The sequence below is a fragment of the Lepidothrix coronata genome, unplaced genomic scaffold, assembly GCF_001604755.1.
Source record: "Lepidothrix coronata isolate B3197 unplaced genomic scaffold, Lepidothrix_coronata-1.0 Scaffold43, whole genome shotgun sequence".
Lineage (NCBI taxonomy): Eukaryota > Metazoa > Chordata > Aves > Passeriformes > Pipridae > Lepidothrix > Lepidothrix coronata.
In genome coordinates, this window is record NW_016690223.1 from 5,643,937 (window position 1) to 5,716,025 (window position 72,089).

A 72,089-nucleotide genomic window follows, 5' to 3' on the forward strand; every position below is an offset into this window, starting at 1 on the left:
TAAATAAAACGGGGTAATGGGATTAAAATGAATTTAAAAAAACCTCAAAACTAAACAACTAAAGAACCCAAAGCGGTAATGTAAAAGTTAAATTTCACCAGAATCAAAGCAGAAGTTTCAATAAAGCTAGTCTCTGAATAAGTCTGAAGTCAGTGTTAGCAGAAGACAGAAAGCATTCTTATTTATAGTACACAGTTCTTGAGTACTTTCTACTGCTCACATTATTGAGTTAGTATCCTCTCTAGCATCCCTATTATCTGTGGAAAAACAACTCATAATGTGAGGAGTGCTCTTTTTCATTTGAGGAATGAAACACTATTGAAAAGAGTGAGATTTTTTTTTGGAGAGGTGACTGACTTGAAATATTTTCCTCAATTTCTTTTGTTGCCAGAGTGCTGTAAAATACCCTCATGGAGAAAAAAAAAAGAAAAAGCACATCAATTTATACATATGTAACATCCCTCTATAGGAAGCAAAAAACCACTTCTTGCATTATCATTTAGATTTAGGGTGATAGAATTAACTTTTCCTAATGTTGCAAAGAAAATGTCCTGTATGAACAGTATTTCAAACTGAAGACAATATAATAAGAAAAAACCCCAAACCCCAAAACAAAAGCCCAGCATGAGCAGATGTTCCGAGTAGTTTAGGAAAAGCTAGTGCCCTGGGGCTAAGGCAGACTTTGAGCAATATTGTGCATATGTCCCACGTACATTTAACAGTTTTTAATAAAGAACCTGTGAAACTGAAGGAGTTAATTGAATAAATGCCATTCAGAAATGGCCTGAAAGTAAATGTATAAAACAAATTTACAAGGAGTTTTGGACAGTTACAATACGGTTTCATTTAAAGATTTGTAGTTTCTGTCATGAATATTGAAACTACTGAAATGAAAAAAGAAGCCTTGGCTTTCAGTGTTTGATATAAAAAGTTCCTTGTCCTCACTTAGGGAAATAAATTGCCCATTAACTCCTTACTGCCTCATCCAAGAAGATCGTTCCCAAGGATGAAGACCTGCAAACACATGGATATCCCAGGAAGCTGCAAACTTCTAGGATATTTTGTCTGCAAATTCATGATTTATAAAAGACATACAAATGAAGATAATAAAGTGCTGACAAAACTATGAGAGGAAAGGTTAGTTTGGAAATTTGAATTCTACTCAAGAAAACTTCAAAATTGTCTGACTTGACACTGAGCATGAATGGTATTCAGATGAGCTTTCACTGAGAATAAAACCCTGATGAAACTGCTTGTAGCTGTTAGCTGGGATGGTCATTCCACTATATTTTGCTTGGCAAGATGGAAGAAGGTTGAACTAAACAGGGTGTGTAAGGACACTAAGATGGCCATTTGTAATGTATGAAACGTATAACAGGATTAAAGGATCTGATTTATAGATTAAGAAATGTAGGAAAGTCGTTGTTGATTCTGATTTCAGGTTGGCAGTGGCATTAGGGAATATAGTATAGACCAGGTCAATCTCAGATTAAGGCAGCTTGTTTATATATTTTTAAAACACAATTTTTTGTTACATTTTTGTACTATTTTGCACATTAAGTTGAAAAAGAAAATGAGGAGTTCAGTACCACTTTAGTATCAAATGTGAGCAGGATGATGATAAAATAGTAGATTTCTAATGGCTTCTATTTCAGTATCCACCACTTCCTAGACTTTGATTAATGCTTAGAGCATATAGTCACTAATCTCATGCATCCAAGAGGCTACTCTTGAGAAGAAACCTTCACTCAGAAAGGCAAACTGCTGCATTACTTACTGTAAGATGTTTAATTTCTTTGTGTTCCAGTGCTCCAGATTGAAAGAGAATTGAATATTTGGGACAAAGTACAGCAATATATATATTAGACCTACAAGGAGGTACTGTGGCTACCTTTTTTACTTCTAGCTGGATATCTTTTGATAAAGACTGGAAAACTCAGTTCTCAATCCACGGAAGATCTGAACTATGCCATTGTCTTGGTTTGGGAAGATATGGTCGGAGAATAGGATTCAAGTTCAAGGAAACAGGATTCTTAGCAATTTCTGGTTTTGGCTTAACTACAAATACAGTAATAAGAACTTTTATTGTGGCATTTCAGCATTTCTGCCTCCACTCCTACACAAAAATTATCTACAGGAGGTGGAACTTCAAAATATAGGAGGATGAACAGAGGGAGATTGAAAGTTTGGGTCACATATAGCTTTCATCAGCAACTGAAATTCATGTACAAATATGCAGCAAGAATGACAAGGGCACACAACTCATTTAATTCAGTGGTAACACACTGTATAAGAAGCTCTCCAGAGGGATACAATGAAGCAAAAGGTCAGTGATTTCCTGGGAAAACAGAAATGGCCCTTTCTCAGCTGGAAAAGCTGGGACTGGAGGGCTTTTCTAGAACTTTGAGCCAAATTACTTAGAAACTACTACAGAGATAAAAATAAAATTTTACACCCCTTGCACCTCCTCTCCCCCCTGCCCCCAATCTGTTTAGTGTTTTAGATGGGTAGGAATACCTTAACATCATAACTTATTGACAGCTATGCATATAGCTGACAGTATAGTTCTAGTCATGTGAGAGAAAGACTTTAAATTCTGGTCCTAGCTTCTCTTGGGAGTTTGGGAGGTAATTTACAGAGTCTACGGGTAGATTAAGTTGTTCTCTTCTCATATTCAATACATAAAAGTCTTTTTTCCTTTTCTTGTGCAATATTCAGAGTATTTGGGCTGACTAATTTTAATTCTGACAAGGTCTTCTGATTGTCCTTATTTATAGATCCTGTTTTTCTTAAAACAAACTGCCTTATCTTTTAGGGTGGATAGAGTGTTTTGGTTTGTTCCAGTATTGTCTGACTCAACCAGGTGTGTTTTAGCATCAGGTTTGTTTACTGTAGCTTATTGAAACATGGAGATTATTTTTGTTTTGCATAGAAATTTGGGGATCATTAACAAAGGGATGTGGGGATTTTTTCTAGTCTCAAATTTGTCACTATTATACAACCACACCCATGAGTCAATTTTTTCATTTTGCTGTCATACAATGAATGCAGGCTCTTAGGAGGTGCCAGACTGACAGCTTTGAAGCCAACAGAACAGGTTTTGCAGAGACATTAGCAGTCTCAGTTCTCCTTGTGCACGTTGATCTTTCTGAACCACTGTGGCTTGATTACAAGACAACCTCAGTTATAGACAACTGGTATATCTAAGTATAACTTGCCAAATCTTAGGATGTTTTGTTCTTTTCCTATCCAGAAGTGACCCAATTATATGGTCTTTTTCTTCCTTAGTTCAAATGAATACTGTCCCAATTTGGCATCTACTGGATGAAACGTCCTCTAATTGTAGTGCTGCCTTATGGACTGAGTGGGCAATGAGGCTGACCACCTTTTTCTGCTCCAGGAACTTCACTCCAAATTGCCATGAGGAGCTGTTCCTGTGGGCAATTTGCATTCTCCTTACCTGTGCTCAGCCCCACTGCAGATAAACTTAAGGAATCAGGTCTTCTGGGCTATTAAATCAGCACCTCTCACAGCTGCCAGTTTCTCAGAATAATCAGCTCTCAATTACACAGCATAATGGCAAGGTAGAACAATCCAAATAAAACAAAACCAAAGCTGATACAAAAGTCAAATAAATTAGGCAATAAGGATAGATTTAGTGTGTTCACCTTTGAAAGGCTGTTAAGCAGATTCTGTAGAGAACAGAGGCAGCTTTAAGTAGACAGAGTGGGGCTGGTTACCTGTGGGATGAAAGTTGCTCCATTCAGATGTGGTGCTGTGGCCGGGAATGACAGAGGAAGGTAAGGCCTGGTGAATACATAGCATGGGTAATCTGTTCAGGTAACACTACAGCTTGCCTGAATAATTTTATTTTTAATTGAACATATTATTTCTTTAAGAACACATGCTGCTGATCCCAATCAAAAAGTGCAAATAGACAGTCATTCAATGATCCACAGCATTTTAAGTGAAGGAATTGTTGCTGAGAGAAGGGGGTGATTTTTCTATTTCGGCAAAGAGAAAAAATGCAGTTTTATGAGAGGTACAAATTCTTGTTTGGCTGTAATAAAAAACTTTTGCCCAGGGCCAGGGAGGCAAAGCTAAGCAAAACTTTTCTCCTCCCCATCTCTAGCCATATCACTCTGCAGCTGCACAATTCTCCAGGGATAAGCTCATGGACACACTAACTAACTCTGAAACAAAAAGCTTCATTCTTTGTTTTTGGCAGTGAAAGCAGTGAGAAGCGGCAAGGCAGGCACACAGGTTGTGCTGAATCCCTCGGGATGATCTCTCCCATGAACCTCCTGGGGGTAGGACCAGAGCAGTAGCCTTGCTTTCCTGTCACTGTGAGGTACTCTTTTGCAGCTGTGCTGCAAAGAGTAACTGCATTCAAAATAGTCTTGCTTAATCTGAGAAAATAAGGCTGAGTAAACAAAATATCAATCAATCTACTTATTTTGTACTCTGGGGTCTTGCACTTAGGTACCTAGATACAGTTTGATGCAGTGCCACAGCCACTTACACAGGTAGTTCAGCCACAGGTAAGTAAAGACCTACACAACCAAGTGCAGGTTGTAAAATACACTATCTGACACGCAAAAAGCTGGTATAGATCTACTATAAAATGATGGCCTGAGCAGTTGTAACTCCACCTCACATTTCCTCTGTCCAGGTACAGTTATCAAGACAGTTAGAGTAAACAAACTTACTAGTTCCTCATGTCCTGATCTTCATGCTACTGTGGTTGAAACTGGAAAGAAACATGACGCTATGCATGGATTCAGTTTTGATGGCACTGAATTTTATAAACATTACAGAATATGAACATCTATACCGATACTGTTGACTTCAGCCACATACAAGGTTTATTAACAGTGAATGCTTTAATGTTGTTGGCTTTGCTCATTCCACCTTGACAAATTATGGATGATATGTTTAATTTCCCATTACTGAACCTGACTGCTCCTTAGATTATGAGAAGACTTTTATTTTCTTTTGCTGATGAAGAACTGAGGTACATTGTAGGGCTGTGCCCAAACTATATAGGAAGTTATGGCAGAGCAGGTAACTGAAATGAGCTTTAGCTGAAACCTATCTCAGTTCTTTCATGTATAACTTCAACTATGCCTAATTCTTCCTCGTGTATCAAATTCATCAAGTTTCCCTTCAAGAAAGTAAATGTCTCAAGGCATGAAATATCTAGCCTTTCTTCCTTTCTTCATGACCATCTGCAGGGAAATAGCAACAGACTGTTGGCTTCAAATGTGAGATTATGCTCTAGATACCCAACTTTCACAAAAGATGCAATTAGTGATTTCCCTCGTACTTTTAATATCTGAGATAAGTAAATATAGGGATCAATTGTTTCAGTCAAGAAGGAGAAAAACAGTATCAACAAGAAGAAGGGTTAAGCTTTCCTTCTCTGTTGAGGGCTGCCGGACTCTACTGTCAAGTTGACCAGTAGTGCTTTGTGCTCTGCAGGGACAGACTGCTTCTGACAACAGCAATGGCAAAACCTATCTTTTTACATTTATTTAGAAAAAGATTTATGTCTTTATAGTTGGATTAGGGAGTTATCACCCATCTCTTGACTGAAGCTCCCAAATACAGTCTGTTGTAGTTCCGTTTAACTCAATACACACAGTCTGCCTTATAGGCAAGGAAGGTGACGTGGTAAATATGAACTACCATCTCACACCAGTGCTCCATGGGCTTCCTGCCCAGCTTCCAGCACTTCAAAGCTCCATAGCTGTCTGGTCTCCAGCTGTCTTACAAACAACCTCTTCACCCATGAAGCATGCTGTGGGTAGGGGCAGTTGTTTCACAGGAACCCAGAATACATTATGTTCCCAGGGTAAGTTCTTGCCTGACTTTACCTCCAGGGAACAGGAAGAGCCTGAGCTGGACTGTCCTCAGAGCTGTTTGCAAACTGTTCTCAGAAACAATGGCTGATGATTCATCTGGCACTGTCATCAACAACCTCCAGGCCTGCCGTTTAACAGACCTTCCCAAAATAAAGAAAAGGGACCTTCCCAGACAGAATCATACATTTTTTTAGTGGTGGATCTACAGAAGAGTAACCTAGGCTTAAGAGTGCTCATAATCAAGTGATTACATATGCTTGCCTGAGGTTAGAGAGCAAGCTAGTTTAGCAGCTCTGGGGACCCTTGTTCCTGTCTTGTGCTCACATGACATGAGCACACTGACTCATCCATGTGTGGGGATATATAAATGCCTACTTATAACGTGTTTTTGCAAGTTTTAGTAATAAAGCCAGATCTGTGAAGTTGCAGTCCTTCTATGGCAACAGAGCACTGTCATCACCAACATTTGACTTAAAAAATAGTTTGAAAAAGAAACTCAATTCCTTTGTTTTTGTTTATGTTAGTAATGCAGAAGGTCGCTGGTTTAATGTGTGCAACATTTTAAAGTTATCTCTATGAATAAACATTTGCTGGAAGATATCCTGCCGGGGTGATATCTTTTGAAAATGCCTGAAATTATGCTACCTAAACAAACTTTTCTCTGGTGAGAACAAGCCAAAGCATGGGGTGGCCTCTCTAGAGGCGGACATCCTAGTATGATAGGCCAAGTGATATCACAATATCTGAAAATGACAGACCCTAGAGCAGAGAAGATAGATGGTGTCTACCCTTTGCAATTGCTAGCAGTGAAAGGATAGTGACGACTGATGAAGACCAAGGTATATTATTGAAGTAAGCTTGTACTACTCATGAAGGATGTGAGTTGACAGAGGTTAGATATCATGCTGGCATCTCTGGGAATGAAATGTATCTGATACATGGAGCCTACATAAGCACATAGGGAAGCCATCCACTGAAAACCGAAATTGTGGATGTCTGCAACATGATATACATAAAATATTTACCTAAGGGATTTAAAACCATGCTAAAAAAACCCCAAACAAAACATGTCTACTGAATCCCCCCCAAAAAAAATCATGTGAAAAGAGGACTAAAACATGGACTAAAAAGGTGAAACAAAGAGAAGTGGAAATTAACAAAACAATCCTTCAGCATGGGGCTGCAGGGAATACTTGCAGTTGCTGAAACACACATGGCTCTGCCAGAGGAAATTTTTGTTTTCTCTTTACAAGATTTTAACCAAAAGTTAGTTATCCTTATTAGACTAGTGGATGCAAATAGTTATCTTAGGGGAATATTGAAATCCTTGAAGATCAGTTGATTAATAGCACTGAAGGCTGAAGCATCTTTTTATTTAAGCAGGGAATTGTAGCTTAAAAACCCCAAATACATCAAAACCTTTTTTTCTCTCTTTCTCATCTTCTCTTACACATCGGTAGATGAAGTCAGTGCAGGGTGTTCACTTATGTTACCAAGAAAACAACAAAAAATATTTAAACACTATACATGTACTTCATGCAGGTAGGAGGAAGATGTACAGAAGTGTGCCCTTTTTTGGGATGCATCAACTCACACACCTTCCTGGAAAAGACAAAAGGACAAAGAAAAAAACCTCAGCCATGAGAAAAAAACATCGACAAAGAATTCTGTGTTGCTCTGTCACTTTCCATGTCGTATGAAAATAATTCTTCCAAAATTTGGAAGCATTTTGTAAGAACATTCAGAAGCATATTGGGTTTTTTCTCTCTTTCCTTTTCAAAGTAAAGCAAAGTTCCACCCTTGCTCTCTGTCTCTCTTTTTTGTCCTCTCTCTTAAGGGAAAAAAAAAAAAAGTTTTGAGAATTTCATTTTTTTCTATTCACTGCAGTCCTAGCCAAAGTAAAGCCCTCTTTTACATTGACGTCAAGATCTTTACTAAGATTAGGGTTTCATTTCTCTATTGCAGCAATTAGCTAGGGAATGTATAAAAGGCTTCAGGGAAGCAAGCTAGGACTCCAGAGGGGAGAGCACTTTGCACCATAGGCAGATAGCAAGAGAGAGTGCGAGAGGAGGAAGGCAGGAATACAGAAACGCGGAGTGGGGGGGGGGGGGTGGGCGGGGGAGGCAGAGAGGGAAAGAGAGGGAGGGAGGCAAGGAGGAAGGAACAGAAAGTTCATGTACATAAACCTTTTTTAAAAAGTATTGTTGCACCTGGTAGCTAGCTTTAGTGACACAGAAATGAGAGGTCTGTTCAGTGCTTAAATAGCTGAGAAACAATGGGATAGTGCAGGAAAGTTAACAATTAACAGTCTCAGCTTAAATTTTGTAACTGCAGGGAACTGGAAACACAGCTGCCTCTCTCTTCAACAAAAGCAGGTCTCCTGGTTGAGAAAAATTTTTCACATCTTAATTTCTGAAAAATAAGCAGCTCAGAATTGAATGAGTATCGTTCAGTTATGGTTTTAACCAGCCTGCTCATATTTAACTATCTCTGCTCATTTTAAAAAGAACAGCTGAGAGAAGAATAGGGAGGCTTTTGAAAAGCCTTTTACTTTACTCTCTTAAATGAGGGTACAGAGCAATAAAGAGAGCTAAAGGCATCCAGCTGAAAAGAAGCAGCAAGGAAGATGGGTCTGCTAAGTGTGGATTTGCTGATCACGCTTCAGATCTTGCCGGTCTTTTTCTCCAATTGCCTCTTTCTTGCGCTGTATGACTCTGTGATTCTCCTGAAACACATGGTGCTGTTTCTGAGCCGCTCTAAGTCTGGGCGCGGTGAGTGGAGGAGGATGCTGACCTCGGAGGGGCTGCGCTGCGTCTGGAACAGCTTCCTCCTGGACGCCTACAAGCAGGTGAGTACACGGGGACGGGGACTGTCAGCTTGGGGTGGGTGAGCTGGGATGAGCATCCCGCTTGTCAGCGAAGAAGGAAAGGGTATGACTCTGTGCGGTGCAGACTGTTTCCTATCTGATGTTAAGTTTGATGGGAGAGGTATAAGCTGAAGGGATCAGTACTTCTAAGTCGAGGCTAAGTATTCACGAGATTCTGGAGCTGCTGACTCTGCTCTGCCACTACCTCTCTGTGCAGCTGTGGCCATGTCACTCTGGTTAGGTGTGCCTCAGTTTCCTCACCAGCACGAATAATAATCTTCATATTTTTCAAGTATTTCAAGATCTTCATATAAGAGTAATTGTAAAATGCTCTAGATGTTTTCACAGCTGTTGTTTATTTGTTTGCTGTATAAGATCCTCAGATATTATAAAAAGACTGCATCTTCAGATAGAGCTCCACAGAGACAGATGTCAGCTATGTAACATAGAGAGTTGTTTTGCTTAGAGTAAAACATAGAAATGAACTATTGTCATTACACTGGCATTTTCTATTACTCATATGTTAACTTTTATATTGGAGGAAGCATCCAAGTAATAGTAAAACTGGGCGCAGGCTGAAACAGTGACCTTTTTTCCTTCATGAAAACAGTGACAGAGGGACATGTCAAGAGATTAAAAATGAACTTGATTAGCTGTCGGACAGCTGCCTGGTGATTTAAGATAATAAAGCCAGTAGCAATTATGCAACATGTACTTTTCCTCTTAAGATTTCTTCAAACATTACCCAGTAGTGCTGTCCAGGTCTGATGAGGTAGCTACAGTTCCCTTTTATAGATTGAAAAGGTGGACCCAAACCCATGAATTTTCTTGCACAGACCACCCAGTTAGTAACTAGAAGAACTGAATTCAGACCTCTGTGGCTTTCAAAACAGTGCTTAGTCTGTTGATGTGTTGTCTTATTTAGACCATCTAATTTAACATACCCCATGTGATGTCATCCAGATGACAGCTCTCTTTTTTGAAATATTTCTTTTTGTATCATCTCCCCCCCCAGTTCCTTTTTTCACCTCTACAGACGCATTTGTATTTCCTCTTATCTAAAGATGTGAAGAACTGGCGGTGTTGGTGTTTTCTGGCTTTGTGATATGGAATACAGTCTGCTTAGTGTGAAACCCAAGACATGGGGACATTAATTTTCAGTGTAAGACAAATATAAATAACACTATCTTTTGCCAAATGGGTCAACCTCCTACTGCCACCTTAAGAATCATCCAGCTGGCTACCCAAATAAAATAACGCTGAATGAAGCCCACTATTCTCCTAGCCCATTTAGTCTTTTTTTCATTCCCTTCATAGATATTAACTACATTTAGAGTGGCCTTTTTAAATGGGTTGGTGAACGCAATCGTTCCCATTTTACAGATAAGGCAAGACAGGACAGTTAACACATGACTTGGTCAAGCCTCCAGTGGAAGTTCATAGCACAACTCTGCGACAGTCAAATTTCCAATTCCCGCATTTGCAACCTGTTTGCAGTCTGAGGTCTGGAGAAGCTGTGAAGCTGTAAGGAACCTCATATTCATGAGATATTTTCAATCTCATTTTGCTTAAATTACACAAAATTATTTAAAATGAAGATATTGCCTGTGTTTCTGTAGTTTCCAAACTAAGTCATGCTTTACCTTTCCTTCAGTACTGTTGATGCCAACCATAGATGCTACAGGGATGATGACTCTGTGCTATTTTTGGTGTTGGTAATGAAACTCACTCCTTGAACTTTGGCAACTTTATTCTCTTTCTTATCACCATTAAATCACCCAGGTCGTTCAGGCCAATCAGGCTTTAAGGTCACTAGAATGAAATCTGGGCCTCAATGAACTCAGCAGAAAAATACATATAAATATAACCAAATTTTATCACCTTGTTCCAGAAAGGGGAAAAAGTCCATTCATGGCAACTATCCTTAAGACATAAGGAATTGGCCAACAATTAATTCATGGAAAGACTCTGTTTTACCTAACAGAATTATGGGCCATAAGCAGAGAAGATCATCGGAAAACCTTGATTGTCACAGAAAGGTACTTAATGTAGAAGTCAAATTATAAAGGGGACACAATAAACTGAGGAGCAATATTGGAAGAAGAGTCATCACCTCCACAATAGAGGAGAAACTTCTTTTACTTCCGTAAGGAAGAAAAAAGGAAAAAGTTTCAGCTGAAAGGTTGTACTGGTAGAATTGAAAATGATTGAAACATACTCTGCTTTGTGACATGTTTAAAAAGCATGAAAAACAGTGAAATATATTAAACAATGGCCCACTAAGCATATTTTTCATTAAATTACCCTTTTCCGAATCCTGACTAGGACTGCCCAGTTGTGATATCTTAATCTGAAACAATTAGGGGGGGTAAGAAATGAAAATATCATGGAATCTGGATACTATACAGAATGCCAAAATGCAGTCAATACAGTAACTACTAGTGCTTATTGCTCCAGTTTACAGGCTGAAGCCAGGAATTAGCCAAGTACTTAAGCAGGTGCTTAAACTCATTCCATTGAGAAGTATTTATGAAATAATCACCATTTTTCAGCTTGAATAATAGAATTGCAGATGTCTAAGATAACCAAAGCTAGACTGCCATTTAGCAGAATACTGGATAAAAGAAGTAACCATGCTTGGTTTTACTATGTTTTGTGTCACTTACATAGAATTCTTCCTGTGTACATTTCATAACATTTTTCACAAAAGTACCTGATATAAAATTTCTATTTACAGAAAAAATTACTGTAAACCATTCCAGAACAACACTGTGGGTAGATATTATACTCTAAATTAAAGTAAATTTATTACAAGAAAGGACTTCTGTCTTAAAAGCACACAAACTGTCCCAGAATGAATCAATTTTTTTTTCAAGACTAATATCTGCAAGATATGACCTTGGAATGGTTAGAGTATATTTGAAAACAGTTATTCTGATGTATTTTCTCTTTTTCTAGAAAAACTTTTTAATATCTTACTCAAATTTCCACTTTTTTTCCTGCTTTTTTTCCTTATTAAGTATTATTGCACATGACTTTGTTGAGGGTAATCATTTTGTAGGTAAGATTACCTAGCAACAGTTGAAGATTTCAACATCCTCAGTGGGGAATCAATGCAAAGTTTGTTGTATTGTATGTAGACTATATTCAGTATTTATTTTATTGGAACATTCTATATGACTGTTTTTTTCCAGATTTTAGAGTTCTACTGGAATCAAAATAGTTGCTCTTTTGTTTATTTTGATTTTTAATGTAAATTTTGTCAATTATTAATATATTTTTTTTTACTTCCTTAGCTCTCATTTCAGTGTTTGTCACACTCACTGTTGATATTGTCTACACTGCACCAGCTTTGTGATTTATAGACCATCCTCCTATTATTTTCCAAGAGGCAAATATGTCTTACATTACAAGGGATTCTTTAGGACCTGATTAACTGTCATAACAGGGATAAATAGAGCTAGCAGTCAAGTTAACTTTATATAATTGAAAGTGTGCAACAGTTTTATTTAAATATTCTTTTTCATGTATGTATGTGTTGTGTGTTTGTAAGAATTTACACTTTTATACGTGTTTGCATGTATAAAGATATATATACTTGTGTGTATTTGTCTCTATACATGTACATACATGTATGTATATAAATGCAAAGATACACATACATAAACATACATAATCTACTCTTCCAGGAGTCAATCCTCTCTCATTTCTCTGTATATGTATACACATACATATGTGTGTATGTATACATATGTATAGATATGAATGCAGCCACACCTACTGATGAGAGAGAAAAAATAAGACTTTTGGGGAGGGTGTTAGTGTGACTTCTGCATGATTTACACAGACCATTTCTACAAATGCCACTGAGGTATTTGTTTTAGCCTATAGTATGTATATGGAATGTATCACACATATGCAGAAATCCAGGAAAAAAGGTAGAGAAGTTTTGAAAAAAAAAAAATTCCTCTTAAAAGCTTTTTTGCTTTCTTAATTCCGATGCTTTATTTAGTACTGGGATGAATCTGCTTTCTAAGATTTCAGTGGTGAGAAATCATTATCTTACAGTGCTTTTAAAATGGGTTCAAAAAGGTTGTGCCCATTAGCAGTGCCCAGTGTTGAGGCCTCATGCTGGGATCATTTCCATGCCAGATATGAGCTCTGTGTTTCAGAAAGGCAGAGTTACCATTCTTGGTCTCCAGTAGAGAGCTCTAATGTTATCCTTGAGGAGATCATTCCTCCTCTCCACCTCAGTGCAGGATAGATAGGGGGAAGACCTTAATGGCATCTCCCTGAAGTAGCCAAGTCCTTAGGAATGCTGTAGTGTATCTATGGGGGCAACATGCACGTGTGCACATACACATTTTTGTGTAAATGTGCGTCACAGGCCTTAGAGGGATGCTGGTATCTCAGGTGATGGATGGTGACAGGTGTGTGTGTGTACTTGTACAGCTTTTTACTGCCTTTAGAGTGGGCCAGCAGCAAGCTCTGGCATGACAACTCCAACACAGGAGAATGGCTGGCGCAGGATCCCAGATTAACAGCGTAGGCCCAGCTTTGGATGTAGCAGCAACTCAACTGGTTCAGTAAACACCCAGTGGGATTTTCCTGAGATTTCAGGGAGGAACAGTTAAATTACCTTTGGCTACTTTTGCCTGCCTGATAAGTACATCTTCCAAAATAAATCCTTATGCCAAACAAAACTGTCCAAAAACTAACATGTTAAGCATATCCTGCACAGCATCATCACAAAAATATCTGTGAAAGTAATATAAAAGCATGATCCTCTACCTAGTCTTTGGCTATTTAGTTACTCATTGCTTTTTGGGGAAAACTTTTAAAGGTTGGAACAAAGACATAACTTCCATACTTATTGTTTGTATTTGTTTTGTCTGGCAAGGTAAGGAAGTGTCTCTCTCTGCATCTGACAGTGATAAAGAGATTTTGTGAAAGAAAGCCTATTGTATAATTTCAGGGTTTAGAACTAGACATTGTGTGGTATTAAAAATATTTTATTGGCTTTACAAAGTTCAGCTTTAGCAGAATTGCTTTCACTGACATTTGCAAATGAAAACAATCTTGAAAGAAGTGAGAAAAACAAAACCAAATCACAATTAAAACCTCTCCTGCAGGATTTGGAACAAAAATTCAACAGAATTTGGGCTTTTGTCATTATTATTAAAGCATTGTCATTATTAATAAAAATAATACAAATATATTATATATTAATAATCATGTCTGTTATAGTAGTGTCTGAGGACCAACTTAGACCAGGGACCCATTGTACTAGGCAGTGCCCTAACAAAAGGAGCAGACAGTTGGTCTCATGGAACTTAAGAGTTCAACCACTCAAGACAGACAAAAGGTAGGAAAAGAAATATGAGGTCTCATCATACTTGTTTCATTTTGTGGGTCTAACTTCATTTCTTCCACATCACACTTTGCAGTCCTCTATTTTCACCCTTATGCGTGAAAAACTGACAGAAAGAATGCTTGCTTTGTTGTCAAAGTTTTGTGAAAAATCCCTTTGGCTGTGACAGACACAAAAAATTAGCTAACAGTCACTGTTCAGGAAAAGGATTGTACATGTTTCTTGTGCCCTGGCTCTACCTCTCTGACAAAACCACTACTGTGTATTCATGTGGTCCTAAAGCTGAGTTTAAAAAAAAAAATAAAATCATCCAAATTAGACTCAAATGCCCTCCAGGTGCTGAAGCAAAGGCCTCTGTCATCTGTAAGTAGAGCCCACCAGGGCAGCCAGTGGCCCAGTGGCCATGGTGTAGTGGGCCATGCTCCCATCTTAAGGGAAACATAAAGCCCTTAAAAATCTTTCTCTAGGTTCCTCGATCAGAGGAACTAAAATTATCCATGAGAGTGCAAGGCAAAAGACTCCTTTGTGCTTTCCCTATGCTATACATACTCATTTGTGGGACTGGCAGCTTTTAAATGGAGAGAGCAACATTTGACTAGTTATTTTTATCTGGACTGTATCCTGTTAATTTGTCTCCTACTTCCCTCCCTCAGGTCCACGCACCTGATCCTAAATAAAAGACTGTGGGAGAGCTCAAGTCATTTCCAGTCTCTGCTCTCCAACTCAAGTAATTGAGTCTCCTAAAGCAAGCTGCCATCTCCCCAAGAAAAATGAAGAGATTCCACACCCCTACATTACTCCAGACAAGGGTCTCTTGTGATTTTTATCAACTGCACAACTCTGGGTCATGTAAATAAAGACTAAATTGTATACATTCTCTAACCAGAGTCTGATTTTGATGTGGATGAAAATATATCTAGCTAAATGAGATTAAATCAAAGGAGAGAATTTGAAAAAGTGCAAAAGGCTCCAGGGATTTAGTTCATTACCAATAGCTGCACTCTAGTCACAAACATGGCATGTCCATACTTAAATGACTAATATCACAAACTGCTAATTGTCTGGCAGCACCTATTTTCTTTAGGGGCAAATTGACACAGCCTGATGAGTCTGCCAAATTGTTTGAAAATCCCTAATGCAGGGAATGAAAGCTGTATTCCAGTGCACAGGATCCAAGGAAGGTTATGCTGAAGCTGATAAAAGTAAAATAAGAAAAAAGAAAAGGTATATGAGGAGATGATGTTTTGTCCATGGGGCTTTACCCAGTCCTTATGGAGAATGTACCACAAAGTTAGCAGTATGTGCTATTTCTAGCCTGTAGTTTATGAATAGGGCTTTCTCTCCTGCTCCTACATCTCCTTCATTTTGCAGACTGCGTGCTAAAGCATCAGCAAGCTTGTTCCCTTTTCACTCTGAATGCAAACTCAGAACAAGCTGTCCAGCAAACACAAAGTTCTCACAAATGATGTGAATCACTGCTTTGGTGTTGGTGATTGCTCTTGCTGATGGCTGGGCTGGCTCTCAGATTTGGTTGGCCTACGTTGCGTGTCCCATGCAGGCTGTGTGGGAGGGGATGCCTGCGTGCTGCCTGGTTTCTACCTCATTCAGAAGGCTGGCATCGAATGGCCAAATGTTCATGCACAAAAGTACGTGATTATGGATTGCGTGTGAGGGGAATTCTGCTAGTTTGTTTCTCAGAATTTATATTTTGCCTGCTTTTGTGTAAGATTTCAAAAGCGGTTTGGCTGAATACATGGGGGTTTTTGTTTGTTTTCTCATTGCATTGATTTTCTTTTCCAAGAGCTATTTTTTCTTTCAATAAATAACAACAAAGAAGATGGCCAAGGCTTACAATGCAGATGATCAGCAAGGACGATATTGTCATCCTGTGTCAATCTGTTCAGAGCCTGGTGAAATAAACAGTCTCTTGGGAACGTCAGTGCTTCATCAAGACCAATTAGTGGAGTTGCTGCTGCTGCTTATGTTTAAGCATTAACGACTGGGCAGGGCTGCTTTTTGGAGTGCCTGACACTGGCATGGAACAAGGCACCGACCTAATTACTTCTCTACAAGAGCAGAAAATGCCTCGTGAATGCCTGCTTGGCAAGGATGTCTCATTAAGAGGAAAAAACCCATCACAAGCACTCCTAGAAACAAAAATTAAAATGATAGGTAACCTGCGGCCATGAGACTCACTTCATGACTGTAGGAAATGAAGAGAAACTGATATAAGGTGATGTATAGTTGTATAGATATATAAGGGCTTCTTTGTACTTTGTTTCCTCAATCTCTATTTTTTTAGTCAATAAGGAGTATGAGAAACAGAATGCAAACTTGCATTGTTGAAGAACAGTGAGGTTTGTTGCCACCTTTTGTATCAATGTTAAATAGGACTTGAAGGGCATTCCCATGTTGATGTCTGATGGAAGTTGTTTTATTAGTCTGTTCCTTCAGGGTTTGCAAACTTGCCTAGGAAATCATGCCTTTGGTAGACCTGAGTGAGGAGCTGGTAATGAGGAACTTAAAATATATAGCTTCTCTTTCTGCTTAAAGATGACCAAGAAGCAAACTGTGGTTTCCCAGTTCAAGAGTGTTGGCTAGATATTTTCAGTCACAATGGTTTTGTTAAAATAAAACCAGAAGAGTAAGTGAAAATAGCTGCTCAGATGCTTCTTTTGTCCTGAACAGCTCTTTTCATTGCTGAGTTTTATGTGCTTCTTTTTACCTTTATTTTTCTTATCCTCTGAAGAGTGGCAGGAAATATCAGAAATTCAAAGTGTGCTCCTTAATTGTGATTTGTGAGATAAATTACATGTCATTACTCTTTTTCTTTGACTGGATGAGCATATAGTCCTAAATACTGAGGCCCATTATTCATCCAGGGAATGGGTGCAGCACAAATACTTACATGTCAGGCTTTGCCCAAGAGACACATTTTAGGCAAGCTAGCTCTGAAAAAGCATTTACGTGGTAGTGCAGGAACAATGAAGTTTTCTAGGTGAAGAGGGATCTAATGTTTGTGCAGATATGCATATGTTGTTTCTTGGTAGTGCCTTTTTTTACAGTCACCAACTTATCACAAAATGCTGAGTTGTTTAGATGGCTTCTTAATTGAATGCATTCCTCAGGATGGTTATGTGGATGCCATGTGATCTTTACCTGTGTATTTCTTTCTTCAAGTGTGGCCCTATACCTTACTCACTCCTGATTTGCCTATCTTACTTCACAGAATGGCAGAGAGAAATGAAGTGATCAACAGCTGAACAGAAGAGTACCTGCTACCTGCTAAGGTGTAGGTGGCCTTAAACACTGTAAGATGCTTAATGCTACTTCTTAAATGCAAGAGCCTGAGTCTCTGAGCCTGCCTCTTCTCAGGCAGGTCATTTCTTCTCAAAAACTGGGATATAGATATTTTCCTTCTTTGAGTTCAATGGGCAGCTGAGTTCAATGTTCACACAGCAGGTCCTAAAGTCAGCTGTTTGAGGCCTCTTGCTTTCAAAGGCAGAGAAGCACAAGGCTTTTTCTAAACTGTTGCCAGGCTCTAGCAGATAGCAATGCTGCAGATGCAGGTTTTCAGAGACAGGGGCACAACTGGCTGTGCTTTCCTGGGCCATCACTTGCTTCTCTTGCCTGTGGTGCAGCTGCACATCCTCTGCTTCCAGTGGGAAGATCACCACATTGTTGACCTGGTGAGATCTGTGGGTCTCAGGCAGTCTTTCTTTCTGTGACTCTCTTTCTTGCTGATCTCCGAGTGAGAATGTCAGCATGGTTGTGTTTCAATTTGCCCCACAGAAAATAGTCAAAATAAAGCTTATATCATGTGACAACATGCCCTGAGACCTTCTCATATAGCTGTGAAGTCTGGCAGCTTTAAGGGTTGTGTCTTACAAACTTTGCTTTGATTAGACTCTTGCTTCTGGTGCTCTTCTGATGAAATAGTTCAGAGTCATGAATAACTGTAGATTTGTTCAAGGTAGTCAGGTTTCTCAGGGAGAAATGGAGGATCCAGTATTAACAATGTACTTGCCTTTGGATCTGTGCAGCAGCAACTGCATAAGTTCAGTATTCAGCTATCTCAGTTTCTTACTGTATCTGACTCACTAGGATATCCTATAATGTAATGTAAAATAGAAGTGCACCAGAAATCAGTTATTTATTCAGTTTTTACACAGTTCTCATTTAGCACTAACTTCTACAGACTTTAATTGTTGTAGTTTCAGAAAGAAATACATAAAATGTAAAAGACTTCTGAATTTGACCATGTATGTTTCCTTCAAAGCAAGATTTCTGAATGCAATCAAATAGTCAGTGTATAGAGAGAGAAAGAGTCAGGGAAATACAAAGGATAATTGCATTGTTGTACTAGAGCTTGATGTTAAAGGCAGATACATAGGAATTGCTGTGGCAGAGCTCATTAAAAACTAATCGTATTATGTAATAATACGTTGTGGTTCTACAGTAGTTATCAGCTAAGGATCTTGGAGCCCTCTGCAGGCTCCACCTTATTCTGGCACTCCCTTCTGTGAGATGCTTATATTCTGGGTTTTTTTCTATAGATATGCAAGTAGAAATGGTCAGGTAAAATTTTTCCACAATTGCCTGTTGTGTCCGAGTTACATCTGGAGCTGGAGCTAATAAAACAGTTTATTTTCACCTCATCCTACTTCAACCATCATATAAACTTTCCCCTTTTTGTGCTGGATTTTTCCCCCCCAATCATCTTGTAAAGAATCATTGCAGTAGAAGGAAATATGTCACTCAGTCACTGATGAAATTACTACAAATTGATTAGAAGAAATTTTAGACAGTGCAGTCTTGGATGGTCCACTGTCAAGACAGAATGTACAATGAATGAGCATCTGCAGAGATCCCAGAGATCTCTTATTTAGTACTCTGAGTATTTTCATTCTCGGACTGCAGGATGGAAGAGAATATATAAGTATGAAATCTTCAAACCTCTGAAAATTGAGAGGTACTGCATGTGTTGTGAAGATCAGGAATATAATGCAGAATGATTGAGAATTGGAAAAATGGCTTAAAATGTAGAATGCAGTTCAATGGGGCTGAGTGCAAAGGATAAAATTCAGACTGATGAAGTACTCAAATCCATGATGGGGAACAACTAGAAAGGCAGAAAAGGGACCTTGGCATTTCATTAGCTTTTAGCTAGGCATTTCACTAGTTAATCCCCAATCAACAGTCTACTCTTTTTGCAAAACAGCCATGATGTCTCATAAAAAGCAAACATCTAGAATGTATAAACAGGTGTAGTCTGTGAGCTACTTCATTACATTAAGCAATTGCCTGATTATTCTGAGAATTGGTAAATACACTGTTGAAGTTTTGAACACTACATTTCAAGGAAGATGTGAACCAAGTGGAGAAGACTCATTGAAAATGTCTCATTGAAAAAAAATGACTCATTGAAAAAAAATCCTATCTAGAAAATTTGTCTCACAGAGGAAAGTTAGAAGAAATTTGAGGTAGTCTGTCTGAAAGCAAATGCGAGTCTCCAAATACATAAGGGTGGACTGGGCTATGTGTGTAGTGGACAGGACAAGACAATTTGATTAAATTTTCTAACATTTTTAACATTTCTCTGATCAAATTTTCTAACATTAATGAAGTAGTATACCTGTCAGGAATGCTACATTTCCCTAAACTGTGAGTGGAGGTGGGCTAGATGAACTTTTTTAAACTGCTGCTTTTGATGATTTGCTATATCCCCATGCTACTGTCCATGGAGCTAGTTAGGTGTGCTTTTTGAAGACAGTAGTCATGAGGATACTGCACAGGCAAGTCACACTAACTTGCTATGTTTTAATTTGTTTTGCCATCAGGTCAAACTGGGAGGAGAAGCCCCTAACTCCAGTGTAATCCACATAGCCAAGGGCAGTGATGGCAGCAGTAGCAGCTGGAAGAATGTTGGTAGCAAGTGTGGAACGAAATGCCACCTTCTGGACTTTGCCAATTCCGAGCGGCCACTGGTGGTCAACTTTGGCTCAGCTACCTGACCACCGTTCACAAGCCAGCTGTCGGCCTTCAGCAAGCTGGTGGAGGAGTTCTCTGGTGTGGCTGACTTTCTGTTGGTCTACATCGATGAAGCTCACCCATCAGATGGCTGGGCTGCTCCTGGAATCTCTCCCTCTTCATTCGAAGTTAAGAAACACAGGAACCAGGAAGAGAGATGTGCAGCTGCTCATCAGCTCCTAGAGCACTTTTCCTTGCCACCTCAGTGCCAAGTGGTGGCTGACTGCATGGACAACAATGCCAACGTGGCCTATGGAGTTTCATTTGAGCGAGTATGCATTGTGCAGAGACAAAAAATCGCCTACCTGGGAGGCAAAGGCCCCTTTTTCTACAACCTGCAGGAAGTTCGGCTTTGGCTGGAACAAAACTTCAGTAAAAGATGAAATCCATTCTCTACAGAAGCTATGTTAACAGATGTCCCTTTAAGGAGATGCAAAAGGGAAAAAAAAGAGAACATGCTGGTTTGAATAAAACCTTTCAGACGATTGCAGGAGAACACATCTGATAACAATTTCAAGTGAATGTTAATGAGGAAATGAAAATTAAAAAAAATCTAGCTCCACAGAAACATTGTCTGAAAAAAAATCCCACTCCTGCACTTGCTATGGGACAGAAGGGGTGAACAGGCTTCTGTGAAAAGGTGCTGCTGGCAAGCAGGAAGAGTAATAAGACCTCTTTCCTAGGAACCCCTCTCACGAAGTGTCAGCTCTGGGGTGAGCCAGAGGAAGCATTTCTGCTTGGAAGGCATTCCATGGAAAGGCAGTGCTGTGAATTTCTTCAGAAATGCTTCTTTAGTCCCCTGTGGCCAATGCAAAGAACCTGGGAGGAGCAGGAAGTTTGCAATTACTTGCATAGAAATGCAGTGGAGTGTAGCAATTGTCTTTTCTTGGTAGAGAAGTTATTGTTTAGGGACTACAGGAACCACCATGCAATGCGTCGCTCAGGCAGACTGGCTGCTCAGATCAAGATGAACCATTGTCTGCTGGTATTTGTACTCTCTGTGCACATCTCTGCACAGCATATTAACTATGTAATGCTACCTGTATGTTTGTATCCAGTAGGCAGGCCTGTGCCTGCTGAGAAATATGTTAAAATCTGTGTAGTTGGACCAAAAAGACAAAGGTGATCAAATAAGCCCATTACCATTTGAAAACTAAAATACTTGGACTATTTATAACAAAACATTGAGAACCATCTAGAGCATGCATCATGAGACAAAACTCAGCTGATGCCAACCAAACCTGTGGTTCTCAGAGCTGACAACACACATTTATCAATATTCTCTGGTTCTCATCTCTGTTTCTTTACCCCATCTCCATCTCCTTCTGTCTAGCATTAGGCTTAAAGGTAATTTCATTTTTAGCTTTTTAAAAAATAACTTATTTCTCTCCTTTATTTTTATTTGAGATAATGACCTTGCAGGTGTATTTTGGGGATGGGGGAATCTATGCACAATTTTACCTCATTGAAATGGAAACCTATCCTGTCATTTACCCTGTTAAATGTAGTCATGCTGGTTTTTGCTATCTTAGATACATGAAACTAGTTTATAGCTAGTTTATCTGAATATGTTTATATGTTAGTTTATCTGCAGGTTAAGTCGTTTGTAGCTTTAGAATTGATTAGCTGCCGTTTTGCTACCAGATGAGCTGATGGTCGGTTTCACTCCTGTTCTCAAAAACCTTCCCAGAAGAGAAACAGGGAGGACAAATAGTGTGAATTAATGTGAATGGGTGTAAAAGGTGGTAGAATTTTCATACAAATGGGTCTGAGGAATTAATCTTATGTTTAAAGAGATACTGTGAGCTTAGAGTATACATTAAGTATTTCTAAAACTAAAATTATTTGATCAAGCCTAAGAAAAAGGCAGATTTGCAATGAACTAACCCATTAGATCTGAAAAATTAAAACCCATACGGAGATAGACTATCCAATTTTTCTCTCAACTTTGGCAGAAACATGAAACAGATAAACAGAGTAAGTGGCAAATATCAAGTTAGTTCTTTCAATTTCTCGTCCTGCCCATTGTCAGGAATATGATGTGTTGATATTAACACAGGAAAGAACAGAAAATACATACATAATTATTTCCATTTTCACAATGCCCATTAATATTGTGTATTTCTTCTTGCTAGCTTGTTGGTCAACTTAGCCAATGTACAAGGAATTTGGAAATGTGTTTTCAAGTACAGATCTGAAATAATGACAGTAACATGGGTGATTTCTCCCATACTCAGATTCATGCTTCCCATTCTCACATTTTCCTCAACACACTGTTAAACATATACACACACACACTTACACAGTTTGGTAATGTGTGTCAGAGAAGGGTGTAAAGAATGGTCTTCAGATCTCCTGGTGAGCTCCACTTCTAGAAGGCATGCGTCTCTGTGTGTGTGTATACATATGAATGCATTTATGTATGCATCTGTATGTATATAATACATTTTTATGTAATTATATATACATGCATGCACATATAAGTGGTGTCTAAAACCCCTAATAATAATTATTCTGTTCTCCCTTCATTATTATTACTGTAACTCATTGCTCAGTGTGGAAGATTGTTATAGATCTTCATGACTAACTGGGATATATAACTGAAATTTTTAAACCTAATATCATAGAAACAGTAACATAGCCAAACTTCATGGTTTATTTAATCCAGCGTCCTACCTCTGACTGTATCAGATGCTTCAGGGGAAGGTGCAATAGTTTCTTACAGAATTTTCATTAACTTCAGCCCTTATTATTTTTGCCTCATCTAAAGGGATTGTTGATGTTTCATCATCCCTATGAGCGGCTGATCCTGAGTTTTGAGGTCTAAATATTTTTTGAGGTGGGGTTACTACAGTCAAAAAAATCACATTTAAGAACAAAGAAAACCAAACGAAAACAGATTTTTTTCAGATTTAAATTGGCTGCTTTTCATGTCATTCTCATCTCTTGCTATTATATGCTAAACCACTATAAACAGAAGTGATCCCAATTTTTCTTCTGTATGTCAGTCATTGTAAAATATATATAGAAATTTATGTACCTTTCATTTGTTCCTTAAGACAAACAATAACTCATATTCTTATTCAGGTCCATATTCTTTGCTTGTCTCTGAATCTCTTCTATTTTTGCTACACTGTCCTTCTACTCAAGTGAGTAAACATGTAGACATTAATCCAAGTGAAAATATGTATTGATATACTCAGCATATCTTTTCCTTATATCCTATTCTTCAGTCATCTGAAACTTTTTTAATCCATAGTAGCTCCATAGCCTTTGTAAAACTTAAACTAGTCTTTTCTTTTTCTCTTCTTTTCCTCATTATACAGTTTGAGTCTGAACTGTTTATCTGGGAAATGCTGGACAATAGTTTAGCACAAGTGTTGAAACATGCCTTTAGTTCAGAGGAAAAAACCTGAGTTAGTAATTCAGTTTGTTAATACTCATTTGCATATCTAAAGTTACAATTATTTGTCAAGTCCATTCCCTCCTTTTGAATTTCCATTATTGTGTCTTGTAATTCATAGATGCCTGTTCATCACATAGTATACAGAAATTATAAAAGTGGCTCCCATACATGAGAAATCCACATTGATTTTCCACAAGAAAAAATGCACAATAACTTCATTATTTTCTTAGCAATATGCATGACTGTCCTGTCTAAAACTTAAAGATTAAGTTTTAGACCTCACTGATTATCAAGACAGATTTTGCAAATCCTTGAATTTCCCCGGAAAATTTCTAGTCAGAAAGCAGGGCTTTCTTCAAAGAGAAACAGGCTTAGAGGAAAGAAAAAAGTATTTTCTAAATGGCTGATAGAAATATAGCCTCTTTTTTTTTGACAAAATTAAAACATTTTATAGAAAAGGTTTTAAATTAAACTTCATGCATTGTCCTCAGCTGATGACAAAAGTGACCATATATCAGATACCCCAAATTTTTGTAACAGTGGGTTGTTTTGAGTCCAGGCAGAAATTTTACTGCTTTGCTAGCCTTGTTCGTCACAGCTGGTCTAGTCTGCTGTGAGAGTGAATTTACTTCTGTCTCTTATTCTCAGTATTTCAGGGCACTATACCATATTACTTGAGGTGCTTCAGTGTGACATGCATATTGAGCAAAAGCTCACAAAATAGGTGCCTGAAAGTATTCTGGAAGGCTACTGTATATAATAGAGACCCCAATACTGTGTCTCAACATCAGTATGGGAAACTTCCAGTACTTTTTCATTTTGAGCAAGGTAAAAAGCTATTCTGGGTTATCATTTTACATTGCTCTCTGTGTTTAGCATCTGTATTTAGCACTGTGTAAAAGGAATGTAAAACATTTTGTACAGATGACAATGATAGCATTTTGCTTTTCCTTGTGTAGACAATGATATAATTTTAAGGCAGCAGGAAAACATGCCCTGTCTATTAAAAAAAAGAAAATATATTGTGAAATATATTGCTGAACAACTATCTGAACACTTTGAAAAACAAAATGCAGTGATTTTTAGGAAGGTGATCTTGGTGGTGAAACCCACAAAGCTTGGTGGTGAAACCCACAAAGTATCAGTGCTATGCATTCATGCATGTGTGGGAAGCTATGTTTCTGCGTGTGTGAAAGTGGCTTTTCTGTGATGGGGAGTATAGGGTTAAGAGTTTTTAAGACTTTCATTCAGTACTATTACCAAAGCAATAAGAGGTATCAGGTAGGGAATATTGGCCAGTTTTGTTCAACTCGACACCATGTCTGTGACAAAACCGTATTCAGCGACCTTTGGGCCCCATTCGGAGTCTTCAGAGAAGAGAAATTGGGGTGAGACAATGGAGGCTTGTGTGCTTATGAAGATCGCTAATAAAAGGGTGATTAACTCAGTTAGCGTTCAGATGTCCTCACACTGGCATTCCTCTGTGCACCTTGATGTTTCTGTATTTGAAAGAGGGGTCTCTTTGGGTCTGTTAATAAGATCACCACGTTGTAGGTCCTGTGTGTACTGACTATGTGTGTGTCATTGCTTAAATGTCAAAAATACACTTTGCAGGAGAGCCAGCAAAATTTGTTACAATATGGTGCTCTGTGAAATATGCTTTCTAGATTTGTTTTTCTTGTATTATAATAAATGATAAAGGAAAATATACCTTTTTTGTGACTTCTTATTCTAATACTGGCTGCTAACACAAAGTGGAATCTAGACATTAGACCAAGGAAACGTAAAACTGTATTTAATACACAAGCCTATGCCACCCTGACTAGATCTTCAGTAATACAAGCAAACTCCTTTATTAATGGTGGGACTAATTTAATATCTGACTACTCCTCAACTTTTAAGAAAGGTGAAGGGGAGAGAAACTGAGAACTGCAAGGACTGTGGTTGAGTCTGCTCAGAATTGCACTGTTTAAAAAACATCTGCTTGAAGAAAACATGCCAAGCTGTGTGTAGCATATGAAATCTAGACAAATTTGTTGTGAAGGCATCAGCTATAAATGCCACTTCCATTTCAATGTACAGGCAAAAGATCAAAAATAAAATTAAACCCACAGCTGAAAAGCTGTTACAAGAAAAAAAAATCAAATGGAAAATGAGCAGCAACTTCCTAAACAAATTCAATTTGTGATTTAGTTGTATTTTAGAAATTTCCTCCTCTTTATCATCTTTTGTTATAAAAAACATTATAGGACCTTGCATCTGAAAACTGCTTGTGAATATAGGTAAGAAAGAACACAACAAATCACCAAAGGGAAGGCCATGGAAAAGGTTACATCCAAGTGTCCCCAACAGAAATGTTCATTACAGTATACGTTTACAGCCCCTGCAACAATCAAATAAACAACTCTCTCTAGATTGTCTAGTTCACATCACAAAAATAACGCACAAAAGTACTGAAAGGAGACTTTTGAGATGTGAGAATATTCCTGTAGTCTTTCTGATAGTGATTATGACCTTTATATCAATTGTTGCTATAAGGAGCTACTCAGTACTCTGGAAGAAATAAAAAGACCTTTCAGGACCTTCTTCTTATTTCACAGCTGCATAAATCAGGTGAAGGCAGATGTGATAAAATAACAATTTTATTAGAAGATAGGATCATTAATAAATAACTTGTTAAAAAAATCAGACTCAGACTGCTCCCAAATATTTGTCAGAGTGATTTGTTTGATTTGTTTTTCTGGAATAGATGATGTCCATGGCAGAAATAAAAAAAAGAGTAAAATTAGAAAATGGATTGTTTATAGAGCAATATTCTCAAGGTGATTACTACTGCTCTAGATCTTACTTTCTGACAGACAATTCCTGAGGCGTAATAAACCTTTCCAAAATACAAAGTTCAAGCAAAGGACCTAAATGTTGGTTGAAAACTTTGATCACAGACGACTCACTGTATATGCCTGTATGCTTCTAATGTTCATGTTAGTAAATCCACCAGCTTAATTGTGTCGTACAGAGCTAATGTGAAATGGAAACACATACTTCAAATCCTTAAGGTCTGAAGATTTGTAAGCCTTGCTATGTGACTTGACTAGAGAATGAAAATCCTTTTTAGGTCATATATATGAAACATATAAATAGATCAAGTGTTTTAGTTCTCTCTAAGATAGTGCCTATTATATAAAATTAAAGAAGTAGTAAGAAGGAAAAAAATGGTCTCTGTAAATCAATATTTCCCATATTTTCAATATGTGTATTTGTGTTATCCATAGAAAAGCTACTGTGACTTAGCTATTGGTTAGATGTGCAGGTAATAGGAGGGGAAGTTTTCTTCAAAACCTTATCTTCTTTAGGAATTAATCAACCTTTGATGTCCTTTAACCCTGTTCGTTTTCCCTTATACCTTTCCTGCACCTGATTTCCCATGTCCCTTTCCAATCTGTCATACCATTGGTGATGTTTCCCCCATTTCAGTCTTTGGTTTTGTGGAGTTTACTTAAGGCTGCAGAATAGCTGAGTATTTCAAGTATAAGTACTTTTAAAAGGATGTCAGTTGTCTGAAGGTCGAGTGAGATAACAGGAGAATACAGTTGTACTGTTTATCTGTGTCTTCTCAGTGCACATCATCTGCATGTAGGTTTGTTCTCAAACATGATTTTTCACATGCCAGCCTAGAGAGCTAAAGCTTATTTTCTGGGCAGATTATAACAACACAAATATTTAGCTTCCTGCAGACTGGAGGGAGTGAACATACAGATTTTAATACCAGCCCTAGCTACCAGAGTTTGTATTTCCCTGTGTCTGCCAACATTTTGTAAGAACTCATAAAGCTAACACTCTAGCCTCACACAAGGTGAGGGTCTGAGCACTATGAGTACCATACATTAGATGTGATCAGAAGTCTTTTGAGACAAATCTTTCTGAGGTTTTCTCAGAGGCTCATAGGAAATTAGACCAATCCTTCCAAACCAGAAATTAGTGGACTATGCTTGTAAATGAAAAGCAATGGCTTTATGAGAAAGGCAGTCTTGTAGTGGATGCTTATATAGAAGGAGCAGCAGATTTTTGCTAGCTGCAAAGTTCTTTCTTAAGTGGTCCTTGCAGATCTTTACAGATGGACTGAGTGGCAGTACCAAAACTGTCCACAGCAGTTCACCCAAAGACTGAACACACCTAATGGAATATAACACAGCTTTGTCACTTGTGCTTCCAGGGTATCGCAAAACATTCGAAAAACAGGAGTGCATCTCTACTACAGAGTAATTTGATAACAATTAGGCTGGATGCCTTGACTGAAAGTGCATATATAATATCACAGCTATTTTCTCAGGGTATTTCTCTTGCCTGTCACCACCATCAGTATAATGCTGCTTCTTTGTTGTTTGATACTATGGCAAACTGTCTAGCATCACACCCAGCTCCTCTCAAATAGATTGCGGTGACCTCTTACTTTATACTGTGTGACACTGGTGCTGAGCTGATTTGAAGTTCAGGTCATCCTATTTGTTATTGAAACGGATATTTCTGAGTCAACAGATCAAAAAGCTTCCCAGCACTATTTTCAGCAGTGGAAGATCACAGTAGGTGGGGTTGGAAGGAAAGGTTCAACAGACCCTTTTTATTCCAATGGGACTTACTGTATAATGTTAATTGCAAGAGTTTTTTCATTATATGTTTAGTAACATATGAAAATCTGCCTGAGGCTTCCATTTCTATTTACTTAGATCATGAAATTCTAACTTTTTCTATGTGAAATGGAATTTTACAAGGCACAGGTATTTTTTTCAGGTTTCAGAAACTGTAACTGTGACAAAGTCAGGAGATACTCCTTCCAGTTTATGACAACTATTTGGAGTTGATTCTGTGAATTGTTGAGGGAAGGAGAAAAATAGTCATTGTCCTGCGTCATGATCCATGCCAATGTGAGGCAAAAGGAAGATTTTTCAGGGCATACAACAATCCTTTGTGACTTCTAAAGCCTTCCTTGTTATTGCCTCTGTTATGGAGTGAGATCACCATGCCTTGAGAAGAAGCATGCTAGAGTAACCCAGTGGTGCTGTGGTTCTATGAGATGCTTTTCCTTTAAAGGATAGAATATCCCCTGAGCTGACCACTTCAGAGCAACAACAGAACCACCCCCTGCCCCCTCAAAAAAATCCTCAACACACAAAAAAATCCCAACAACAAAAACCCAAAAACGGACCATGAGAACTAGGTAAGTTTCCATTCTCAAACTGAGTGCGGAGGAGGATCTTCCTGTTGCAGTTATGCTGTTTTAATCAATTTCATGTTTTCTCCCACTACAGAAGTGAATGGGCTGCTTCAATGATTTAAACATTTAAGAGCTGGGGTAGCCTAGGCTAGCTGAATCTTTTTGCTGCCGCCTCCCCCTTTGTTTGGGACCAGGTAAATAGATATAATAAGTCATTACTAAGATTATTGCAGTCTGGATTATTACCTAGAATACCATCTGCAAGTATTTTGTCAAGCTTCCTTCTATTAAGAAACCATTAGATTACGTCTGACATTCATTTATTAACTGCAGATAAATTAGTTCGCTTGACAGCTAAATAGGAACCAAAGTAACTATTTTTTAATTGTGTCTACTACCACGTGTTGTCACTCATGATATATTTAATAGTTGATAATACTTTATTAAATATATCTTAAATCTATTTGTGTTGTCAATAGAAAAAAAGAATAGATGGCAATATTTTGATGGGGCTTTGAGTGTACTGTAGACTTACATTTTCACTGACATGCCATAAAGAATTCAATTTGAAAAAAATATATATTCTTAAAGTGCAGCATGCATTACTTATGATATTTAGAGAACAACTGTTGGGTAAAGTTGGTGATACTTGAATTTTGAAGTAAAATTCAGAAGCAATAGTAGTATCTTCATTAAGGAAAAGGGCTTTCACAGTGTCTCAAAGATTTTTTTGTGCATTTTTGCAATAACTATTTTGCATAGAGTGGGCAACTAAAATATAGGATATTCCTGTTGTGTATATATATGCTTAGACTACATAATTTTTAATTTTAACAGAATGAAAGAAAACAGTGCTAAGTTTCAAATTTAAAGACTGCTTATATCACCCTCTTTTTAGTTTTCATATCTCAGTATGTTAAAAAAAGTTCGTGGAGTGTCCTGAGGATAACTCTACTGGAAATGTAATCACAGTTCATACAAGATCATACTACTTAGTTTGCTTTCTGACTCCTGGCAGCCTGAACCAGAGATGCACATGAGTCACCACAGAATACAACAATCAGTGTCTCCTTCAGGGCAGTATGTAAGTTTACAAATAGGTCCATAATGTGATTAAAATTTCTTAAGGATTTATGGGCTTTAAAAAATTAAATGTGGTTAACCTAAATACAGCTGATATAATAGAACTTCACAGTTCATACTTTCCATTATTCATCACTCTCTTTTGAAATATAATCTTCTGTGAATTTTTTTTCCCCAGAAACATTCCAGCCATGAATTCATTCCAAAGTTGTTGGGTTTTTTTGTTATTGCTTTTTTTTTCTTTTATGGAAAATGTCAAGACATTTTACTTTGCTATTTCAGAATGTGGTAAAGAATAGATCAACATCCACACAGAGGCACACAGACGCACATTTTTACCATGGTAAAAAAAAAGACACGATCACACTTAAACAAAAGGAGATGGCTGTACCAAGCATTTTTTACCTGATTATTGTATGTAAAAACTCTTAAGTAGAAATCTTCAGGAAAAATAATGCTCATGTAAGCTGTTGAAAACCTGTAGATGAGCATTTTATTCTGAGAAAGCGACAACATAATACAAACTGTAATACTACTTTCCACAGGTTAGGACTTTATCAGTTTTTTCATTATAAGGATGAAATTCTGGATGGATGGTCATGGAGGATGACTTCTTTAACAGAAGTTCTCCAAAAGAAGCCAGAGCATGTTAAAGGAATACCACCAGAAAATATGTGCCATCCAGTGTATCTCCATTTTCAGAAACATTTTCTTACCATGGGTAAAACCAGCTCCTTGGCCAGCCAAACTTTCATTATGACTATCCACTTATTTCTGTAGAATCCTGCTGAAACTAACTTTTTTTCTTTATTCTGTGTTTTCCCTGCATCTCTAAACAAGTATATGTAATTGTATTGCTCTGAAAAAGCGCCTTCTTTCATGAGCCTTTGGAGACTTGTATACTTTCTTCCCATCCACCTCACTCTGCATGGCTGTCTTACAGGTAACCTGTTTAGTGCGAACAGCCTGTGCCAGTGTTTCTGGGGACATGCCAACACACCCAGTGTACGCAGGGTCTGCATGGTCTGAACAGCATGTTCTGGTTCTGCCTGCAGTTGTGCTTGTTGTATATGCAGTAAGGGGTATATGCAGTAAGTAGACAGATCTGCGCTGCAGTGTAGATATGGTCTTTTCTGTCCAGTACACCAAATGAAAATATTTTTTGCAGAAATATGTGGATAACTTGCTTCATTAAGAATAAACAAATATCTTAGTTCACGTAAAATATTCTCCCTCATCCAATGGATTGGATGGGAAAAAAGACAGGTCTCGAACACTGGGAGTTCACAGGGCTGTTGAACACAGGAACAGATGAGCTTGCAGGAGGACCACTCCCCCTACACCAACATCGCACAGTACATCAGGACATGAGCTGCTCAACTCATCTGTTGACGTATTTTGCAAATTAAAAAATTACAACTTGTGACTTTATAAAACAATTTTAGAGAAATCAAAATGTTGCCAGAACATGAAGGAATGAGAGAAAGAAAGGAAAATCCCACAACTGAAGGTCTCCAAGGAACTGAGAAGAATTAAGATGAGAATCCATAAGCACTGTCTGCAGCAGTGTGCAGTAATTCTACAGCCTCACAAAACTGTTACCCAAACTGGACATACTTTGAGAAGTGTGTTTTTACACTCTAAGCACTCAAAATATAGTATTTAAGAAGCACATTGGCCATTGACATTTTATTCAAGGAAAAATTTAGATAACTATGATAGAAAGTTAAGACGAGTAAGCTGTAAAAGACAAAATTTTCAGAAGAAACTCATCTGACATTATCATAAGGTTAGTTATATTACAATAGAAAGTTTCAAGAAAGTTTAATTTTAGTGATTAATCAACAATACTAACAAACCTGATTAAGCTGACATTAAATAGTTGAATTTCAATGTGATGTAAACAACTTGATTATTTTTATTGTTCCTGAGAAAAAGTTTGACTGAATCTTTAAACTTTTAAATTTAATTTAAAGGCCTGAATTCACCATGTGAAAATACCTGGAGCTTAGGCACTAGGTGAATCAGATCTAAGTTAAGCACCTGGTATGAGGCTGACTCCAGAGCTAGCACTCTCACCTCTAAGACAAAGCCATGCTAGTACAGCCTGCACCATGAGGGACTCAAAATGAAAGGCTGTTTGGCAAATTATTTTCTCAGTGCTCTAATGTTAGTATAATTTCTGCAGATGTCAAGTAGACCCGATATTTCACTACATTTTCCATTTCGTGAAGTTGTATGACTGACCTTCACAGTTCTCAGGTAAAAAGGGCTTGTGATATAAAATTATGATCATTGACTAAAACCAAAAGTTTCTCAGGAAAGGAGCAATAAATTCTTGTTGTCCTCTTTCCTAAAGTTGCAAATAAACCTGGAAAAGCATCTGGTAATCCAGTCTCAAGGAAAATAAGAAGTATAACTGAAGACTGGTCCACTTATATGTGCTTAATTAAGCAAACAGACAAACTTTCATTTTAATATATTTTTTAACTGGGAAGTTATTAAAAAATGTGAGCACAGAGATAATATTCAGAAAAAAAGTAAGGAAAAAAGCAGAAAATAGATGCGCTCTATTGACAGCATTCATCACAAGGTCACAGCTCTATTTGCCTTGTTCTTGCCTTCAATCCCTTGGAGCTTGTGTTGGTCTGCAGTTTAGGAGGAGGGTAAGCATCAGAGAAGACCAAAGAAGATAGACATCCCTGGAATCAGTAGTGGAAGAGTAGGATATTTACCAAATTAACACTTTCTTCACCTTAAGTAATTGGATATTATATTCCTGCAGACTTATTCATGAGTCTTTGGAATGTCTCACCCTCAGCAAGGTCATTGATGACACCAAGGTGTTTGGTGCAGTCAACATGCTGAAGGGAAGGGATGTCATGCAGAGGGACCTTGACACTCTTGAGATGTGGGCAGAAGCAAATCTTATGAAGTTCAACAAAGCAAAGTGCAAGGTCCTACATTTGGGTCGCAGCAATCCCAAGTACACTTACAAGTTGGGTGGAGAAGTGATTGAGAGCAGCACTGCAGAGAAAGACTTGGGAGCCAGAGAGGGACTCTTTGTCAGGAACTCTAGTGATAGGACAAGGAGGAATGTGTACAAACTGAAAGAGAGGAAATTTAGGCTAGATATTAGGAAGAAATTCTTTACTGTGGGATACTGGAACAGGTTGCCCAGAGAGGTTGTGGATGCCCCAACCCCGGTAGTGTTCAAGCCCAGGTTGGACAAGGCCTTGAGCAACCTGGTCCACTGGGAGTAGTCCCTGCTCACGGCAGTGGAGGTTGGGACTAGATGATCTTTAAGGTTCCTTCCAGCCCCTAACATTCTATAATTGTATGATTCTAGGATTGTCCCCTGGAGAATATTATCTAGGACTTTCTCCATTTCAATTTTAAGTGATAAGACACATAACTACTTTCCATTAGTATTTACCTTCATACGAAGGTGGGATTTTGTTTTTTTGTTTGTTTGTTTTTTAGTTTGGGGGTTTTATTGGTTTGTTTGTTTGTTTGTTTGTTTGCTTTTTTTCTGTCAGGCTAAAACTTTATTTCCCTTTTCTGGATTTTCTGAGACACTCAATCTCCCTTGTTATTAACTAAAAATCATGCAAAAAACCCCATGTGCCTTTATCCAGGCCTGAATACAACCCAATTCTCCCATGTTTTCTGTTTCTCAGCCTTTTCCTTTAAATCTTAGACCACACTGACTAATCTAAAATCTATTTTAAAAATCGCTTACATACAAATAAGGTTTAGAGTGTAGGATTTTGAAGATCCAAGGTATAAAAATCAATAGCCAACATTCTGTTTTGATCTTTTGTAAATCCAGGAGCCATTTGCAAATATAATCAAGGTTTTACTCAGCTAAATTTTGCTTGGGATGCATATAAGCAGACACTTTGTGCTAGCCTGTCCTCTGTTTAAAGTAAGAAAAAACAAGGTGCGTTAAAGTTGGCTCTGTAGGTCTTTAAAGGAAACTGGTAATTCAGACAGAATATTGTATAGTAAATGCTCACTGAATATCTCGTTATGCTTTGGAAGTTACTTGTAGGGTGTTAGTTGATATTGGTAACATTTACAAGAAGAATTCAGCTTTTCTGACTTATTCCTATAAAAGATGATAATCTTTTCTTTCCACTGCCACTTCAGTATTACTCAGGGGAGCAAGAAAAACATAGCTGTCTCTTTGGATGACTTTGTTACTTAAAAATAAATCTTTATTTCTTGCAACACTACATAGTTTATGTTGCAGTTCTAGTTCTTCCAGGTCTGACATTATTTCTGGACAATTATTTATGCATTTATGTCATTATAGATATCTACCTTTCATACAACAGGCACACGTAGGCCTTGTTGCTTAAGTAGCATTCTGATCCATGGGCGTTTTTCTAAGAGTTTGGGTTTGCTTTTTTTCTGAATAACTGGGCAGCTGCAGGATGTCAGGAGATCAGTGGCCTAGCAGTTGGAACAGTGATCTCTGAATTGGTATTGCACTAGAGATCCTCTAACACATGTGTGGAGACTGCTGCCAGGCAGGCCTCGGTGACCCTGGGCACTGCTGAATTTCTGTTAAGCTTGCACAAGAGGAGTGGTATTTCCCCACTCTCTTTCAAAATATTAGTTTGCGCAAATCCCTTTTTATTCCTTGCACCTGACCAGCTCTTGCCAGGTAGGGACTCAGTCTTGCTTATTATAAGTGCAGCCCTGGCACTCTGGGCTTTCATGTGAAGCTCAGGCACGGATTAGCTCTTGCTAGCTTTCTGTAGCAGGTGGTCAGAGGACAACTGCTGACAAGCTGGTTTGTAACACAATGGTTACAAGCTGGTTTGGTAACACAATGTTGAGTGCTGCCTGCATGGCATGTATGCTGCTGAGCTGTGTGTGGAGGATAAGCCAGATCAAGTGGAACTAGCATAACCCTAGTCCAAACCTGGGTAAATAGTGCATCAAAAATCTTTGTGAATGTATAGAAGACCTTCCAAGTATATAGTCTATGGCATAGAAACGAGTGATACTATCAGGACCTGTGTTCACATGTAGGGACCAAAGTACTGCTCTTTGTCTTGTTGGTGCTCCATTTATAAGGCCTACAGATTTTGTTGTTTTTAACTGACTTTTGTGAAACTGCCTGGAAATGCTTCTTTTTTTCTTTTCCTTTTTTTTTTTTTTAAAATTCTAAACACAATATGTTGCAATGTTACAACCCTTTACTCCTTACCCTAAAACACGTGTGCATGCCCATATAGCAAAAGACTTCTTATGCCCTTTGTATATTAACGGGTTGAATTTCTAATGAGTTCATCTCCCATGCAGATAGCTCCATAAATTACCAGATTTCCAGAAGAGGCTCACCCGCCAGTTTTGTGAACTGGAATAAATGGGACCAAGATTCTGCCATTAGAATTTTGGGAGCAATTTTAATATGCAAAATCTGAGCGCTTTGATTTATTGCTGCATCAAACAGACACCAAGCCACAATAAAAAATATTTGGAAATGATATAAGAACCTTGATTTCAGGTGTCAGACATTAAGGAAAAGTCCTTAGACTTATTCTTGTCTTCTTTAACTCATGCTAATGCTGCTTTCTTGTCTATGAATGGCAGCAGTCTCTGGACCTGTTTCTTTTCTGGTTTACAAAATAGGCCAGGCCTACTTTGAGTTCCTCCTAATCTGCAGCCCAGAAAAAGTGGAAATCTCATCAGACATTTTAAATCTTTGCCTTCAGCTGCGGTTGTTATTCAGTTAATGCCCTCCCTTTGGGTTTGCCCCATGACAATAGAATTCCTTGTTCAGGACAGAAAAGTTACAGGTTGGTTTTTTTTTTTATTATTAAAAAGATAAGGTGAAGCTTACACCTAGCCAACAAAAAGTACTTGCTTGTATTAACCTGGACCTAATCTGTCTTCTGATGGTTTTGATAAGTAAAAATATGTGTATGCATTAGCTGGAACAAATGAGACAGCCTCAGACACTAGTGATATAGGGTTATTTTTGTTAGACTAAGTAGAACTGTGCAGTTCATTGCAGAGGAACACATTCTTCTTGATGCTGGTCTGCTTTGGAAAAAGTCTTGATCTTTGACTGTTGTGGTGGCTGGGCCAATTATGATTTTTCAAGACAGAAGAAAAGTTTTGAATGAATGTGTATTTGCACAAAAAAATATCAACCACAGCACTAGCAAAGTTGAGAATGGAAGACACTAAGACATCTTTGCATATTAGCCCCCTAAAATTCTACAAATCTACCCTAGTCTGTTTGGCACTTTGTGAGGACAGAAATAATATGCTCAGTTCATCCAGTACTCAGTTTTTCTCTTGTTTAATAACAGCCTTATTCGAGAGGAAACCCTCCTGCCTTCCTTAATTTACCAAATAATAACTAATTGCTAAATCAAACTTGAGGCAGGTGTAAATTTACACTGCCCTTGACACAGCAGGCACTAAAGGACTGATTTCTGTGCTACTGCTTCCAGCTGAGGGTTTGGCTGTGGAGCTGCCTCTGCAGAGGCATACAAGAAGAGGATTTATTTTTCAGTGTATTCTTACATAAGAGTCTGGACACAGCGCAAGGCATGCGCTCTTGGAAAAGGCTTAGGCTATTCTTTAGGGAAAGGGGGGCAGTTGTGACTATGTTTTAGGATTATAGCTTCTTCTCAAATCTGAAAGACCATATTGCTTATACTAGATAAATTCCAGATGTGCCAATATGCTGGCAGGGAACCAAGAAATTTTAAGAGGATAGGAGCTTTTACTTCTTGTCACATACATTGCTCCCTAGCATATTTCCAGTGCTTTCTATAGGGGAATATTTTTTTTTAGCTCGAGTGTGTTGGTACTTACAGTGCTGATGATCCATTCTGTACTGTTGAGGGAGCTAAAAAACAGTCTTTAAAACAGCATTTGGTATTCAAGTAAATATCTCACAACAAAGATGATAGTCACTGATCATCCCTATGCTTCAGGCTGACTGCCCTCAAATTTTTTCAGCCTAAAGCTGTGATGGCCATGGCCTGGGGGTGTATCACAGACTTTCTGTCTTTGTCCTCAGGGTTATTACAACAACTGCACTGTGCAGGAACAATGAGATGGTGGCAAAGGGCTCTCAGATCTGGGATATGACTTCTTTGCAACTGGCACTTAAGTTTGGAAATGTGTCATGCCAGGAGATTTGTAATGTGACTACAGTTAAATGACTGCTTAGCTCCTACATAGTAAGTGGGGTACTCTCAGACATAGTCTGGTTGTTGGCTTTGAGAGTTCCTTGCTTTGCTTTAGCTAATTTTCTGAACATGTGCACAGGAAAACCTGAGCACAGAATCAATCACTAGGGACTTTGTCAAGGTTAAACAGTGAATTAGTTGTAGTGATTAATTACATCTCACCTCTTAATTCCTGAGCAATTAGAGAATCATATTTCTTTGCAAAACAATTCCCAAGCCTTCCTTTTATTCCTCCACACTATTTTCCCACAGACCTCCTTGAAAGCTCAAGTGTGGACATGCTGTTTTCCAGCCTGGAGTCTAGACTTGCAAGGAGTCATCTGTGCATTTCATTTATGTAGCTGTTCTGAGACAGTTAGTGGTTGTTTAGCCTGGAGAGCCAAATAGCTCTGGGGCAAAGTAATCTGTCTCCATGCATGGTTTGCAACTAATAATATTGTAATACAGAAGAAACCTGAAGCACTGGATGTCTCCTTCCAATACTCTGACATTCAAGCAAGTAGGATATGTTTGAGACTTGCCAGCTTCTTAATCCAAAGAGTCTACATAATAAATATGATAGGTTAGAATATGATAAATAGTAGGTTAGAACATGCGAAGACATCTCTTGCCTTCCCCTTATGACATAACATTTTCACACTTGCAGAGCAGCAAATTTGTATAGTATGTGTCTATTACAGAGAGGGGAATTTTTTCCCTCTGTTTTCAAAAAGCAGTGAAAGAAGTCAAAGGGTAAAAACATTTTCAGATTTCTGTGTTCAAATTGAGGCTTTTGCCTTTTCTTTAGCTGGCTAAACTCCATGATTTGCTCTTTGGAGATTCTCAGCATCAGTTTATTAATGTATTATTCATGAGGGGAAAAAAGGCAGGAAATACACAGCTGAAATTACAGTTATTTGATCTAACTTGTGAAGTCCTAGGATGTGAGTTTGTCAGCCTTTCAAGTCCAGCTCTGTGAGGAGGGATCTTTAAGAGATGTGTTAGTTTTGTCATGTTAGGTTTGATTTATGATAGAATATTCTAAATCTGGTTTAATTTTGAGATGCTGAAATAGAAAGATCTAACAGTATGAAAAAATTTTGTGATCTGAATACCAAGAAAAGACAGGTCGGGGAAAGGAAATCTTTAGGATGGTAGGCAGGATAAATATAAGCAAGGGCATACTGAGATGGAACATCAGAAGAAAAATCCTGGAATTAAAATGTGTTCAGCAGAGTTGCAAGCATAGTTGCATAATCTTAGCTCTTTAGGACATTCAACATTAGATTAAAAATACACCACCAAAACTGTAGCTATATATTTATAGGTTCTATCTGTAGACTCTATCCAAAGTACCTGCCTACACTTTTTTTAGAGGTCTTCTCACTGCACTACCAGAAAAGGGCTTGGGGTCAGCCTGCTGGAGCAAGGAAGTAGTCTACATGGCCTATGTACCTGTTTCAAACACAAGCTCTGGATCCCAGTCCTCTTGCTTTATCATATCACTGTGAGCACATTCCCTTGTAAATAGGTGGGATTTCCTGGGAACACATCCTGATAAAAACTTTATTTCACTCCCTCAAATTAAACAATGTTTCCATGTAACTTTACAGCTATCCAAACTTAAACTAGATTTTCAGATCCCCAAACCTAGCTTAATCTGAAAGAAAGTGGCATCACTTCTTCTCCCTCTGCCATGTAGGAAGCACTTATAGGTCATTACATTACAAAGTTAAACTTCCCACTTAGTTTTCCTGCATAAACCTGGTGTATCTCCTAAACCTGATATATCTTTTACAATGGTGAATGTTTGACTTTTCTGCATTGTATGAAGTGGAGGCAATAAGTTCTCTCAAGTATGCTGTCTAATTATTTTTTTATTATTATTATTTCAGTTGTCTTCAAATTGTGGCTTTAAACACAGAGCAGAAGGTAAATTTGGGTCCTTTCCAACTTTGGAGCATCAGCAGATTTGCTAGACCTAAGTATTTAATTTTTTTTTAAGTTATTAAAGCTGGCAGGCAGAATTTAGCCATTACCAGGATTTTGTATTATATTTCTATTCCCTTACACACTGCCAACTGCTAACAGCACATGGAGCTAATTCTAGGTGGCCCAGCTTCTGGAACCTGCAGGCTGAATTAGTTGAAAAGGCCTTAAGACACATTGCCCAAATGTGAGGCTTTTTTTAGATGGTAAGTCATCCTGCAGTTTAAGGCTAGAAATGGGTCCAGACAAACATCCCTGAACTGGAGAAGAAATATGGATACAAATTTTGAAACTAATATTTTTCTCTACTGGAAAAGAACCCCCTAATTTTATATTTATCCTGTTCCTCCTTTCCTAACAAAGCAGTATTTTTCTGATCATGTGAATTTTATTTACTGACTACCAAGTAATTGCATGGTGAATAATTGGATGGCTTTGTAGGACTGGAAACGGAATACTGACTCCTTAACCAGTAGGTGAGTATCTTAGCCCCGTGCTGCCCCAGCAGTGAGTGCAGACTGCTCTGAAATGCCTGCTGCGTGCCATGTGGTGGGATTCAGCCCAGTGAAGCCAAGCATGTGCATCTCAAGGAACCACTTAGCTCTGTTGTCAGCCTTGGGAAAGGAGCAAGGACAAAATGGGTCTTAGGAAGAATGTCCCTCTTACTAACTACCCATTGTCTGGATGGACTGTATGTATGGCTATCTGAAAATATAGAAGTACTTGCAGTAATCGAAATCTCAATTTGTTCATGCTGAGTACCTGCCGAGCTCTGTTATCTTTCACTGACACTAGATGAAAATTAAATATTTGATTTAGCTGCAGGACTTTAGGTAACTGCCTAAATCACTGCTGGAAAAGTAAATATGATTTTAAAAGAAAAACTTGTAGCACAGAAAATGCCAGAAGGAAACAGTACTCAGCACTGCTTTAGTTGAGAAAGAAGAACAATTCCTGCCATTTCTCAGCAGCGAATCTTTTCTTTCTGACCCAGCAGCAGTTGATTAGTTACCCTGAGCTGTTGTAATCTGCACCAAGTCCCACTAAAATCCTGGGGTTTTTTGCTTAAGAAGGAATGGTAAAAAAATGCAGCCCAGCTGTTACAATATAGAAACTTACAACATGAGCAAAGCTTGTAAAAAGAAGCCCAGCACAGAGAGAGCTTTTATTCATATGGATAAAGGTTTTCCTCATTTCCTTTTTCCTTTTTTTTTTAAATCTCATGGAACTTTTTACTCCTGTGGTTTTTTGCAAATCTTCTTCCCCTTGTTGCTGGGAGATTTAAAACAAACAGCCAAACAACCAAGAGTATTTAATGAACTCTGAATTACCCTGCTATTAACTGAGAGAATTTCTAGGTTTCCCACTTCCCCAATTGGTCTAAAATCACAAAAATAACCTCATCTTATTATAATTCTGTTTCACAACTCGTTTTTCACTGCTTAATTCCACTCTAGACTGGATTTTTCTTTCTTTTTAGCTCTCATTTTCTCCCTACCACACATATATCCACTCTTCCTCTGTCACAAACAAGCTTGCTCACCACTCCCACATATCCATGCTCACATACATCAGGAGTGGTTTACAGCTCAAATTGAAAGATGTTTCTTAACAAAAAAAAAAACCAAAACAGCAAAACCTTTCATTGTTTCTGATGTGGAGCACAACTAACAAAACAAAGGAAACCAGAGTGGGCAGTAAAACACTTGTGGTCTGCAAACTCAGTTGTGGGAAATGTGGTGTTAATTTGTCTTATTTTAAAACCACTAATGCCTCTCATAGAACTTAAAAGAACATTTTGTTTACTTAAAAAAAATAAAAAAAAATCTGATGACTTCATTATATGGGATTTATTTGGGTTCTTTCTTTTTCTTAACTAGGAAAGTTTGTAGGAAAACAGGATATTTGTCACTGAAGAGGTTGTCTGCTAATTATTTCCCGCATAAACTTCCTGCTGCTGCTACTTCAGAAACTACTGTTAAATCTACTTTTGTCCCAGGCTTTAACTCTGCACCTAGTGCCCAAACCATGGACTTTCAAAATGAGTTTGCCCTCCTGTATCACTCCTGCCCTTAATTTCTTTAGCATCCACTGGCTGGGTCACCTGTCAAGTTTGTCCTCATCCCTCAAACAATCATTTTGTTCACCTCTGCCTCTCAAATTTCCCTGTTTCCTCTCATGCCATTCTTCATAGTACATAAACTTGAACTGTCACCGTCTTCTATCATAGCCTGTGAGAACGAGGTCCTTGCTTTTGTGGATGCTTCAGCACTGTCTCATCACACACAGAAAACACCCACAGCCTTGCAAATCTCCCTGGAAATTTGATTTCCTGTTTTCTTTGACTTCATAACTACTTCTTTCATCCTTGCATTAGTACACTTGTTATGACCTTCCTTCTCTAGTTTAGCTAGTCTCTATGTAACATGGCAATGCCATGCCAAATTTTTTTTTTTTAAGTGTGATAAAATGCTATTTTCCTCAGTCAGGGCAGATTACACAGTCAGCTGTGTATTAAAAGGTCAGTGTATAAAAGTATTGATCAGTCTGGAAGCTGGTGATATTTTTGTAATGCCCTGGTGACACGATGATCAAACTGATTTAGCCATAAATGATGAGGACATACACTTCTGTCAGTTCAGCTCCTGGAATAGCCCTCCAGCCCCTAATCTCACAGTGTTCTGGATAAATGTGCTTTGAGTTCGTCGTAAAACTCCAGGTCAACGGACTGCCGAGTACTCAAACAAAGAAAAACGTCCCGACCACGTGCAAAGCCAACCCTCCTGCCTATGCTACAGGTGAAATCAAGGCAGGGAAATGTGAGCAGCTGGCACACCTACAACAAATGCCATCTCAAGTTGTCTGTGATGAAGGTGAGCTTTTCCTTCTCATTGGTGACATGCCTTCCGTTCCTGCCTGGCAATTTGACTGGCTGCTCTTCACTACTTATTACTGTCCAGATAGTTTCAGGTCTGATATATTTTGATTTGGAAAAGCTTTCTGTCTAATTCTTTGTAGAACATAATCACAGTACAACAGCTTCAAAGAGAAAGCCTGAATGTGCCCAGCACCAACTACTGGGGCAATTCTAATGGCTCCAACAAATGAAGCTAAACCTTGAGACCATTTGAAGATTGTGACAAGTGTGGGTGATGGTGGTGGTGGTAACAGCTTGCTTATTATGCATGTCACACCAGGAGCACTGCACAGCAGCTTTCTTCCACCTGAGTGGTGTGCCAGAACTTGGGGCCAAAATTTAGTCCTAACTGTTTCAGGCTCTGATTACCTGGGAGATGCTCCTTTTTTGCAGCATTGCATACCCAGAGCTGGTGACGAAGGAGCTGAAGTCGGAATGCGTCAAGACGACGTTTGTGGCAGCACACTCTGTATCACAGCCTGCGTTGGCTCACTTGCTAGGCAACCTCTGAATGCCAGCTTTCTCAAGTGTTTGGGAGGAGGTGAACCGATCTCCTTTTGAGCATGGCTAGAACAGAGCAGCTCTGATCCTGAATCATTATTCTGCCACTGATTAATTAACAATGGGAACAGTTTATTCATTAACTGAACTTGTCTCTCTTCTCTGCTTTAATTTGGCAAAAGCAATTAAGTACTAAGGTTGATGAACCAGAGTGCAAATACACAAACATCTAGTCCCAAAGCCCTATGCCTTTCTCTATGTAAGGATGGCATTAACACACCTGTAATGTAAACTTCCTGCAACTCTCCTGCAAGAGCTTGTAGGGATGAGGCTATGGAGACTGAACAGTGTGGATGCAGTGTTGGCACCCACACATGACAGAAGCTGGGCACGGGTGAAGATCAGGACGCAGATGCAGCTGGTGCATCAGGCCCTGCATGGATTTAGCAGTTGCTGTGCATCTGTGGAACTAGTAACAGTGCACAACAACCTTGTATGGAAGGAATTTCATTCTCATTTTCTATCTTTCTAAAAGCCCTCTTTGTATGTGCAGCTACTTGTACATGCTGCAGTAGCAGAGAGGGTGTTTTGCTATGTATGTAAGAATTGCTAGACCTATTACTTGACATGTGCCTGCCTTCTGGATGGAAGACATTTTCTTGGCCCTCTCCAATTCCTAGCATTCAGAATGGATGAGAAAAACAGTACCAGGTGAATGAGCAACTGGTGTTAGCCTGCTGAGATGGGATACCACTTTCAAGTTGCACGTGACTGAAATTTGTAATGATTTCCAGCCTTCTGGGGAACCGCTGGCCAGCTATAGGCAAAAAGTGATAGGTTTGAGATATCTTGGCAGCTGGAGGGATAAGCTGTTGAATGGTCATTAACTGATTCAGACAGACAGAATCTCTAAAGCAAAAGGAAAAGCAACTCGGGGGAGTGAGATGTGTGCTTTTCTCTGAATCTATTTTTAGCTGCTGTTTCTTATCATGGCCCACTGATTCCACTGATTCTGTAGAAAGATATTTTTTGTAGCATAGATTTTCTAGTTTCTTTTCAAACTCGGGTTTCATTTTTCCAGGAGTGAGTTCAAACATTCAGTCTTGGTCTTGAACTCTCATGTGACAGATTAGGCACCTGCATTATAATTATGACCAGATATTTTCTATTCCTGAGGAATTTTTTTGGCTCTTTCTCATTGATGCCAGAAAGGTTTAGTAACAGCCAAGGGAGTTAACAACTTAGCTACTTTCTTCTTTGGTCCTTGGTGAGATGAGCTTGTGAAGACTTGTAGACTTGTTTCACTGTTACGTATTAATGGTCAAGAGTGTGGTAGCACCTAGAAAGGAAGCCAAGAATACAAGCTAGGCCTCCCTCTGTCAAATGCCTTCCTTCCTTGCTGGACAAATTATGTGTGACAAAAGAAAAGAAGGCAGAAAGAGATGAAGGTACAGAGGGAGACGGCAGCAAAGATGGGGCAGATATTGAATAACCAGGTCTTCCAGTCTCCTCTGTGAAGCTACTTTTTCTCTTCAGCCCTTTTAGAGGGGATCTTTCCGGCAATCAAATTAGAAATGGAGGCCAAAGCCTGAGCATGCAGTGAGAGAAAGCAGCAGCTTGAAACCTCAAGACAGTTCTTTTCTGTCCTGTGCAGAGGAATTGTCGCTGGACTGATAACAGAAGAATGGATATGGATTTGCCTCAGAGAGCCTGTGCAGCACGTAGCAGATAATGAAGGTTCTGAATCTCAGTGACATTTCTGCCCCTGACACAGCTCAGAGAAAAATGAAGCTTTTAATTACAGAGGGTTTCAATTACATGAATTGCTGGTGCAATGTGTAGTCAAAAGTCTTTATGGAATAGGTCCTTCAGGTTGCTGAGCATGCTTTCAAGACAAGTTGTTAAGGATAGACAAAACATGAATCAAAACATCTTTGGTGAAGATGCACTATGATCATCTTGCCACGAGGCAGATGAAGTTTGTAAATGGGCAAGGGGTGCATTGCCTCTGTTCTAAGACCTCCACCACAAATTATTTTGACTTGTGCCAGCCACAAACTAAAGGAATAAAATAAACTTAAACCTAACCCTGCATGTAGCCTGTGAACACCTCTCTTCTGCCAGACAAAGTGCTTTCAGATATCTCTCCTGAAGCGGTTGATTACTGAACAACCTTTAAAAAAAAAAAAAAGAAAAGCTGGTGACATACCCTTTGCATAGGTAAGATGTTCCTCTTCACTTGGATTTTATGACTTCTCTTCCCATCCTCTCTGGTGTTTGTGCAGCAGACATCAGCAGTGCTGCATGCTCCCTCCTACCCCGGAAACCCACTGTGTGAAATAAGAAGAGGGAATGAGCAAAGGGAAACTTGAGATGTAACTGGACAGTAGGGGAAAATAAAGAAGAAATGTTTGTCATGGATCGTGCATGTTAATGACCAGCCAGAGTTGAGAAAATATTAAGCTCAACAGTCTGATCAAGTTTGACAAACTCTTCTTTAAGAAAGGAATTCAAAACCTTACTTTGTTAGGATCAGTTCCAGACCAGGATTTAGGCATCACGACATTAAGTAGAGGAATTCCTCTCCTCCCTCTCCCCCCCAGTTCAAAAGCTTGGTTACAGCACATGATTGTACAGAGCTGACTTCCGATCATTACATAATGAATTCAGGTGTCTAAGAATAGCTGTCAGACTGAACGGAGGGGATGAGAGAAAGTCTGATCCAGCCAACTGGCAATGCTGATGAGACCATTCTCTATATTGCCTGGATTTAGAGAGTGATCTCAGAGGTGGTGTTTTGAAATGGAGTTTCAGCTTCTGAAACTGCTTCTGGCAGATAAATGCCTGGCCTGTACACTTTGGGTAAAATCTGCTATGTTTTCATAAAACTTGTTTGAAGGAGGAGCCTTCAACAGCCTTTGTTTTATAGCTAGACTTCTCATTCAGGAAGTGTTAGGGATGAGTATAGACCTTTTGCCTATGATAATGGCATAAATAACTCTTGTATGGGAAACATTTCCATATTTCTTGAGGCTGGGTCAGAGTGCACAATGTACACAGATTCACTGGAAAGCAAGCAGAAATACAAAGTGATTGAATAGTACAGTGCTTGCACTTTGAAACACTAGGTTGGTCTTTGTTTCCAGTTTTAATTGTTCTACTCATTTTGAAGGCGAGTGCTATACATTCATACAACTTCATGAAAAAATATGGCTAGGAAGCTGTCAGGTGTTGGCTTATCAATAGCTGGCAAGTTCAAGATTATTTTCTCAAAAACAGGAGCACTATGGTGAAAGATAAGAGCACCGGTTTCTCAATCTATATAGCAGTAATGGGACCCCATTGATGTCTCTAGTGGCCTAAAATAAGACAGACTAAGGAACAGAGTACATAAGAGATAAAATGGTGTAATTATGTCTGTTCTTCTTAGCAGGCAATATGACAAAGGAGAATTCAACAGAAGAGCAGTAGACTGGCATGCAGCTGGGTTGCCACAGTCAAACAGACTTAAAACCATCACACCCACAAGAGGTGTAATTTTGTTCTAAGTGTGTTGCAGACCTTTTTGTGTGCCCATAAGAAGGGTCTGCAAAGGCATCCTAGATTTCTTTTCCATGCCCTCTCCTCTTTTCACATTTACCTTAGGGGTGATACTGACACTTGATCATTATGATTTCCTATGACTCATGCTCAGCAACACAAAGCTAAATTGATTACTAATCCATCCTCCAGGAAATACTTATGGGTATCCTCAGGAATTTAGGTTAGGTTCAGGTAAACATCTCTCACACTGGTTCTTCTGATGACCAGAGCAATTTGGTCCTTCCTACTTTCTGTTTCTAACAACAGAAGTCCTGTTCTCAGTTAAAAAAAAAAAAAAAGTATATACTTGGTAGTTAAAAAAACCCTAAACAACAAAAAGCCCAACAAAACCTTCCATCAGAAAATATAATGAAATACCAGAAGAACCATTTATGCTTTAAAATCTCTCTCAATTTTCCAGGAGGCATCCGAAGTTCATTAAAAGAGGCTTTATTTTAGTGTGGTTGTGGTTTTCATTTTCTCTCTTCTTAAAACAGCTTCTGTCACAAACAAATCACTTTCTCTAGCATTTTCAAGCACATATTTTCTAGCAGTCATGCTAATACCATCACAGGAGGGAAGCATTTAACTATTGCTGTTTCACCTCTATCTCAGCAGTGAGCAATTCTGTCTTGCAGTTGCCATTGATTACAATTTTTTCTGTAAGGAAATGTAGCCACAATAGAGCCCTTCCCTTAAGTAATAAAATCATTACCCAGTGACTAATTTTTTCACTATGCAAACCTATTCTTTTGCATGGTTGAATTGGTGGAATACAAGGAGATCTCCAAGTCAAGTAATCGTGACGTACCCAGGAGGCAGCACACAAACTTGAGATTTTGTTGCAAGCTATGTTGAAGATCAGAGAAGAATAAGGGGTAGAATTACTCAGTAATGGTGTGTTTGGAGCAAGATGGTTGATTTTACCTGAAATCTACCTCCAGTGTCTGGGTGCCAAACTGTGGGGGCCTTATCCACAATGTTTGCTATGTAACAGACTTATCCAAAATGTTTTCAAGTCAATGCAAAACTTCTCATTGCTTTTAACAGGTTTTGTGCAAGGCTTGAACACACATGTAAAGGCTCAATTATAGCCTTCATCTCCCTGCTTTGAAAATGTGGTCTTGGCCACCCAGCATGAAGAAGGCTTCCTTGGTGCCAACAGCTGGATTCATTTATTGTTGTCTTCCTTACAGGAAACGTCACTCAGTGAAGTCTGATTTAGCAAGGTACTTAAAAACACATTCTTAATTTTAAGACAGTTTATGGGCCTGTGTAAATCAGGTAGGTTCTCACCCAAGTCATTAAAATACAGAATCAGAGCAGTCATATGCACAACTAGCAATCCTCCTTGATACTAACACTGAAGTATTGTAGAATGAAAATGTGACCCTTTTGTCCCTAAGGCATTCAGTTGAAGGATCTGAAACAAAGCATTCAGTTGGTAGAGATGGCCTTGAAGTAGGGAATAGCTGACAGGAATGGTGTGGAGTTAGTCACTGGCAGAAATAAGCACACTGATGGAGAAGAAGGAGTTAAAGAGGACCAGCAGTCCCGGGACTAAATACCAGAACAGAAACCTCTGCCTGAGGTTGCTATAGATGCAGAAAGTTAGTAGGAGACTGGAGCTGAATTCCCTCCTCCTGCTATAGCATGTCTGACCAGTTGTCTGTGGTTGTATTACACTTAGTGCTTTCTTCATGGGTCTCCTGAGCTGAGAAGGTGTAGCAGCATTCTCAGTAGTCTACCTATTTACTTGACTTTGTTGTGCTTTCTAGGTACTGTAGTGTAAGGTTTTGTAGAACACTGAAGCTGGCCTGCTATCTCGTCGTTTTTACAAGAGGTGAGGTGGTACTTTGTTGGCGTTATTATTAGCTGGTTTAGCAAGTTAAACAAGCATCAGGATGGATACAGAGGAAAGGGCAATGTGGACAGCTGTGGCAGGGGGATGGACTTTCTCTGCATCAGAAATTAGACAAATGTAGCCATTTCTTGCAAGATCAACATTTTTCATACCTCTTTATACTCAGTAGTACTATCTGTATTTTCAGAGCTTAATGATCTTCCCTAGTTTATATCTTCCTTCTGTGTGTAAGGTAGTGCAAGAGAAGGACTGAGACACTGAGGATTATTGTGCAGATGAAGGAAGGTGGTTACTGAGCACTTATGATGGATCCTGAGTAGAAGCTGAGTATCTTCTAGACCCCATGGCTAATCGCTTTGCCTTCATGAGACCCTGATTTCCTCTCTTTAGAGGAAAAAAATAGTCTTCTGTCTTCTAAAACTATTGCAAGGCTAAAGTATTTATTTTCCAGAAAAAGTAGTTGGTTTCAGCTTCAGACCTATCAGACATTCTCATGGTTCTTGTTCATACATTTTTTTTTTTTTTCAAATGTATGGGAGACAAGAAGACTGAAGGTTAGTGGTCCAAAAAAAATTTTAGTGGTTATTACTGTAGCAAATAGTTGGATTTGGTAAACATATGAACAAGACTTTTTTCTTCTCAGCACTTTTTTTTCCCCACAGAAGAATGTGAGCCATTCTTTATTAGGTGTAAATTGTGTATTACTGCATCAAGAGAATGATGTGAATTTACATGGGATCGTGGTTTGGCTTACTCAAGCTCTGCTCCACTTTGCTAGACTACTTTGTGACTGCAATGAGGCATCATACTAATTTATCCTGCAACCCTATTCCTCACATGTCCCAGGCCATGGTGTTTGTGTTTCCTGATTTTAAAGCACAGTGTCTTAATTATGGTCAGAAAAAAGACATAAGGGAAGGGAATGTCCTGATTTGTCTTTTTATTGCAGTTCTTACTGGTATTTATTTCAAAGTAATTATAGGAATGGAAATTACTATGAAAAAATGGCCTTTTCCTACTAACAATCTCTGCCACTTGTGTATATTTGAGTCAAATCTGCAGACCTCTGTTGACACAAGTTTTGTTGAAAACCGTATTTATTTTCCAGCCACTACTGCAAAATAGCCATGCAGCAAGGAGAGGAGAAGGGTAAGGAACCAAAGGGACCAGCAGTGCAAAAGTCACTTTTGCCGTTACTCTCTTGTCACAGGCAGCTTTTTCTGCCGAAACTGTGAGCCTCTCCTGCCCCCTCGTGCAGGCATGTGAGCACTGCCAGCAATTCTTTTTTTCAAAAATCCGCCCAGAGAAATAGCAAAATAGAATAAACAAGCAAAAGAACTTCGAGATATATCGATTATGTTGAACAGTTTTATAAAGGATAGCTATGCGAAGACAGCTATCCAATCCTGCACTGGAAAGCCTCCCAAGACACCGGCAAAGAGAAGTTGCTTCTTGAAAACTTGGTTTTCCAGGCTGTAAAACACAGCAGCTTCTGAAGAGGGTAGATCTAGTCAAAGTCTGTTTATGTGTCACATTCAGATTTTACAATAACTATATCCAAAAGTTTTATCTGAAGAATGGTATCTTCAGGAATTAAGTGTGGAAAGATCAGCTCACTCTTTCTGCTCTACTGCTTCTCTCTGCAGGACAGGTCTCCCATCCATGTTCAACCTCTGTTTGCTGGCATGTTGCTGAGTCCTGCTCCCACCTGTTGCTCCTTACCCCCTAATCTTATATTCAGATGTCTCAGACTAGATATTTGTTCTTCTGGCCTATATCTCTCACTACACTGAGTTTTAAAATATTTTTTGAGTGCCCTTAAAGTGAAAAAAATTATCAGGACAAATATCAAACAGTTCATCAGAAACAGCATGGTGATCAAAGGGTGAGAGGCGCTGCAATACCTAGGTTTTGCATTCATATTTCCATGCACAGTTTTATGTATCTGAACCAATACTGGACCATATTTAGAAGACTATTTGTTTTGTTTTTCTCAGTGCTAACTTAGACAAAATTTCACTAAGGTTAGTGGGAGTTCAGCTGAGCAGCGAATGAATACAACTGGAATCAAGACTGTGGTATTTGGCTGTGTTTTTTTTTTTTTTTATCCTAATACAGTCAGGGTCAGAATGGATTGGTCTGTGTTCCAAAAACATCACAGCAGAAGATATTGAATTACAGCAACAGTTTCCTCACCTTATTTTTGAGGACCAAACAGTTCTAGGACACAAACCAGGTTATATAACTAATTCTATTGAGTAAACACATACCAACATTGTCTGTGGTCTTAGATACCCTTATATTTTGGGTGCAGCTTAACTGCTTTGGAAAAAAGAACAATCAGTAATACAGGACCGATCAAGAGCAGAGAGGATAAGTGGAATGGTCAGGAATACAAGTCCTCTAATTCTTTTTCTAGGGTACCACATTGTAGGGTTTGTGTCTTTTTCTTTATCTTTCTTTGCATAAATGAAATCCTAAGAACCTCCTGCTCTCAATTCACATACCAAAAAAAAAAAAAAAAAAGAAAACTCACAACAAAAAAACCACCAAACAACAAAGAGAGAAAATTGCCGCTGTGATTACTGTGAACAGAATCTTAAGTGCAGATTTATAAGGTCTCTATTCTCTAAACTAGCTTTGCTTACTGGAAAACATTCCTGCAAGCAGCAGGGCACAATCATGTTGTACAATGTGGGGGAGCACTTGAATAAACAAAGTCACAGAAGAAAAATCCACTAACAGTTGTTAAATACAAGGATACAACCTCTGTGTCAAGAAGTTCCTAAACTATGGATTGTTAAAGGCTATGGCTTTCCCAAGGGAAGTATAACAGTAAGCTTGCTTTGCTGCTTCCCCACCTTACTTATAGCCGCTGCCAAAAAAAAGACAGAATCAGGTAGCTGGATGTTCAGTCTGATCCTGTCATTCTATTCTTATGGATTCTCTTAATCTGAAACCCAATGAGAGCAAATAAATTGTGGTTTACAAGGAAAGAAATTAAGTAACGAGTAATTTACACACTCTTCCCAGTACCAGGCAGACATCCCTGCAAATGTATGAGTAGCTATGAAAACAGAGAATTAAAAAGAAAAAAGAAGAGCCACAAATGGATTCATTAGATCCAAATTTTAAATAATTCAACCTAGAATGATTAAGTGGTGGTGGTGGTGTTACTGCAACTTTTTTGAGGCCTCAATTAAATCTTGAGAAAGAGAGCCAATGCACCTTTAAAACTTTCTGCTTAATCAAGTATAGTGAATGCTCATTTAATGATTGTCTTTTTGTACCAACAAGAAGTAACAACGCTTTTAGCAAAAGAAATGGAATGAGAGAGAAATTGCCTAATCAGCCCTACTCATGGAGTGCTTTGTGAGAGAGATTATTGAATTTTCAGCCTCTGCAGAATTTTAATGAAGCTCTGTCTTGCTGGAAAATCCAGCCCTTTGTCAATAAAGTTCAATAACTCGACCACCCATGTAATAAGATGTACCGCCTGCAATCTTTCACTTGCCAAAGCCAGAGCTCTGCTGGAGTCTCCCTGAAAGTTGGAAGTACTCATTTGTGTTGTATATTTTCCTACAGTCCGCATGCAGTGGAATTTGTATTTACTGTAGTGAAAGTGTTTACAGTGAGGTAGAGAAAAAATTCGAATTTGTCTCAGCGTGCTGGTTGCTATTCTAATAGAAATATTGCCCTGCTGAAAGGGAATACAATCAACTTGTGTTTAGGACTGCATCTGTCACACAAAGAGAATAGTAAAACTCTTTGTTAAGTTGAGAAATAAATAACAAGGTACTGAGGAAGACAAAACTATAAGAAAGGGAGATGAAAGGTATTTCAGTAAGGTGTGAGCTGAGGTGAAAAATGAATGGGCAGAGAAATGCAGAAGGCCACTAAACAGCAGAATACCCTTGCACTACTGCTGATGGTTGGTATCAGAGGAAAAGTGAAACCACTAATCTGCCAAATTGGATAGAGCAAATTTAAAGGTATATTCACAAAATAAAAAAAAAACAAACCAAACACAAAACAAAAACAAACAAACAAACAAAACCCCAAAATAAAACACAACAAAACAAAAACACCTCAAAACTAGAAATAAAAGAAAGAAAAAACAGTTAATTTGACTGTATGGGTATGGAGCGACTCGTATGTATACATCAAAACTTAAGGTTTAAAAAAAAATAAAAAATTGAAGGCATTTGAACAGTTTTTTCTATTGAATAACTGGCCACACTGAAGTCTTCTGTGCTGCTAGTTTCAAACAGAAATTTTGTGCTGGATTTACAGGACATTTTCTTGACGGAATTTCATTGTGGCACTAACTTATAGCTGTGAGAAATTGGTTTCTATTAATTATCTTCTTGTAGTGCAAAAAAATTTTTGCTGAAAAAATTTCTAAACTGATTGCTCTCCAACTCTGTACTGGAATTCAAGATGAGCAAGAATGGAATTAAAACCTGAAGAGGAATTTCTGTAAGGAAAATCCATAGACAGCAGTGGGGAGTTGGGAGTTGATGAAACCAGGAGAGAAAGGCTCAGTAGGTTAGATGAGAGGACACAAAGTTATTGAAGAAAATGTTACCAGAAACCATTCGGATGATATAGAGAATAGCACAGAGGCAGATTAGCCACAGCAAGAGAAAACTTCAGAGTCAACCCTGGTGTCACGGTGTGATGGAAGTTAAGAGAAGAAACCTGTAGAATATATGTCATGGAGAGCAGCTGGAAGTGTGAAGATCATCTTGTCCAGCTGCCCATAAATGTCTTTCAGACAACTGTTTAAATTAAATGAAGCTAGTACCACAAAGTTAGATGGACAGAACACACAGTGAAATAATTACAGATACCCAAAGGATGAAGAACAGACAGTCAAAGAATAGTAATGCAATAGATAATGTCTGCTTTATATAGACAGTAGAAGATCAGAAAGGTTTAATGAAGATTCTTATAAGCTCTGGAAGTCTGTCAATTAAAACAGTGTGAGTAGCTGGAAACATTGCAGGCTGCTTTGGAGAAGAATATTTGTCTGCTGCTTAATGAAAAGCTTTGTGGAGGGATGCCAATAATGCATTAAAAGTTTCACATTGATTGCACTGGAGGAAAAAAGACACAAGACTGGTGAACCCTGGTTTTGGGCAGCTTTTAAGCTGGGTAGGTGTCTGACGTTCTTGCTACCCTGACCAATATCACTCACTAAGTCATTTAGATAAAAGGATATGTGGGTAACAAAGGACTCGTTTTCCAAAACTGGTCATAGGTAGCATTATGATCCTCTGTGAATTTTATGACACTCACTGGTAAAAATGGAAAAGAAATGAGAAAGGGAACAGGTAAATAACTTGATAATAAATATTAAGAAACACTGCTAAAGCTGCAGTAATTTTAGTCACTGAAATAATTAGTGTAGAAATAGAAGAAAGGAGAGAGAGAGAGAGAGACACAGAGAATGGGAAAGAGTAAGGGAAAGAGAAATTGTTCTGGAAGGAAATGGAGATGATGGCACTGCTGAAGAGCGATTTAATAGAATGGAACTGTCCATCATGTTGAAAACTAATCTAAGTAGAAAGACAGATTATTAAATACTTGCAGAAGAATTGTTTTCATGTCCAGCCAGAGCAAAACCTAGGGAGGGATAAGAAGAACATGATCTGAATTTTTAAAAGAAAGGAGACTTCTTTCTTGAGTACTAGCTGGAAAATAGGTTGGAGTTGAAGTAGCAGACAATGTATTGGAGAAAAGGAAATTTATAAATAAGGTGTTGAAGAGGGTAGACTTTTGAGCCCTCAGGAATAGATGAAGTGTGAATGAAGTGTGAATGAAGTGTGAATGAAGCACCTATTTTAGAGGAAAGGTCTAGGTGCCTGGAAAGGGAAAAAGAGAAAAAGAGAGAAAACACCAGAGGAAGAAACTCATGAAAGTTAATGTTTGAGGCATAAGACATGTCCTAATAGCAATGAAGAGAGAAGAAAGTACTGCCAGCAAGACTAGAAATCAGAGAGGATGTCGAGAACAATGAACTTGCATATACCAGTGTTTGTTTGCTGGAGTCAGATAATTGCCAGAGCATTTGTGGTTTATGTCTTAGAACAAATGTCTGGGAAGAGTCCAGGCTTTGTCTTACTGAGTGTACAAACCAACAGAGATTAACTGATTATTGATGAACAGAAGGTAAGAACCTCTTCCTCTGTATTTGCCAAATGAGGCTCTCCCAAAGGTGGGTGTCGGTTAGACAAACCTTTTAAAAGTCATTTATTTTCCACCTCATAGGTTGTTCAGACAAGATAAAATATGCTGTTGAATGAGACATCCTGGGTCAGTTGTGAGACATTTTGCTTCATGCAGAAGCTAGTGGGTAAAATTCTGGCCTTCATGTGGAAGGGAATCTGAAAAGTCTATCTTAATGTTCCCCTTTAGTTTTACACTTCATTAACACAAAGTATTACATATCATCTTCTTCATATGGAGACAGCATTCTTTATAGAATGGTGTGTTCCTTATGTTCAGAGTATGTAGTATTTTCTTAAAAGAAAGGATTCTTACTGCATCCCTTTCCATTAGTAGTGAATCCATAATGAAGAAGTATTACGTTAAGCAGGTGCATGATTAAACTCTCAGTGGTACAAAGTGATGGCACTTCAGCAAAATGTTTTAAGGGAGGATGTATGCTGGTGCCCGGACGTCCCTCCAGACCCACCTAATTCATTCCTATATGCACTGCAACTCCATACCATAAGGAGTAGCAATAAAGAGATAGCTACGCAAAAGTGGAAGCCAGTAACATGTGAAATACATGGGTTTCTATGAAGCAGCAATTCCTGCTATGGGATGCCAACACTTCCAAGACTGGGATATAGTTGCAGCCTTGCAGATGTCATCTATGTAAGTCATTGTGGCTAATTATATATCTGAGATGATATTTTCTTTCCTGAAAAGATGCAAATAAGCTGTGAATAGCTGGGTACCTCGCTGAGTTGAAGTTGCAGAAGATAAAATTTAATTACACTAAATAAAGGTTATTGCAACCTTGTTAACAGCCTACATGAAAGGTGAGAAAAATGAATTTTATTCCTAGCTTTGCTACAGCATTTCCTTCATTATGAGCAATTGTTAAATTTACTCTTGCTGACTAGTACTCTGCTTAAGGTACTTTCACAAAGTGAAGCACTACTTATGAGTTAAATGATTGTTCTTTCTTCTCCTGTATGTCTCATTTTACATCTGTAAGATGTGGCTTATGTCCTTAGTATAAGATACTCAACAAGCACAAAGACTAGCAATACAATAAAAAAATTATGCTAATGAGTATGCAAAAGTCAATCCTGCTCTGAAAATAAGCATATGTGGTAATATATAGCTGACCAAACTATAGAAATATATTTTCAGTATGAAACTGGGCAAAGCAGCATCTGTACGAGATATAACACATACCAGGACAGTGTGGCAAATAGAATTTCATCAAAGAAACATCACTACTGGAAATACTAATACTTCAGACAAGAGCCCAGGAATATCCTTGACCTTTATGAATTGATATTTTTTTGCCTTGAGTTCATTTTGTTTCAGCTCTAAAATAAAACTTTTTTTCAGTTTAATGCAGCTTAAGGTTTTTAATTAGAAAATGCTTATAATCATGCTACTCTTCTTAGTTGTTGCCATTTTAATTTTCATTATGCACCATGAAAGGCTATTTTGTGTTTTTATGGAAATAAAACTAAGAGGTACTTCTACCCATTTGCTCTTTTGATATCTATATGGTCTCCCTAAAAGGAGACATTTCAACATGCTAGCTAGCTCTCTGTCTGCATGCAGTACAAAAGCTGAATGAGTCAGGAAGGCTGAAAGCAAGCTCCTTGTTTTTAAAGTCGATAGGAGTGTTTTCAAGCACCAGTTAAGTGCTTCAATTATATAATAACTGCTGGCACACATCATCACAGGTATTTCACATCTTTCATCTCCCTTGGTTCTGTGAGTATCAGAGCATACAAAGTGATGTGTGTGAGCTCCATTATGCTGATAAAAGTCCACATTGCAAACCTCATTCTTTCTCTCTGAATCCCTGTCCCCACCCTCACCACATAATGTAAGGATTTTTGCTTTCAAGACACAAAATAGAAGAGTGCTTAAAAAGTTAGATACTATGACAATGAGAAAAATCCTACTTGTGAATCCACTCCTTTAAATTTTCTTCTTGCTTCTCTTTTATATTAAGCATATACATATCTCCAGTGTTGTTTAATGTCTGCCTATATGTTTACCCTTCTTGAATAAAGTGTTAGTTGTCTTGTGAAACCAATGGCTAGGGAACTTAGGGTAGAATTCTCTTATCTTTTTTTTTTATTATTATATCCCAACTTTTATTCTGCTAAAACTAGAAGAGAATCTCTTATTTGCTTGGCCTGACTTCCTCATCCTAAAAGACACTTTGATCTGCATGGAAGGAATTGCATTGGAAAGATTACACAGAAAGGGGCTTATATGAGGGAAAGCTGATTGAGAAAGCTTATTTTAAAAGGTCTGGTCCTTTTAGTTTCTTATTATACATTAAATTAGTTCCTTACCCTTTATACTTCTGTACTTTTGATATGAAAAAAAAAATTAAAAGTAGCATTTTTCATATACTATAAAATCTCACATTTCCTCCAAGAATCTGAAGCTTTAAAGCTGTGCATAGATCCAGGGAAGAGTTAGATGTCTCTGGTCCTGTTGAGAGCGGGGGAAAGGTTAGAAAATCTGACCTCATTCCTTCTTCCCTAGTGGGTGTTAGCAAAGGCAGCAATGGGTGGAGTGCACAGAGCAGTTGCTCTCAGCCAGACTGTTGTTAGTTTACAAGGGAGGTCTTGATGGGGGGTCCTGAACCATCCCCAGGGGAGCAACATATATTAGTAGAAGTAGATAGACCCAGTTCTTATAAACAGCAATGATAGACACTAATGGTAAATGAGATAAATCACCCTCAGCTGGAAGCATTAAAGGTCATTTGTGATTTAGGACTCAGAGTAGCGTTGAAAAGGCAATCCCATCCTGTTCATTAATCATTAAAAATCCTGTATTGGATAGCTTCTTTTTCTTTAAAAATTGGAAGATGAAGAAATTTTTCTGTTTTCCTTCCTTGATGTATTTCATGTTGTATTTTTTATGTGTATCATGGGTCATTTACTGCCACCACCTGCGACTCCTAGAACACTTCCATCAACGCTATCTCCATACAATCCTAAACATCCACTGGTCAGATTATGTAACTAACACATCTGTTCTAGAACAGGCAGCAGTTATGAATATTGAGGCCATGTTGCTGAGAACACAGCTCCGTTGGGCAGGGCACGTCTCAAGGATGAAGGACCACCCCCTCCCTAAGATCTTGCTTTACGGCGAGCTTGCCACTGGCTGCCACAAGAGAGGAGCCCTGAAGAGGAGATAAAAGGACTCCCTGAAACAACATCTCAGCCTTGACCATATTGATCAACATAACTGGTCTACTCTGGCCTCCAATCGGGAGGTCTGGAGACACACCATCTATAACGCTGCTGCTTCTTTTGAGAACGCACGCAGGATCACCCTTGAAGAAAAAAGACAACGCAGAAAGAATCGTGTCTTGCAATACCATCCAAGGAGTCTTTCTGCTGTGCCTTTTGCAACCGGACTTGTCTATCTCGCATTGACCTCTTTAGCCACCAGTGCGCTTGTAGCAAATGTGGGTAGAGCCCTTCCCAAATCTTCGTTCGCAAAGCCTAGCCATGATGATTTTATGTGTAACACCCAAAGGCATAGCTTGTCTTTCTACTAATTCTTTCTCCAATGTCTCTTATTTCTTCTGCTGTTGTAGAATGACATTCCTGCCCCCTCCAACCTTTCACTGTATAGATAGGAAAGAGAAAATAAGAGAAAAGATGAGAGGAGGATTAGGAAGTATTTTGTGTCACCGCTTGGCAGAGCACTGAAGCTCAGGTCTTGTTTTGTGTCTAGCAGCAGGTCTTGTCTTTCTAATAATGAAAAGCCTATTTCCACAGAAGACATTTTTGCTGCCTCAGTGGGCCAGTGGCCTACTTTCGAATTCATACAGTTGTTGAAGGACCCTCTTCCAGACTGTTCCTAGCTGGGTAAAGTATATTTCATAGAATCACAGAATCAAACGGGTTGGAAAGGACCTCTGAGATCATCGAATCCAACCCTTGATCCACTACCACCGTGGTTACTAGACCATGGCACTAAGTACCATGAGTACTCCATGAGTAATATATATAACATATATTTACACATTCATGTTTTCTGTCCCCTGGGAAAATTTGTCTCACTAACATGAATTTCTGCTTAACAATGGATACAATTCAATGGCACATTTTAAAAAAATCAGTTTATTCTACTGAAAGGTAAAGAAAATAAATTAGCTAATAGATGTGAAAAAATGAAAAGAGGATATTGATTTCATAATTATCTGAGACTTAAGCTGAGCTTTAGGTCTTCTCTGTTAAGTTCATTTGGTAGAGAAAAATAGGTAATTGTCACACCTTGTGAGAATAGGGGTTAATTTCTTTCCAAAACTTAACTTTTGTCTCGAGGTCCATGTTTTCTTGAAACTCTTTTGTCAGTGGTGATAAATATACTCCCAAAGATTTCCTGAAACTTTTAACTTTGATGAGCAGTTCAATCAAGATACTCAGTTTTGACATGACTTCTTAGAGCATTTTTTTCTCATACAATTGGGATGTGTCTCTTCCTATAAACTAGTTAGAAAGAATAAGCATTTCTGAATTGTCATGACAATTTCATCTAAGTCTGTAAGCTATTATAGCCTACAATTTGAGAACAATTTAATTATGTGAACATTGCAGTGGTAATAAGGAAGACCGCTTATTGCTAACTCACAGCAGAGATTATGCATGATAGGTAATGAGACAAAGCTGGCAGGCAGTAATGAACTTGGTCCCGGCAATTCCCCAGTCTGAATTTGCAGGATTTGGAGAAGTGTGGTCATGTAACTGTTTTCATGGTCCTGTGGGTGCTTATGGGTGGAAGCCATTCTGGGAGGTACCAAGTGGTGCCATGAAGTCCATGGATATACAGTAGGTTTGTACCTCTTTGAGGCAAGACCCAATGGACATAATCCCTTAAACTAGTGTTTTCATAGAGAGATGTTTCACTTAGCCATTATATCTGTATATACAGTCTCAAAGAAGTGGCTCAGTGTTAAATGATGACTCAGAAGAAGCACCCACAGAAGGCAATGGAGTTGTACGGGCTTTCACAAAATCAGGTTTGGGTCATCACATGCCTTTCTCCTTATTTCTCACATTTCTTATGTAGGGCCTTCTACTACTGTGAGAAAAGTGACTCAATATTCCTACCCTCATCCAAGTGGGCAGAATTTTTTAGCACCCCCTGCCGCAACCAATAGGTGAATAAGAATATTGCTGGGAAGATGAAGGGATGCTGATCCAGGCAACATTGTTGCCCTCTGATTTGAACCATTATGCACATGTATGCCACCCAGGGTCATAAAGAGACCAACTTTGTCTTATGTAAAACATGATTGATGCAGTAAATGTGTCATAAGGCTCAATAGTGAGACTTTTATTTGCACTCCTCTGCCCAGCTGCTGGTTCTGTAACCCAGGATGTACTGCTAGGACACAGCCATTTGAATGTGTATTTCATAGCTGTATTAGCAGTTGTGGCCCTTTTTGACTTTGGTGTTAGCAAATATCCTTTGAGCTTTGAACTCCTGGAATGTGACATTGCCAGGCCCTTCATAAAGTAACAGCTGTGCTCCACTGTTTACTGGCCTCTTGTTCAATTTCTGTATCAGTAGATGGCTCTATTTCAGTAGTGTGTGTGAGAATTGGGTCTGACTGCCCTTATTTCATTCTGTCATTGCCTATTGCACTTTGGAATGTATACAGGTCATGAGACTATGTGGCTAGCATGCCACTGCACCACTAGTTTCCATTTTTGTTCTGCCTAATGTTAGCTCTTCATCAGTTGTTTTGTAGAAAAGTATGTGCAATGAAACAAGACTTTCTGTCTACAGTGTGATGTTCTTGTTTGGAATCCATCTGAGAGCTGTGCCTGTTACACCAGCTTACGTGCTAAATGGGAGATAATTCACTTTTTTTGTGTCTTCTTAGTCTCCACTTTATTTTTTTATTTTTTTATTTTTTTCACCTGATGTTTTGATGATTCATAGATTAGGCATGTTGTAAATCAGCAATGAAACTCACTGTGCCCTCGGGACCATCATCTAAGAAGGGTAATTTTAGGCCCTGGCACTCTGACTTAGCAGAAGCAGGTGGATACAACTGCTGTCTACGGAAATGGTAAGCATCTTGAGAAACAGCACACAAAGCCAAGCAAGAAGGCAATACAACATATTATTTCTGCAAACGCCTGAACTCGGCAGAATAGTGGTTGTGAAAGTGTGCAGTGTGCTGATTGAATCTGCCTGAGTGTGGGCAATTGGACCAATTGTTCATTCAGTCATAATGACGAAAACTGGTCCAGTTTTTTTCTTCCTCCATCCCTTCCTCCCCCTTTGCAATGTGACTTTTCCTGTACCTTTCTCTTTGTGACCTCTTTGCAAATGGTCTTCACCAAATGAAAATGCCACCTGTAATGGTTATACTCAGAAATAACATTGTGGGCTGTAATAGCATTCCATGCAGAAGGAAGCCGTTATTTTTGAAAATGTGTATTCTGTACAAGACTAGGTAATATGTCAAAGATCTCTGCCTCCTCAAATATAGACCTCTGCTTCTATGTTATCTCCATAATGGTGAAGCAACATGTTGCTGCTGCTTATCAAATTCCCTATATATCTTGAAAAGCAATCTTTTGATATTTTTTGTAAAAATGCTTCTTCTTCCTGTTTATGTCAGACAAAAGTGTCCAGAATTGTAAAATGACTCTATATGTGTTGCTAGTGTTGGGGAGGAGTTTGTTTTTGTCTTCTACCCTGCTTCTAGTTCCTCTCAGTGCTCCCTTAAGGAGTTGCATGATCTCTGAATTTTAAAGATCCATCATTAAGGTTTGCTTAAACAGTTTCTGGTCAGACAGAGCCTCCATCAGAAACCTTCAGCTATATTGTTCAAATCTTCTTGCCTCAGAAAGCTCAACTTCGTAACTTACTGTATCAAAGAATTTACTGGCCTGAACTGTGTAACATTTTGCAAAATATGCCAGACAATGGAAATACCACTCAAACTGAACCTTTGCAAGTACAGTTTATATGAACTATGTCTCTGGGAACCTTTTCCCACCAAGCCAGTTTGTCAGCCATTCTTCCTAATTTTTGTGCTGATCACAGTGTTATTTGCTCTGGTGGGAGTTTTCAACCACTTTTCAAAATTCCAGATGGGATCATGATCCATTCTGTATTTGATATATATCGAGGCCGGCTCAAGACCCAAGTGAAGCAGATAACTGGTCTGGGAAACTAGTATAGACCCATTGCCTCCTTTTTCTATGCCAGAGTTCTGTAAAGCCAGATTTCTTGCTGCTTATGCCACTAGGGATTGGCTGTGATCTGTGGCATAGCAGGTATAAATGCCTGTAAAGAATGCAATCTTTCCAGGGAGCAAAAATTACCCTTCCCAATCATTTTATTGCCTGTCAGGAGCAGAAAGTGTGCTCCTTCAACAGTGAAGCTAAGCCTCAGGACCCGGTTTCTCTTGCCTGCCCAGGCCTATTCCTTCTCCATGAGACCACAGAGCTCAGTGTCAATCATGCTCCCTGACACCACGAGATGATCACCATGATGCTCTGCAGTTCTGTAAATGACTCTCTTTTTGACTGCAGGCAATTCACATTCTCTGTGCCTCAGTTTCCTGCAAAGGAAATGTGAAACATCTTTCCTTTCTGAGGATGTAGTGAAGGCTGGTTAATATTTGATTAATGTTTTCAGAAACAGTGCTAATTATAATCTCCATTCATTTCTTCCTGTGACATTACAATGAAGTGTAATCAGTAACAATTAATCACCTAGAACTTAATAAAGAAATATTTAAAGGTAAAATGCAACTACTGCGGATGCTAAAGGCTGAAAACTTAAGAAGAGGTGGAAGGGCGCTAGTTTCGATAAGTATTTTTTGATGATGCTAATAGAAAAATCATACAGTACATAGAAGTAAATGTAAAAAGTAAATGTAAATTTTCCTAGGGCTATCCCTAGGAAAAAGAATTCAGGAAAAAATCCATGAATGTCTATTTCCAGCAGTCCTAAGAAGATGATGGTATGAGGAGGATGATGTAGGAAGGAGACACTCCAGCATCAGGGCTGCTTCTGGAAGTGCACACAGCACACTGTTACGGTCTGATGCCATATTTTTAACTTTGAGATGAATCTTGCCCCTGAATGATGATTTATTTTTAATTTTGGTAAAAACCATCTAGACACATGCAAGTAAGTCTCAATTATTTTAAACCTCTCTTACTGTGTGTGCACATGTACATGTATGCACATGTACATGTGTGAATGCAAACACCTTGTCCCTGAAATGAATTTTGTGTCAATAGCATGCATATGGGAACTCAGCAGATATTTGCTTATACAATGAAGTAGGTGACAAGAAAATGCTTATGATTTGATGGAAAGAATGTGAAAACCATTTGTCAGCTACTCAGTAAGGTGATTGCTGAAGATACTTAACAATTTGCTTTGATGGTGGTGAGCATTTTCTAATTTATTGCATGCTTGCTTCCTTCATAAAGTAAATTATATATCATTAATCTTACTTGCAGGCTGGTATCTTCAATTTAATTTAGTGATTATTTTCTTAGATAATCTACCTGCTAGGAAAGTATGATGTGATCAATATAGAGAAGTAATCTAGCTATTGATGATTTATGAATGTACATGTACAATATACATTCCACCACACTTGACCTCTCCTCTCAAAGGCATTCAAATTTGTTTTGGGGAATGAAATATTTTATTCGCATCTTTTGGCACTTGATGTTGATAGCAGTTAAGATTTATGATGGCAAAGGGAGTACATTGATTGATTCCTAAACTCATCTACCTAAACATTTCTAAAATGTTGGAAATTAGCACTGATTCTTCTGTAACGTTCATGAAGCCAAGGCCATGAATCAGTGTGCACTGCAAGGCACAGGCCATAATCAGTTTTGGGAGGACAGATTGGTTCTTGATTCGAGAAAGAAAATAAACATATGCTTAACTTCAAGCACATTTTATGCCTATGGTAATCAGCTGCCACAAAACCCACATACCTTTAGAGTGAGCAGAACACTGGAGCCTTAAGAGGATAGTCCAGAGCCTGTCCTACTCACCTGGAAATCACATGAAGTTGCTACAAGAAAGACTGAAATGGTGTAAGAAATTGGGCTGAGCTGGTGTCCATTTGCCTGCTAGATAACCATGTCCATGTTTGTTCCTGCAGTGCATGGATGCCCTGGAGCTTCATTTGAGACTTGTACATTGGATGCTCTGGTGTGACTACCTAGTGAACTTGTTCTTAGCCACAGCCTTGAGTCCACTGTTGCAAACACTACAAAGCCAGATATTATGGTCTAAGGGTGAGGCAAAGATGAGGTTGAGTGCCTTCCTGAAGGTAGAAGCTATTGAATCAGACCCTGTTCAGCTGATCCTCAGCCAGCTGCAAGGGTTAGTAATATTCTTTCCTTCCAGCTTTGTTGCATTTCTAACATGATATTCCTGTTACAGTGATAAAAGAGGGAGACAGGATCTATTTGCTTTTGGTGGAAAATGTAGCTTAATGAGAAAGTGATTTGGAGAAAATATGGTTCTGCCTGTGTCTTCTCCCCAGTCACAAGGTTTTGAAGAAAGCTGGGTAAATAAATATCTCTCCGATAAAGTCCATTTTCACTGCCTTCTATGAATTTCCTGTTTCAAATTGGAACTGGAAATAAAATTTGTAATACTTTCCAGTGGTATATATTTCTATCATGTTTTTAAACCAAAGGTCTGTTTTGGTTGAAAGTCAGTTCTCAGCAGATGTTCTGGATGGTATAATGCTACTGAAATTAAAAGACCAATACCTGTTCTCTGTACCCTCATTTATACCATGTAGATGACAGTGGAAGGTGCTCTTCTTTCTTGTTCCATGGAAGAGGACAGTCCAAAAGTTTGGGGAAATAACTGAACTTTGGATTGTCCATCTGAAGTTGATTTTAAGGTTTACTTATCACTGAAGCTAATGTGTTCCAGAAAAAGCTGCCTCACTTTGTGACCTTCTAATGACTAACTGTTCTGCTCTATTCCATTTTTTATTTCACACCTCTTGCCTTTTTATTTGGATGCCATTGAGATGTATGCTTTGAAAAGTGATTGAATTCAAAGGACTCCAACTTTTTCCGTAACTTTAGTTTTATAGAAACCTATTTTTTGCTCCAGCTAGCTGGTCTCTTGGAGATTGCTTTCTGACAGTACCCTGGGAACACTGTAGCCTATTATCCTACAGGATCAAAGGACATGTTTTTTTGCAGTGGAGCCTTTTCTAGTCTTATATCAGCCATAGTAGCAGAGAATCTCCACACAGAGAGCTAAACCTATTTGGGCTTTATGATGTAAAGGTTTATTTAATTATTTTTTCACCTTAGATGGTGTATCTTGACAGATGACTTGGGTCATTTCACTAGACATAAAGGGATAAAAATGTATACATCACTTTGAGATATATAGACAACAAAGAATCAGAGAATTGTTTAGGTTGGAAAGGACCTTTAAGATCATTGAGTCCATCCATTAATCTAGCACTGTCATCTCCACCACAAAACCATGTTACTGAGCACTACATCTACACATCTTTTAAATACCTCCAGGGAGGCTGACCTAACCAGTTCCCTGGGCAGCCTGTTACATCCCTGGGCAGCCTGTTACAATGCTTAACAACCCATGAAGAAATTTTTCCTAATAACCAATCTAAACCTCTCCTGGCACATTAGGTCATTTCCTCTTCTCCTGTTTCTTGTTAGCAACCTGGGAAAAGAGACAAACCCACCTTTGAGTTAGTTGTGTATATATATATATATATATATATATATATACATACATATAAATAACCTCATATAACCTCCTTTGAGATAGTTGTGGGGAGAAAAAAGGTCTCCCTGAGCCTCCTCTTCTCCAGGCTAAACACCCCCAGGTCCCTCAACCACTCTTCATAAGACTTGTGCTAAAGACCCTTTATCAGGGTCTTTATTTGTTGCCATCACGCAGCTTTCCAGCCTCTCTGTCCTCAGTCTTTAGCACTGCATAGGGTTATTGTGACCAAAGTGCAGGACCTGGCACTTGGCCTGGTTGAATCTCATACAGTTGGTCTTGGGTATATAGCAGATGTTATCTGTTATATAAGGGACGTTTTATGACCACCTGCTGCCTATTGTAAAGAGCATGGAGCAAGGTCTCAAATTCAAAAAAATGGCAGATTTTTTTACCTGGATGCTTACAGTGTCAGCTGGTCTTGGCTTATATCCAAAGACACATTGATCCTCCCAACTCCTGTTCCCTTGATTTAGGTGCTTAAATTTTCCTTAATGAAGTTTTCTGGGAAACTACGTCTCCTGTTAGTCATGCCTAACAGTGGATTGAATAGAGGGTCAACAGTACTGGGATCTGAAATACAGGTGTTCCTTCACCTATCTGCTCTTTATTGTCTAATGCAGGGCTTCCTTGGAATACAGCAAGCACAGGGATCCCTGCACCAAGAGGAATATTTTACCTTACATCCTTTTATTCAGTGACTTAGTCATAAGACCTGTCACTTCAGAGATGGGAGTCTGAGATTAATCTTCTCTCTGCCTGAGAAGGTTTGAAGCTGTATCTCCTACACTAATGGTCTGAATAATAGTCAATCGAGTATCATGAAGTGAATAGTCTCTTTTTTTAACTTTAAACTGTACCTGTTCATATAGAAAAATAAGTGACTGTGAAAATCTGGATGGGGAAAAGACAAGGACATTACTGCTTCAGAATTAGAAAGCTACAGGGGAAATGGGAAAAATATTTTGCTTCAGTTAACCTTATGTGTATATTCAATGAAATTATACAGACACTGGAACTCAGGTCTCCCCTTTGCCAGACGGGTGGCACAACCATCTGTGTTTCTGTGGATTTTATAAGACAAAAAAGTCCTATATTGTTGATGTTGTACAATGCTTGTTTCTGGTTGCAAGGGCCAACTACCTTTGAGAATCTAACACTGACTTTTTATAGTAGCTGGGTGTTTTATAGTTAGTAATTGTGGTAATTATCTGTTATAATTTGCATTTTGATATACTTCATTCTCTTAGGTGAATAATGACAGCTTAAGATTTAATTATCACAAAAGCATATCATTCTTGCCTCTAATTTTAGTCTGTTCTACCACACCTGTCTCTCATCTGCTCTGTTCATCTCAGTCACAATATGCTTGGAATGTATTTCATGGAATCATAAAACGGATTGGGTTGGAAGGGACCTTAAAAATCATCTAGTTCCAACCCCCCTGCCACTATACCAGGTTGCTCAGAGCTCCATCCAACCTTGCCTTGAATGCCTCCAGGGATGGGTCATCCACTACTTCTCTGGGCAACCTGTTCCAGTCCCTCCCCACCATCACAGTAAAGATTTTTTTTTACCTAACATCTAATCTAAGCCTACTCTCTTTTAGTTTTAATCCATTCTACCTTGTCCTGTCACAACATGGTCTTGTAAAAAGACCCTCTCCATTGTTCCTATAATCTTCCTTTCGGTACTGGAAGGTATTTGTGTTCTATACTTTTCCATTACTTAGCTTTCTCTTCTCCATGTCAATAGTTATTTAGTTCTCTGAGCTGTTTCAGTTTGTATATCATTCTCTAAACCCTCTTGGAAGCTACACTTGAGATCCTTATTTATATAAACCTTTTTAGAATATAAAGTGAAATATAAATATTTTTAGAATATGAAGTAAAAAAGTCACCCTAAAGGAGAAGCTTTGAACAATGCAGAGCAGAAGTTTTGAACTTGTTCACTTGCAACTAGGCCAAATCTGTAGTTGAAAAAAGAGTGCTGAAAAATTTTCTGATGACAGGCTATGTCATCAAACTTCCTGATTACTTAATTTTCTTATCAATCTGGCAGTCCTGAAAAGACAGTGTTTTGATTATATCCTGTTTGATTTTCTTGTGCTTGGCTTAATAGTGCTGACTGATGCACAGTTTATGCAAACTTCTTTTATTTTTAAGAGGAGGCATTTACGCCTCAAAATAGCTAAATATTTCCAGCTCTCAAAAATATATTGAATTTTGCCATTTTGTTGGTCCTTCCTGAATGCCAGTAGAATAATTTGCCTCTGGCACTATGTTGCAGTAACATTATTGAGATCTGAAGGTAAACAAAAACTGATTGAGACTGTTGAGCAATGTCTGCAGCTCTTGGAGTATAGCACAAAAGAAGACTGAAGCAACAGTCATATTATTCATTTCCCTTTATATTCCTTTCCTAAACCAGAATATACACAGGAAGCTTTTTATTTTTTTTGGTATGTGGTGTCCATAGCAGCTGCCAAAGTATAAAATTATGAAGCCAAACCTCTTTGAAATGATGTCCAAGACTAATTCATCTGTCACATAGCATCCTACATTTGGACATGCAAAAGCTGTTTATAGGAGATTCCCTCATGGGTAGGATCACTGAAAGTGATTGGTATATAAGGAAAATTCTGGCATATTGAAGTTAGGAAATACAATCTCTATGTAGAAGTTATCACTGGGAAGCATGTCTCATTCAGACCTGCTAGGCTATATATTGCTAAATCTGGAGAGGAACAGGGGTACGATTATGAAAATGAAGCTAGATACCTAGGAAAAAACAAGCAGCATTTTTCCTGGGATATGGCATTGTAAGTGCAGAGCACGCAGTGCCAGTCAGGTGGGTAGTAGCTGTTTAAAATCAACTGGATTTAATCAGTCAAGCAGCAAATTTTTAGGAAACACGATTTTCTTTTCAAACTAGGTTGGACAGCAGGTTCATCTGTAATGTATTCCAGAGCATTGCCAGCCTCCAGCCATTAGCACTGGGCTGATGGATTTACCGTGCATTACCGTGGTGAGTCTGAGGTTCAGATTTCAGCCCACTGTATTTATTGTGAATGGGCCTCTAGTGGTCTAGTGGTTAGGGTGCAGGACTCTCACCGCTGCGACTCGGGTTCGATTCCCGGCCCCCTGGGCAGATGGAGCTCGTTAGCCCTGTGTGGCAATCCATCTAAGAGAAGGTCACTCTAAACAAACCTACGTTCTGAGACCCTCACTGCCACTGTCCGAGTTTCACAGGCAATCCATCTAAGAGAAGGTCACTCTAAACAAACCTACGTTCTGAGACCCTCACTGCCACTGTCCAAGCGTGCTTGGCCCCGGCAGATGAACCTCAGGATTAAAGGGTGGGCTCAGTTCAGCGCACGCTGGGTCTCACCTAAAGAAAAAAAATCCACTGCGCAGGCTCGAAGGGTTAATGACCCTTCCCAAATCTTCGCTCGCGAAGACTGGTCATTATTATATTATTATTATTATTTATTGTGAATAATACTCAGATATTTCAGAGTTTGGGAAAATTTGGAGCTGCCTTGCATGGGGTGAAGGGACACTGGTAGTTTAAGTCACTGTATGAGTCCAAGCCATAGTATGTCTGCATAGAGGACAAGGAATGGAAGGAATGAAAAAGTTCTTGGGGTGGTGCTGAATCACTGGGATCTTCCTCCACCCCTCTGCCTCTGGGAGTTGTTGATGAACAATAATGATATGGGCATCACACTGCTGGTATAGATGCAACAGCCTGGCTCTTCAACAACACTACTGGGAGCAATGCTGCTACTAGCACAGGTGAATTTCCACTCTCCATTGGATTCCCTTAAAATACTTATCATCTTCACAGTATCAGTCTTTGATTTCAAGATGTTTATTGCTCTGAGCCTGGTACCCAAAAGTCATCTAAAACTTCAGGATGAGGGTAATCAAAGGCTTTTTTTCTCTGCTAGACATAAATTATCCACAGCAAGAGGGAAATTTGGAAGTAGAACTGTTTCTAGGTCAGACTGTGGTCATGATGGACCTCAAAACCATCTCAAAAATCACTGCAATTCATAATGATGTGCCACTTAACTGCCTTTGGTAAGGCAGATGAAATGCAGAAAACATTCAATAAGTAACTGAATAATAAACCAATGTGAAAACCTCATCTTCTCTGAGTAATAAAGCAAGAAGCAGAGAATCTTCTGTAACAAGAATCAGTCATGTGCAAGTATCAGTAAGGTGCTTCTAAAACAGGTAGAAAAGAAAAGAATCTGAACAATACAATGTCTCACATTTCCCATCTATTTCCCTTTTCAGTTTTTAGAAATTTAAAGTATGTTGTTACTGAAAACTTTTTGAGCAAGACCACTTAGTCACTTTCCTAAAATAAAGTATTCTTTTCTAGGATAAGTCACTCTAGTTTTATTCCATCTCCAATACCATCTGGACTACTGACTATTGTAGCAGATTTTTGCAGCAAGTAACCCAATAAGCAGTTCGTGACTCCCAGTTCAGAAAATCCTGTTTTCCAGAATAGAAATGGTGCCAGGAAAAAATCCTTCAAGAAAGCGGAATTCCAGAATGTGAGATTGTGAGATATTTGCATTCAAAGGGTGCAGAAGACATCTCTTCCCTCAGCCTCAGACATGGAAACACAATTAATGTGGTCTTACACATGACTGTGACACAGCAAGAGCCTAAGGTGGTGTGTAATAAGAGAATTGCATACGCAGAGACTAAGAAAGCCTGAGAAAAGTGGTAACATTCATGATTGCATGCCAGGATATAAGAATGAACCCATGCTAGGTTCTTTTCAGCTCCAAATAGACATATATAATCAAATATTTTCAGAAGATTTCTAGTCCTGTAAGATCAGGACTAGGTTAGACAGGACCCAAGCACAAAGGACACTGAATTAAAAGTCAGTTGAAAGGAGAATGAAGAAAGACAAACAAAGAAGAAAGCAGAAAGAAGGCGAAGCTAAAGCCAAAACCTCAGCACAAAGTTCTTTTGTTCTCATAGCTGAGGGCAGAGTCTGTGACCTTTCCTGATAATAAAAAGTAAACAAAATAAAATGTAACAAGAAATTCCTCTTGAGAGATAGTTGAAATTTTAATACATCCTAATGCTGTTGCTGTTTTACAGGGGTAGAAGATTTTTTACTGCTTCAACCAACAAATCAGTTTGAACTCTTAAGCACGTATCTTTTCAATTTCCAGTTTTCCCACTTGTAAGATGGAGACAATTTGACTATATCTTTTTACGCTTTTCAGCAGCTGAAGATAAGTGAAGGATTCTGTGGACCTTGTGAAATGGAGCAAATTGAACGTAAATGCTTTTCATGTTATTGGATGCTTATATTGCTGGTCAATGGAGACACACAACTACTGTGTCACTTTGGTACAAGAACCGAGAAAGTCCATCTTCCAGTCAAGTTTCAAGCTGTCTCCAAATGCTTTGTGACATGAGAGAGCTCCCTGATAAATGGACTCACGTGTTCTGGATCTATCTAATTTTAATGTAATAAAAATTTTTCACTGGTAATAGAAAGCTGTCTAGAACCATTAACACAGAGCTGAGCTTCAAGGTAGGCAAACAGAGGGGAAGATACAGAAACAAAGCTCAATATAGCTTATATCTAGTTAATCACACAGCTGTAGAAAAGAAACCCATGTCTCTGCAGTCTCCTCAGTCTGCCCTTCAGGCAGTATAAGACTCCTTTAATTTTTCTGTCTCCCTCAGTAGAGCTAGTATTGTTCATCTTAGACTAAGCTCACAGATAAGCTTCCAAACTTTCAAAATAATACTTGCAGCAACTGCAAAAATGCATTTAGTAGCTGCTCTTTCTGTAGTTATATTAAATTTTTGGTGTCCTCTATTAGCTTCAGAATAACAACACCCTGTCAGTTATTCTAGGATATTTTCTTCTTAAATCATGTCCGGCTATCAACTAACATGTCCTGATAATTACACCACTTCCCTGAAAAATCTTGAAGATCTTTATCTCCATGAAAAATGAGAGATTACATTCAAGTCATTAGACATGCTGCTTAGCTTTTATGAGTTCTAACGCAGCTGATGCCTGACTCAGAAAACAGATACATGCTTTGGTTTTGCTGTCATCAATTTCCCTCGCTCATGAAGAATAGGATTTCAGTCCCCTCCTACGCTGCTAAGACAATTTCTGCCAGTTAGGGCAAGTAGTATGATATGAATCTGCTTTTCCATATATTTTTCAGAGCTGTACCAATTTGTTTTACTTTGCCATTAGCAAGTTTCACTTCAGAATTTGTAGTTATTGATTCAGTTTCTAATAGCAGCATATGAGCCCAACTGGCACAAGAGGTGCTTAGATCCATTGCTGAGTAAGAGTTGACACTCTCATGCTGATGTGGCTGCAAAGAAACAAGATAGATAGATTTCAACCTTTTGCACCACAGCAATTCATTCTTCACACCAAAAGCTAGTACAACAGTTTCATGTTGGCAGTGTGCATAGTCAGCATGATGCCATGAGGAATACTGCTTTTCACTCAGAGTCCCAGTATGTGTCTCATGGTGCATCTTCTCATACACAGATGCTGCATTCCAGTTTACTTGTCTCTCCGGCATTCTCTTCTTTCGAAACAAAGAAAAACCAGATTCCTTCTAATCTTATGGACAGATGGGGTGTTCCATTTTGTAGTATTATCAAGCATATAATCTTAATGTCAAAATTTCTCATTATTGATTCAAATGCACTTCAATGTGACTAATTCTTCTGGTGGAATGTATTCCTGGTTTTCAGAATTCCAGGTGTCCAGCGACAGATGGGAAATGTTCCTAAAAATGTTTTTGTAGCTGTTCATGAAAATTATAAGCTAGAGGAGTAAAGCTTATCAAAGCAGAAAAAAACCCTGAAGTCCCATTGGCATTCAGAAGGCACTAGATCTGACTTATTAAAACCAGACAAGACAGGTATGTCTTTTGATTTCAGTGATTAAATTAAATTAATATTTATATTTGAGCTCAGAAATCTCAACTGGGTTAAACAAAGATCTTCAGTCATATCTCCATAGTTCCATATCCTCGTTTGTAAAGGACCCATATAGATTTGCAACAGAACTGCTAAGATTCTTATGCATGAAAACTGGATGATAATGTATATGTACGAAAGTAGCAGAAGAAACAATACAATTAAAAGAATGACATGAATTG

General features: G+C 38.6%; 1 protein-coding gene across 2 annotated transcripts; it reads left to right on the forward strand.

Annotated features, from left to right (window-relative positions):
- The first annotated feature begins 7,827 nt into the window (after window positions 1-7,827).
- Window positions 7,828-25,241, forward strand: DIO2 (deiodinase, iodothyronine, type II). Of its 2 annotated transcripts, none has more exons than XM_017813880.1 (2): window positions 7,828-8,712; window positions 19,942-20,514. In XM_017813880.1, exons 1-2 carry the CDS (start codon window positions 8,491-8,493, stop codon window positions 20,512-20,514), a joined length of 795 nt encoding a protein of 264 aa, XP_017669369.1. In that variant the 5' UTR covers window positions 7,828-8,490. The 2 variants fall into 2 exon arrangements, with proteins under 2 accessions (XP_017669369.1, XP_017669368.1); XM_017813879.1 differs by having other exon boundaries at window positions 7,829-8,712; window positions 19,942-25,241.
- Window positions 25,242-72,089: the final 46,848 nt, after the last annotated feature.